General features: G+C 33.7%; 1 protein-coding gene across 1 annotated transcript; it reads left to right on the top strand.

Moving 5' to 3' along the window:
* Nucleotides 1-19,185: 19,185 nt before the first annotated feature.
* Nucleotides 19,186-28,153, top strand: MGAT4C (MGAT4 family member C). Its single transcript, XM_077168150.1, has 3 exons — nucleotides 19,186-19,334; nucleotides 24,240-24,387; nucleotides 26,823-28,153. Exons 1-3 carry the CDS (start codon nucleotides 19,188-19,190, stop codon nucleotides 27,962-27,964), a joined length of 1,437 nt encoding a protein of 478 aa, XP_077024265.1. The 5' UTR covers nucleotides 19,186-19,187; the 3' UTR covers nucleotides 27,965-28,153.
* The last annotated feature ends 32,795 nt before the right edge of the window (nucleotides 28,154-60,948 follow it).

Below are 60,948 nucleotides of genomic sequence, written 5' to 3'. Positions count from 1 at the left end.
GTCTCATTCAATTAGTTGCAGGTTTTTACAGCAAGAACTCAGGGTTCTAAAGATCAGAAGAATTTCTATCTCAAGACTCCAACATCATTTCTTACCACAATTTCCAGACTGTCAATTTTTCCTAAGGAATCTGAACTTCCCAACCTTTGCAAATGTGTGGGTCAATTCTGTATAATAAATCTCTTTTCACACATATGAATATGCATATATACACACACATATTCTGTCGGATCTTTTTTTCTGGAGAATCCTGACTGATACAGATTTTGGTACCAAGAAATGGGGTATTGTTGTAGAAAATATATAAAAATATAGAAGTGGCTTTGAAATTGGGTAATGGGTAGGAGTTGAAAGAATTTTGAAGTGCCTGAACTTAATAGAAAAGGCCTAAGGTACTTTGAAGAGACTGCTAGTAGAAATATGAATGTTTTCTGGCCTTAAGAATAATTGATCAATGTGTTATTGGGAATTGGAGGAAAGGCGATCAATACTTGTTATACAACGGCAGAAAACTGAGTAAAATGGTAATCCTATGTCAGATGATAAGCAAAGTTTATAAGCAATGAACTTGCATTTAACTGATGATTTCCAAGCAAAATATGGAAGATATAGCCTGTTTCTCCTTGTTGCTTATAGTAAAATGTGAGAGAAAAGGAATAGATTGAGGAATGAACTATTAAGCAAAAAGGAACCAGCATTTGGTGATATGGAAAATTCTCAACTTATCCAGATAGTGTGCTCTGGAATCATGTCTGAAGGTGTGGTCAGATAACAATTTGTTAAACAGTTTAGAATAAGACTCATGGATACAATCCACCACCTAAGAAGAAGCATCAATAAAGGTGTTCATACAAAAAGATGTGTAGAGAGCCCTCTGATCTGAAAGCTTAGAAACTGTGAATTACACAGAAAATTGGCAAGGTTTTTGGAGAATTTCCTATCATTAAAAAATATTGCCTGGACTTATAGGGACAGAGATGGGGCAGAATGAAGGAAGAATGACTCTAAGGGTAGAACCATGGATGCAGAGGTTTGGGCCAAAGGGACCTTTGGATTCCTGGTATTTGGAGAGAGGTGCTGAGTTTCAGGTTAGCTTGGGATCCATGACACATTTCTTTCTTCTATTTTTTTTACCCCTTCTGAAATGGAAATGTCTATCCTATATTTGTCCCGCCATTGCATTTGGGAAGAAGATAACTTGTTTTCAATGTTTTATAGATCCAAAGATAGAGATGAAATTTGCTTCAGGATGGGCCATACCTATAACTGTTGTAGATACAAGTTTGGACTTAAAATAGTTACTGAAATGGCATAAGGCTTCTGGGATATTTGGATGGGGTAAATTTATGTTGCATATGGGAACAACATGACTTTTTGAAGTGCTATGGATCAAATTCTGTCCCCCAAATGGACATGTAAAATTCTAACCCCAAATCCTGTGAATGTGAATTTATTTGAAAATAGGATCTTTGTAGATTTTATTAGTTGAGATGAGACCAAACCAGATGAGGGTGTAATCCATTATGACTAGAGTCCTTACAAGCAAAGGAAATGTGGACACAGCAGGTGATAGAAAAAGACACCCCTATAACTGCGGCAGAGATTGAGTTCTGCTGCAAGACTAGAAATGTCATGGATTGCTGACCCTCATCAGAACACTCCACCTTCAAAGGAAGCGTGGACCTGTTGACACCTTGATTGTAGATTTCTAGCCTCCAGAATCATGTTTTAGTCAGAAAGTCTAGCCTGTGGAAATTCTAAACAAAAGCCAATGGAATTATGAGCCAGGGCGCAAGGCCTTCAGAAGGACCAGGGACCCTTTCTTCATGGCAACATGGAAGAATTGAAGAGAATATGCACAGGCATTTGCTATATTTATTGGCAATCTACAGAAAACACATGGTGAGAATCCTTTTACAGAGCCTGAAATGTTCCCAAACACTCGTGCTACATTTCTTGTTTTTCCAGGGTTACTACACTTAATGCTGATAACATCAGGGAGTTCTTATCTGATTATTTCACTTTTCCCTGCAAAGTGTGAGACAAGAGTGGCACTGACTGTAAGGAGAGTTTGGGATTTGGAAGAAAAGTTTTGAAATAGTCACCTCAGAGAACAGGAAAGCCTGTAAATACACATGAGAATTTCCAAGAAGTTGTTTTATTTGGGATTTATAGTTATTTTTAATGTGAGACTATTCCCCATTGTTCTCCAGCAATGCTCAGCTGTATTAAGTAGACATGAATAGGCAGTTGGGTTTGACTGAGGTTAGGCATTCCATTTTCATAGTTTGTGTAATTCAAATATCTATGTTCTTCATTTGAGAATTATCAGAATATACATGACATTAAATTTGAATACAAAGAACAATTCTATCATTTACCTATTCAACTCAATCACTTAACCTCTCTACACTTCAAAATTTCCACAACCCCCCAAAGAGTTGTGAAAATTAAGAAATTATATATATGCAAAAGAACACTCATCTTAAGTGCCACCTAGTTATTATTATTCTTTTAATTTTAAATTGCAATCTGAGATTTTTGGACCACAATTCATATTAGTCAAAACACAGCTAATATTTCTAAGCAAGATCACTAGGAACCTACTCACCAATATTTAGTAAAGATCTATTGCCAATTGTAAACCATGATAAAAAAATAATTACACATATCAATAATAATTTTCTTTTTTCTTTTTTTTTAAATATTTTTATTGTAAACAATAAATATACATACATTCTTGACATATAAACATTCTTGCCATGGTTATAATCAGTGGCTCACAGTATCATCACATAGTTATGTATTCATCATCATGATTATTTTTTTTTGAACATTTGCATCTCTCCAGCAAAAGAATGAAAAAGAAAAAGCTCATACCTGCCATACCCCTTTTTCTCCCTCTCATTGATCTCTAGTATTTCAAGCTGCTCAATTTATTTTAGCCTTTCTTATTCCTATTATTTGTTTATTGCTTATCGATATTTTTAACTCATCTGTCCATACTGTAGATAAAAGGAGCATCAGACACAAAGTTTTCACAATCACACAGTCACGTTGCAAAGGCTATATCATTATACAATCATTTTCAAGAAACATGGTTACTGGAACACAGTTCTACAGTTTCAGGTGCTTTCTTCTAGCCACTTTAATACACCATAAACTAAAAAGGGAATATCTATATAATGCATAAGAATAACCTCCAGGATAACCTCTCAACTCTGTTTGAAATCTCAGTCACTGACACTTTATTTTTTTTTTCTCATTTCTCTCTTCTCCCTCTTGGTTAAGAAGGTTTTCTCAATCCCTTGATGCTGAGTCCTAGCTCATTCTAGGATTTCTGTCCCATGTTGCCCAGGAGATTTATACCCCTGGGAGCCACATCCCATGTAGAATGGGGGAGGACAGTGAGTTCATTTGCCGTGTCACCTGAGAGAGAGAGAGAGAGAGAGAGAGAGAGAGAGAGAAGCCACATCTGAGCAACAAAAGGGATTCTTTTGGGGCAACTCTTAGGCTAATTTTAAGTAGGTTTAGCCTATCCTTTGCAGGGACAAGTTTCATAGGGGCAAATCCAAAGATTGAGGGCTCAGCCTATTGATTTGGTTGTTCCCACAGCTTGCAAGAATGTCAGGAATTTTCCAAATGGGGAAGGTGAATTTTTCCCCTTTCTCCCTATTCCCCCAAGGGGACTTTACAAATACTTCTTTATTAACTGTTGAAATCACTCTGGGATTTATGGGGGCATCACACCAACCCGAAAAAAACAACAAAATTTCATGCCCTATTCAGGATTCCATATACTTATGGTGTTCAATTAAACTGTCCATATAAGTTAAATTAGGAAATGCACTAGTCAAAATATAAATTTTGTACAAAATAAACATTTCTTGCTTAAGTCTCACACAGTAGTCGAAGTTATAAAATATGAATGAATCTATTTTCAACACCCTACAATACTGACATTCTTTTGTTCTTCCTCATGCAAAGATATTTTTAATTTGTACATTTAAATTATCATTGTACACTCTATGCATTCTTAGATTATACCATCTCAGTCTTTATCATCTATCTTTACCTCTGGTTTCATATGTGCCCCCAGTCCTTTTCCCTCTATCATTCTCACATTCAGTTTCATTCAGTGTACTTGCATTATTGTGCTATTCATTTCTGAGTTTTTATAATCAGTCCTGTTGCATAATTTGTATCCCTTCAGCTCTAATTACCCAATCTCTACCCTATTTCTATCTCCTGATAACCTGTGTTCTTAATTGAAATTCTCCAAGTTCACTCATTAATGTTAGTTCATATTAATGAGACCATACAGTATTTATCCTTTTGTTTCTGGCTAATTTCACTCAGCATAATGTCCTTACATGCTTCACGACTTTATTGTGTCTTATAGCTAGCAATATTCCATTGTTTTATATGCCACAGCTTGTTTAGCCACCCATCTGTTGATAGACATTTGGGCTATTTCCATTCCTTGGCAATTGTAAATAATGCTTCTATAAACATTAGTGTGCAAATGTCTGTTTGTGTCCTTCCCCTCATGTCCTCTGAATGATACCTAGCAATAGTATTACTGGATCAAATGGAAATTCTATACTTAGTTTCCTGAGGAATCGCCTACTAGCATTTGTCAGTTTATATATATATTTTTATATATAATGGCTATTCTAGTGGGTGTCAGATGATATTTGACTGTGGTTTTGATTTGCATTTCTCTAATAACCAGTGAAGTTGAGCATCTTTTCATGTGCCTTTTAGCCATTTGTCTTTCCTCTTCTGAGAAGTGTCTGTTCATGTCTTTTTCCCATTTTTAAAATTGGGTTGTTTGTCTTTTGTCGTTGAGTTGAACAATCTTTTTATATATTCTGAATTCTAGACTCTTATCTGATATATGGTTTCCAGATATTGTCTCTTATTGTGTAAGCTGCCTTTTTACATTCTTGACAAACTTCTTTGATGTCCAAAAGTGTTTAATTTTGAAGAGTTCCCATTTATCTATTTCTTTCTTCAATGTTCATGCTTTGGGTGTAAGATCTAGGAAAACACCTCCTATTACAAGTTTCATAAGATATTATTTCCCTACATTTTCTTCTAAAAGTTTTATGGTCTTAGTTCTAATGTTTAGGTCTTTGATCCATATTGAGTTAATTTTTGTATAAGGTGTGAGATATGGATCCTTTTTCATTCTTTTGCATATGGATATCCAGTTCTCCAAGCACCATTTATTGAAGAGATTGCTCTGTCCCAGGTGAGTTGGCTTGACTGCCTCATCAGAGATCAATTGTCCATAGATGAGAGGGTCTATATCTGAACACTCTATTTGATTCTATTGGTCAGTATACCTATCTTTATGCCAGTATTATGCTGTTTTGACCACCTAGCTTCGTAATACACCTTAAAGTCAGGTAGTATGAGACTTCCGACTTCATTTTTTATTTCTCAAGAAATTTTTAGCTATTCAGGGCACTCTGCCCATCCAAATAAATTTGGTTATTGGTTTTTCTATTTCTGCAATATAAGTTCTTGGGATTTTAGTTGATACTGCATTGAATCTATAAATCAATTAATGTAGAATTGACATCTTAACCATATTTTCTTTTTTCTAATAATTAATAACATTAATGATGATCTGACAAATTATTATGGTTCCAAAAAGGAGTCAAATACTTAGTGAGTAACCCTTTCTTTTATGCAATAAGAACAATGTGTAATTTTTCCATGCTTTATATATACTTCTTGTTCAGTCATACATTGTCTTTCCTCTTATTCCCAGAGAGCTCTTATTTTAGATGATGGAACTGGACCTAAAAATGGCAAAGTATTTTTATTATTGTTTGAATCAAACATATCAATTGAAGCATGCTTTCCTATGTGAGACATTTCATTTTGGTATATGGCCATAAAAGCTTGTTTTGTATTTGGTATTTTGAATAGCTTTTGATATGGAAATGTAATCATTTACCTATTATATTAAATTTCAAATTGTATTTTTCTTGCTATACCTTTTTACATCACATTACTTCTGTTTAATAATCCAACATTTTTTGTTGCTTCAGAATAATGCACATTTGTAGTGCCTTGAAAGTTGTGACTAACAAATCACTGGAAAGGTCCTTATAGAAAGAGATAATGAATTCTTTGCAAATAATTATGTTAGAGGAACTATAGTAATTTTATATTATGATGGCATAAAGGAAAATTCAATTCCCTTATGACGACTTTTATGGCTTTAAAGAATTAGAAGCCTGAAAACTGAATATTTCATCAATAGTTAAAGAATATTAGTAATTAATGAAGGTGACCTGAGTAAATATATTAACAGGGAAAGGTGAATTAATACATTTTACCTTCAGAATTTTAAATGTTAATTGTTTTGATAATACCCAAAGGTTTGCTTCCTCAGTATAATACTATTATTTAATCAGAGAATTATATAGTAATATGAAATCATTCTGATAATCATAACACATTGAAAATATTGTTAGTGATTAAAGACAATTATCCAAAGTCTGGACATGAAATTTTCCTAAACTTTTATACATTTCTAGTGCCAGTGTTTGTATTTAATTATCAGGATAATTACGTATAATCCTGAGTGGACATAGTTTTGAGATTTCAAATACACAGAGTTTGCTTTCAAAATAAAAATGGAAATGCAAATCTAATCTATGAAGAATCCAACTCTGAAATGCAACTATTTATTTAAGTCATCATTCTGTATCCTTAACTACTTAAGATTGTAAATTAGATCACTCAATGAATATATGAATATGTATTAAATGATTTTATAAAGAAAGATGTTAGTCAGGGGTTGTTTAGAATATAGCTCATATGCTTTACTGGCAATAATTTACAGGAATATTTTTTGAGGAGACAAAATGCAGCTCTCTAATTTAAATCTGTCAACAATATCTCTTAATCAAAAGGGTAAATAGAAAGTCCTCATTTACCTATCATATACATTCTAAGTTCTATTTTAAACAGAGATGTTTGCAGTTATAATTCTGATGTTTATATTTATGCTAACCCTAGGTCTATAAAGTAAAATCCTAACCTATCTTTAAATCATTCACAGTATGATTTTTGTTACATTTTAATTAATTCACAATTGGTAATCCACATGTGTTATATATATAGTTACTCTATTACCGTCTAGAATATTTTTCTGCCATTTTAGTTATGTAGTTCATTGCTATTTTTGTATGTATCAGAAGTTAGTTTATACTACAATAGCAAAGAAATCTCAAATTTTAGCTGCTCAATATAAAAAGTTTTATTTTCAGTTAGTGATTTGTTCAGTGTTGTTTACCTGGAGTTGCTTTGCTCGATGTAGTTAGCTGTGACTACAGTAAGCTCAATGCATGCTTCCACAGCAGAGAAAGAGCCTGCAGCACACTTTTAAAGTTTCTGCACTTAATTGGTCAAAGTAAGTTCATGGCCAAGGCCATGCAAAACCCCTCCATGTTCCCAAAAGGAAAAGAAACTTGGAATACTTGAGAACAGTGATAAATGACTACAACAGGTAGCATTTTAAAATTTGTGGGAGCAGAATGCTATACATCAAAAGCAACAATTCTTGCTCTTCTAATGATATTCATAAGAAAATTAAAGGCATAGATTGGAACAAAATTAGTAAATAGCATGCTGAAGCCAGATTTGCATTGACCTATGAGAACTTACTAGGGCAATCACTTCAATATTCTGCATCCAGTGATGTTACATTGGTAAATTAAAATTGGCCAGGGTGGAAGTGTCTGCACCATGGAAATCAGTAAACACTAAAAATCATGTTTATTTGTTTATTTTTTCCTAGAGATCCATTTGTTAAACGTTTACCAACACACTAATGGACAAAATAGTTTCAAAACGTATATCTGATAAAGGACTTATATATAGGCTATATTTAGCTATTGCAATTCAATAATTAGACAATGCAATTAAAGTAGGCAAAATGTTTTCATTAAAGTAGCTATGTGGATGATAAGAAAATAGAGCAATTCTCAACACATGTTAGTCATTAGAAAACTATAACTTAAAACCACAAGGTGATACACTTCCACACAGAGAGCAAGATGACTCAAATAAAAATGACTGAAAATACCTGTTACAGATGTGGAGTGACTGGAACTCTCTTATATTACTCGTGGAATCCCAAATAGCACACCTACTTTGGAAAGCACTTGGGCATTTTCTTCTAAAATTAAGCATATAGTTACCATGTGACCCCAAAATCTCATCCCAGATAATTATCTGAAGAAATTAAAATACATTCCACGCACACTAGTTTGTGAATGTTCAAAGCAGCTTAACACATAATCACCAAAAACTGCAAGCCTAAGTACTCATCACCTTATCAGGTGATGATCAGATTAAATACACTGTGGATAGATGTATTATTAAATAAAAATGAGCAAAATTTGGTTGGATCTCAGAAAGTTTTATTGAATGAATTTAAGAATTAAGGAGATTCCAATAGCCACATGGTTGAGAGGAATTCTGCTGAACAAAGAGAGCAGTGGGATGTTATAGACAGAACAAGGGGCTACCTTGGGAAGAGGTTTTCATTGGCTAATGCAGACTACAGTTCCTATTATGGCGAGTGCTGGTGGTTGCTTAGCAATGGGGAAGTTAGCTGGAATAATAATAGAGAGCTAGCAATGGCTGATTGGCTGATTTGAACTCTTTTTTCTGGGTGAGATGGAAATTCACAGGGAATAGAACTCAAGATTTTGGTATTGCTGACATGAGGCTTAGCATGGGGTGCCTTTGGCTAGGCCTACTAGATTTTACTTATCAATCCCCCCCCACTTATAAAAATTTAAGGCACTAACTAGTGCCCATTCTCAGCATCTGCTAGTTTTAGATGGCTTTGGTAGGTGAGTAATTCTAGGTTACAAAGGTTGAAGGGTTGGTTGGTCTTGTTCTCTTTGCACTTCTATCTTTTCACCATTGGCAAGATGACTGGATGCAACCATCGAAAACTTCTGAGAGGAGAGCATGCACTTTTGATAGGAGACTATTGTGATTACTATGAACAGTAAAATGCCAATGTTTGGAGTTTCCTCTTGAGCCAAGGACCCCAGGACCAAACCAACAGGAATTAAAATATGATCCTGAGGCAGGATTTATATTTTGAGCCATATAATTGTATTTCTACTTCCCCAGAAATGATTATCCAAGTACAGCAGTTGGTAATTACAACAGCACAAACAGCTCTTTGCTCAGCCAACAAGTGATCAAGACAATTCTATTATCTAAAAGAACTCTAGTTAAAGAATTTAAAGAATGTTGTGCAGAAATAGCCTTTGCGTTGGACTCAGCAATTTCTCTTACTGTTATAAATTTTTAATTATATCTTTACTGGTGTTTACTCCTAACCATGACAATAAGAGTCTAACAATGGGGATCCATTAAGCATCAGTGACATCTTCAGGCAATTTGCGTTTGGCTCAGAAATGTAAATTAAGTGGAGAAGTCCAGTGTGAAACTTCGGATTTGATATGAAATTCTAAAGGAAGAAAGAGGTGTCAATAATTGCATTGTCCTGTCACTGCCCAGTGACCTGAGCAGGCAGTGGCCCAACTGGTAGAGATTTCATTTCTTCCCTTCCCTAGAGGGGTACAGTCTACCCCCAGAGATGTCAATATCATACCATGGATGCTTACGGACATATGAGTGAGTCACTTGGCATTTCTGTTATATTGGGAATTATTGCAGCTTGTCAGGTTGTGAAGAAGCGTTCACAGCTAATGGCTGTGCTGGTATCTTTGTCATAGGATGTAAATGAAGGCTTTCAGGATATTTGTACAAACGTCAAGTGAGAAATCAGCTCCTGTGGCAACGACCCTGATTTGATAGACAGGAGAAGAGATTGAGGACAAGTGATATTTTTAAAGGTGGCATTTGAGACCCAAGAATTATTGATCATGCATAAAACAATTGGGTCTCTGGCATCATGTGTAGGTTATGATTTGTTATGAAAGATTCAAAAATCAGTTAGATTTCCCCCTTTTGCAATGGTATGGGAAAAACAAATGATAGCCTTATCTTTCCAGGCCATGCCAAGAACGAAAAACAGACAAGCAAAAAGGGTTTAAACATTTTTAGTGTCAGAACTTTCTAAGAAAGATGGAAAAGGTGTGTGAAAGACATATCAAAGCAATAGAAATGCAACAGTAATTGTAGAGAACAGTATGATAAGGAATGTGACAGGAATGTACATAGGTGTTCGTGGGGAATTGTTCCATGATCTTGGGTGAAAGCTGTGTACCCTGTAAAGTCATCTACTTCTCGTCCTAGTAAATTTTAGTTTTAGGTCTCTTGTTTGGGCTCAGGTCCAATTGTTGGAAGGTGGAGCCCTTTTAGGTTGTGAGATGTGAACCCATGTTTCAATCCATTCAGGTTTGACTGCAGCGTTAGAAGTAAAGAGTGCCTGGTAAGATCCCTTCAACTGTGGTTCAGGGTCTGATTGCTGCCTCTTCCTGTACACCTAATTGCCAGAAGTTAGGGTATGAAGAGACTGAGGGAAATTCAGCTCTGAAAATGTATTCAGCACCAGTTGGAGTTAACCTTTTACCTAAGTCATAAGAGATTTACAATATTAGGTTATCTCCTGCTAAGGAGACAGGGGATCAATGCTGAGATGTAGGCCAACTGGCATGGGTCTTCCAGCGACAATTTCATAGGGAGAAAGTTTATGGTTACCAAAAAAACGTGTACTTCAAATATCCATAAGGGCCAGTGGAAGAACTTTTGGTCAAGTTTACCCAATGTCCTCAGCTAAATCAGACAGTTTAAGTTCTAACATGCCTTTTGTTCTCTCTACCTTTCCAGAAGATTCCGTGTGGTAGGGGTGATGATAATGTTTGTAGAATCTTAGAGATTTATTGACCTGCCCTGAAAAATGAATGACATAATAACTAGAAATAATTGAAGGCATTCCTAGGTCGGGGAATACATATTCTAAATGGCTTTTAGCAACTATGATAGCATCTGCCTTAGGACAAGGTAAAGCCGCTGTCTAACCTGAGAATAAACAAATGACCAGGACATAATTATGCTTGGTGCCAAGTGAATTCTAGTTGCAAATGCTCAAAGGGGCCAGAAGGTGGCGCTGTAGAACTTCTAGCATTTTTTTTCCTGATTGTACCGCTGACAGATTATGCATATACAGGCATATCTCGGAAATATTGTGGGTCTGGTTCCAGACCACAGAAATAAGGCAAATGCTGTGATAAAACAAATTTTGCAATAAAGAGAATCACAATTTCATTGGTGTCCTACTGCATATAAGTTATGTTTACATTATACTGTAGCCAATTAAGTATGCAAGAGCATTATGCCTTAAAAAACAATGTGCATACCTTAATTGAAATGTGACATAAACACAAAGTAAGCACATGCTGTTGGAAAGATGGCGCAGACTTATTCAACACAAGGTTGCCACAAACTCAATTTGTAAAATTGCAGTATCTGCAATGTGCAATCAAACAAGTATGCTTGTATTGTAAATATGGGTAGTATCCTTCTGAAAATTTCCCCTCCAATATTCATTTACTATTTGACCCATTTGTTGGCATTATGGTGAAAGAAGGGATGTAGAACTTGAAGGACTGGTTTCTTTATAGATTCAGGGAGTATCAAGTGACTGCCTTTATTCTCCCAAAAAGTCTGTTAGAATTAAAAATGCATCCTTCATCAAGGTAAAATTAATTTTTTGACAAAGGGACCTTGTCTTGCTTTACCTTCTGAATATATTGGATTAAAATTATGGATTGATGTTTCTAAGAAAGAAAATTTAGTGAGAACATCTAAAGGTGAATTTATTGTAGCTGTGTTTGTAAGAAAATATGCTACAGCAATTCCTTCATATTCCTGTTCTGTTTTTTTATTTTTTGGTGTGAACCTCAGTTTTCAAAAATGGTGACAGACCAAGGAAGTAAGGTGGCAGTAAGTCACTAACTAGTTGTCTGTTCTGTATGAAGAATCCAGTTAAAGAAACCCCTCTGTTTCCATAGCATTCCAAAATCATGGACAACCCTAAAAGCATGTTGGCTGTCAGTATAAATGCTCTCTGTATTTTGAGATGACAGTACATAAGCTCTAGTAAGAGCATACTACCTGCTTGTTGAGCCAAGGTAAGTTGGGGTAAGTTACATCGTTCAACTAATTTAAATTGTGTTGTGACTAAATAGCTAACTTGAAATTTTCAATTAATTCCTCAGATAAAGGACCTATCAACAAAGAGAATGAGGTCAGGGTTATGCAATAGCATTTCTTGTCAGTCAGCACAGGGATTTAATTGAGAGGTAATTAGTTCACAGTTATGAGAATCTCCCTCATCTGGCAGAGGCAATAGTGTGGCAGGATTGAGTACTGCATCTTTTTAGAATTAAATTGGAGGATGAGAGTGAAAAGATTTCATAGGAAGTCAATTGGCTGGAGGGTAGATGCTGAGTAAATTCAGAATTTAAGAGGCTTTGGACAGTATGAAGAATTCACAAATATACAACACTATCCAGTGTTATTTATGCAGATGCTTTAACTATTTTTGCATCCACAGCTACTGCTTTCAAACAGACCAGGTAAGCTTGAGCCACAGAATCTTTTTGTAAGCTATAACAGGGAGGCAACAGGTCTTGTTTTCCCTAATGTTTTTGTGTCGGTAAGCCAAGAGCCTATCCATTTCTTTCATGAATGAATAAATGGCTTAGAATAATTTGGTAGCCGCAAGACTGGAGGAGTTCATAAGGAGATCTTAAGTAGTTTCAAGCCCTGACTGTAAGATTCATCCCTACGTAAGGGTTCAGGTGTTTTGGCCTTTTTTTCATAAAGAGGTGACACCACAAAGAAAACTTTGGAACTCAGAGTTAGCAGTGACCTGCGGGTCTAAGGAATACCATAATGTCTTGTTGACAGGGGTTTAGGGAATTGCTGGATCATTTTTATTTGGGATGGGGTCTGACAGGTGAATTCCTCCAGCATTTAAATCATGTCCCAAGTAGTGAACTCTCTCCCAAGTAAGCTATAATTTTTCCTTAGAGACTTTATGTCTATTTTGAGCTAGATGTTGGAGTAAATAGATGGAATCTCTAGGAATTCTCTTTAATAGAGGAACATAGCAATAAATTGTCTACATATTACAATAGATTGGCGCCATTAGAGAATCTCAGAGTGCTCACATCCTGATGAAACACTTAAGAGAAATAAGAAGATGCCTGTCTAAAATATTGGGTCATAACTGTCCAAGAGTACTGCTGATTATTCCATGTGAAGGCAAATGCATAATGACTATCTGGGTCTACCAGAATGCTGAAGAAAGCAGAATATAAATCTACAATTGCAAACCTTTCAGAATCAAGGGTGCCTAAGATAATATAATATTTAAGTTTGGAAAATGAGGGGTGACTAATTTATCAATGCTTCTTAAATCTTTTACAAACCACCATCCAAAAACATTGGGTTTCTTTACAGTAAAATAGCAGTGTGACAAGGGCTAGTTCAGGGAATAATTAGTCCTTGAGAAACTAAATCTCTTAACTGTTGGGGTTAGGCTGGCAATGGCCTCCAGTTTAAACACATATTGAGGAAGCTTTGGTAAGGGTTTGATGTGTCTATATTTTTATAGGTTGGGCACTTTGGATTCTCCCTACATCAGTACTGGATATAGTCTGTAAAGATTCCAGTATAGCAGACAGGTCAAGGGTATCATAAGTAATTTACTCATTCTCAACATCTAATGAAATTTTCAAAGAGCATAAAGGTCTACCTCAGTATCTTTGGGAAATTCTAAAAAGACTTTTTCCTCTGGATAGAAGTGAATTATGCCTTCCATTTTTTTTTTATAGCAAATCTCTTCTGAGAAGATTTATGGGAGAAGACTCACGAAGCAAAAAAGGAAGTTTTTTTTATGCCCAGTAAAAGGGCATAAAGACATTTGGATTGGTTGGGATAAAAAACTTCCATTGGGCTTTACTGCTAGACCCCACTATCATAATTTGCTTTTGACTCTGAGATACCTGCTGTTTTAATAACTTGGACTTTAGAGTTGAAAGTATAGACAAGAAACTTACATGTCTCCCCATGCATTTTTAATTGAATTTCAGTGGTGCATTTAATGGGATTATGGAGAAGACCATTGAGATCCCCAAAACCCATCAACATTGATCAGGGTTTCCTTTACACCCTGCTAGAAAGTTTTTCCATTTTTCTGAAGACAATCTCTCTTCCAATGGCTGGGTTGATTACAAATTAAGCACCTGTTTCCAGGCCATTGCTTGGGCATTTGTTTTCTGGACTCGAAATTGTAATAGTCTGTCTAGGGCTGAGTCTTTGTAATTGTTTTAGTTTCAAAGACATAAATTTGGAAGTTTTCATTTTTTTCAAATTTATGTCTAAAATTCTTTCAGAATGTTCAGTGACAGTTGTAAGTTCAGCTAAATTTGTTGCCTCTCAAGCATTTTTTTTTGTTGTTGTTGTTGTTGTCTTTTTTATAAGTCCTTCTATTTCAAGGCATAGGCCATTTACAAATAGAGCCACTAATGCGGGCTGGATACCAGCAATTGTTTCTTTAAACTCTGAGTTTTAAAAAAAGTTTCTAATTGAATTTTAAAATCTGTTATAGAATCATCCTTTTTTTGCCTACGGTTTGAATGATTGGCCAATATGCTGGAAAAACTTTAAGAATATTTGGAAAACTTTAGGAATGGCTTTTAGTAAATGAGCTGTAATTTTTCCAATTATTTCATGCCCCTGGGCAGACAGTGCCATGGAGATTTGGGGGTTTTAAATATCTTCCTCAGGCTCTACCCAGTGTGCCTTGTATATCCATTTCTGAGCTTCCGATGGGACAACTAAAATGTGGGTAAATTGGTGAAGATCTGGCAGCCCCAGGTCTTGGGCTCCTATAGGATTTTAAACTTCTCAAAGAATTTTTGAAGATCTTCCACGGCTTGGGAAATTCCTTCACCATAGCTTGTAATTAAGCCATTGGCCATAGAGAGAAAGTTATTTATGGTGGTTCTCTGGTAACCTCAGGGGATCTAACTTTAAAAAGGCAACTGCTTCCCTTTCCAATATGAAAAAGCCAGAATGGGCACAGTCTAGAGACCTCCAAAGACGGGGAGGAAGGTCAAAGTAGGAGGAGGAGTTATAACAGAAGATAAGATTTAGCGAATGCGTATGACAGCTAAGCATTGGATCCTGAACAATGGGTTCAGGATGTGGAGAGCGTCTAGGGATATTTATTCTCCTTTCTTTATGCTTCCATGTAGGGGATCTTCAGCTGGAGAAACACTCCAGGCCTCTCCCCCTACTCATTACTTCTCATGCAGAGAGTTAATAATGAGTCTCGGAGTAGTAATCAAGTATTCTTGGCTCAGTCTTTTCTGGTTTCTCTGTAGTAGGAGCCCTCCTGTATGATTCTTGTGTTCTGGTCCATTCTCTGCCATGCTATAAGAAATCTTTAAGGCCTTTTCTCCAATTAACTTTATCAACAATAAAGATAATCATTTAATCTATTAAAAAGAAGGCAGCTGCTTACCTATCTTATCCAGAAAGTAAAGTAACTCTATTGGTGTGTCAATGGAGAGGGATATTCAGGCAAAGACAAAGAGGGACAGCTGGAATAAGAGAGGTAGGCGCTGAATGCTTGTTAGCATCAAGCAATAAGGGTTTGAGTCTTTAATTTCTTACTGGTGTTTTATAAAGAGTTTTCAAGGAAGCTATTTTGGAGTCTTGAAGATTTTTTTGATGGTTCAACATACCAGTTGAAATAGGCATCCCATTCCATTCTGCCTTATTCGAAAACCTGCTTTCTCAAGTGGACTTCGAAGGTGAGTCAACTTTTCAGCTGAAAAGTTCCCATAAGGACCATTGTAATTTAAGTTATCCTTAGTGATTTTCTGACATTTAGTTAAGTAGGTGCAACTATATCCCCCATAAAACATTCTGGGATGCAGGGTAGGGAGGAGGGTGGGGAGGAGGGAGCAAAGGACTTAAAATTTAAGGATCACATAACCAGCAACAAAATGCTGCAAAAGGGCAGGCAACGGTGACTCAGTGGCAGAGTTCTCGCCTGCCATTCCAGTCACCAAGAGGTAGAAAGGAATTCTGCTGAACAAAGAGAGAGATGAGATTTTATAGACAGGGCAAGGGATTACCTTGGGAGGAAATTTTCATTGGTTAATACAGACTACATTTCCTAAAATGGTTAGCACAGTCAGTTGCTTAGCAACAAAAAACTTATCTGACCTAATAGTAGGGAGTTGGCAATAGCCTATTGGCTGAATTAAATTCTGTTTCCTGGAAAAGCCAGGCATTTACAGGGATTGAACCCTACTTAGATTTTGGTTTTGCTGACATGGAACTTAGCACAGGGTACCTCCAGTTGAGCCTACTGGATCTTGTCTATCAATACATGCAATGGATTCTACTCAACAACATAAAGAAACAAACTATGAAATCCAAACAAAAGAGATGGCTCTCAAAGCCTTGTTCTAAGTGAAAGATGACAGACCCAAATACTACCTACTGCTTACTTATACTACATACTGTTTGATTATATTTGTATAAAACTTTCGAAAAGGCAAAGCGATAGTTATATCAAGCAGATCAATGGTTGTCAGTGACTAGGGTTAGAGAGGAAAGCTACTGCAACGAGCATGAAGTAGCTTCTGGTAGTGATGGAGAGGTTCTATATCTTGATTGTGGGAGTAATTACATGAATGACTTACCTCTGAACTTTGTGTTTATATTGAACTTAATCCATGTTTGAATGCATCCAGAGACATAGAATAATATGATACATATTGTTGATCTTGTTTACTTGAAAAAATTGCTGTGTTTATAAATAAAATGCAAATTTATTTTTCAGCAGATGGCAGGGGATTTTTATATATCACTGAAATAATATGTATGTGTATATATATGTATATATTTGCATATATATGTGTGTAATGTATATAAATGAATATTTAAAATTTGGGAAATTTGAAAAAGCAAAAGTAAGACAAAAATTACTGACAATTTTCTACTTCACAGAGATAACAGCTGTTAATATCTTATATATTATTTCCAAATTGTGTATTTTGCTAGCATTGCTATCTTGAAACAACATAGCTAAGTCTGCTCAAACATAGAATTCTTGTTTTTAAATAGAATTTTAGAAGCATAATTACTAAGTCAATTTTATTGATAAGATCTGTCAAATAGGATTTATATATATTGTGTCAGTTTATGATTGTGTAGGATAAGATTCTAATACTTTGCAATTTTCAAAATCCAAATAAAAATCTTTTACAACTAGAATGTAGTTTTACTATAGAATGATTCCTAACTAATATACTATCACTTACAATGTGTTGGTTCAAATTTAATAAGCTTTTTCTCATTGAAAAAGAAATGTTATAAATGGTGGGTCTATAAATACATTTTTTATTTGGAAACATAACTTAGAAAGCTGCCCTGTTCTAGAAGTGGCAACACAAATCAATAGAAAATGAATAAGCATGATTTTAATATAAAATATCAATTTTTACTAAGACCCAGTTCTCATTTCTGGGTTCAGAGGAGTTATACTCCCCATAGTCTTAATGTTAGGAATGGACATGTGACAAGCAGTAATGGCCTCTGTACCTGGAACAGAAGACAATCAGCTTCCATTTGGAAAAATACATATTCCACTACCTGTATACAAGATACAAATATAATTCCAGGTATATTAAAAACCTATCCGTGAAAAAAAAAGTCAGGAAAAAAGAAAGGAGGATGACCGTATGACATCAAGATAGGAAAGGATTTTTTATACCCAACACACACACATACAAAAAAAAACAATCCATGAAAATAAATTTCGTATCAGGAACACTGCCAAAATCACATTAAAAAGAAATAGAATTAACACTTGGGGAGGACATTTGGATATTTGAAACATTAGCAAAATATTAGTATAACTGTATGCATTTTTGTATACAAATATTAAGAACTCCTACAAAACAATAAGAAAAATGAAAATAACCCTAAGAAGAACATAGCAAAACAAAATAGATAGTAATACTTATAAAACTTCTTTTTCAGAATTGTTTCATTTTCTACTTTTATGAAGCCTTTCTCTCAATTCTTATCATTCTTTGCTTTAATGTATAAGGATCCATAAATCCCTTCTTGGCTAATTCATTAAAGAAATATTGTATTCTAGCCATATCCTAGGCATTTAGGGTGTCTGGAAGCTTTTCATGCTACTGTAAATATTCCCTCTTAAAATTGAACCCAGGGATACCCATTACATAAATCCAGAGGGCACCATTTCTACCTATCATTGTAATTGATTTCAGAAAAAGTCTGATTTAATTAGTCTATTGACAATTCCAGATATATATTTATGCTTTAAAAAGAATGATTGATAATATAAAGTGAATCCTGTGACTTGAGAATATGATAGAATTTAGAAGAGTGAAATAGAAAAATTGCATAGGCCTCCACTAATCTTGCTGGCTCATTTTGCTTTTTTGTTGTCCATGAATCATTCCAAGGAACTAGCCTGTTAGTAGATCAGGCAAGACAATATGCATATGCCATTTTAGGACTTAACACTGATCTGACCAGAATCATTGCGTGAAGAAACAAAGCAGCTGTGACCAAGATGCTTTCAAATACGTTTGAATTCACCCCCCAAACCTAAACTTTTTTTGCAACTGTTCCTTAATCCTCCCAGATTCCCTCCCTGTAACTCTTTTCAGTGCTGCTTAATCTGAACCTAACATATGCCCTTATTTCTGGTTTCTTTCATTTTCATTACATTATAATAAGAGGAGGAAAATGTTGCTTTAATGCTACATCTCACTGATGGCAGTTAACACAAGTCTGTTTTTCTATTGTATTTTTTCTTTCTTTTTTTTAAAATCAAATGCCTGTTTTCCTTAATTTATCGTTAGTAATCTTCACTTGCTCAGAAATAACTGAGACCAGCTTGTCATTTGTCTTACTCCGCATCAGTGTAAACCACTGCATTGACCTAATGGTAATAGAGTAATAATCTGTGCCAACCTTATATGTGAAACGGATAACAGCTTAAACATTTGAAGGATGAAATTTTATAAGGGCACAGCTTTTAATATACATGATTAAGAAATGTTGGCATGCAAAATAACTAATTCTATGTCTCTTTTCCACAGGAGAGGATGTTTAAATTTCATCAAATGAAACATATTTTTGAAATACTAGATAAAATGAGATGCCTTCGAAAACGTTCTACAGTGTCATTCTTAGGTATTCTGGTCATTTTCCTTCTATTTATGAACTTGTACATTGAAGATAGCTATGTTCTGGTAAGTTTTGAAGGCTCGTTATTTTTGTTCAAAATAAGACCTAAGTCAAAATACACCGGGTCCAGTTGTAAACTAACCTTAATCCTAGGCTATTGGGCTAGCCTTAGTTTGAACAAAATTATAACACATACTTTATATCTACTTTTGGTATTAGTCATATATTACCAGCATTACAACTGTTTTGATTGATCTTCCAAAATTTTCTTTAAATCCATACATTTTGCGTTTCAAATATTCATACCGAATTACAAATGTTAGTCATCAATTAATATTAGGCAAAGCCATTAAGATTTTCTGTCTTTAATTTGAAATACATAGATTTATTTTGATAGATAGATTTATTAACTTAATTTGATAGATGTATTTATTTAATTGATAATTTTGAGATTAATTCGAATTAATTAAATTAATTTGAAATAGATTTTCTTTAAAAGTATTTTCTTTAAAACTGTATACTTTTACTTATCCTCACCAAAATTTTCAACATTCTGTTATCTCATTAATGATACTAATTAATAGCATTTCTTTACAGAAGGGAATTATGTTATATCACAAAGTGTGGCACTTTGTTTGAGTTTTGAATAGTCCTAAATGGTCACCATGTTAGATATTCATATTCAGTGGAAAGATCTCAAGAGCCTAGCAGTTAAGAATAGGTAATAAGAACGATTCAATAATGAAATATGAATGAAGTTTTAAGTGAAATATAGCATGATGTATACAAACTTAGCTGGCTAATTGTGAGAAATTCCTTAGTTTCTCTTCTTTTTTTGGAATTACAGCATTTCATGCCTGCTGAGAATAATATAGGCATATTATTTATTCCTTGTTACTATTACAATTCAGTCTTACCTGGATAAATCTTAAACTTCATGTTATCATTTCTGTTCACATATTTTAAAAAACTAAAACCTTTAGACTTACAAGGGACTTTAAAGTACTTCCCAAAATGCATGCCGAAAATTTCAGTTACTATCTTAGCAATAGTGAATGTAACAATAAACAGAAAGAGCATTCTCCAATGTCATGTTCTATTTTATTACTTGAACATGACTTGACTATCACCTATTTATCAGATGCTATTCCATATCCAAGTGACAACCATATGATTTAAATTGGACCCTCCTAGGAGTCTTCTGTAATGAATCCTCCTTCCATTAGCTCTGTTCTATGATGCTGTGGTTGTGCCAGATTCCTAGATCTTAGCTCTGCCTGGGTATTTTACCTTAAAATGTAGGTATGTATCTTGTAGACCCTTCATGCTACAATCAGCAGTCAATTCACAATGGTTGAAATCAGCATAGATTGACAACACTGAACAAGGCATAATTTGGGCATGTATAGCAAACTGGAGCAACAGGCTAATGGTGGACATTTCAGAGTTTTTTTTTTTTTAACTTGATTATTAGTTGTATGAGCCTTAAGGACAATAGAGCAAGGTCCAGGTGATCTAGTTTTTTTTTTTTTTTTTTTTAATAGAATTTGGTAGACTTAAAGATGATAATTGGAGGAGCTCTTGATTAATGATTTATTATTTTTATGCAAATTTATTTATTGCCACTGTGTCTACTCATAAATGTTATATCAAATCTTGTAAAAAGAAAACACATGGTATAAGTAGATGTTTGTTGTATTCAATTATTTTCTGCATTTAGGAGGCACTTTCAAGGGCAATTTCAGACTTTCACTTTCAACAGACCCAAGGCCACTTTATGCCACAAATACCTATATATCTTTCTTGAATTGAACACTTTCAAATTCACTGTGATATATGTGTAAGAAGTAGAGACTATACCCATAAGAAAATCAAATATTATTGCACTGTATTGTCAGTTTTTACACAAGTCTATCTAATTATGTTTAGTCACCTAGCGTAAAAAATATGCAGAAAAAGGAATACCTGTTAGGTTTAAAAAACGAAGTAGTTTTAAGTACTATTATAAAGTTAAAAAGTTAGTAAAAATAAATGTTACATAAAAACATGACAGTATTTTATTACTATTTAAATGTTCACTACTTATTAGAAGATGTTTTCTAATTAAAATTGCATTTTTGGCTGAATTTTATCACACGGCTTAACATGTATAAAGGTTTGACACATTCCATAAATCATTATTATTAAATTTCATTAAAATGGTTCTCCTAAAAATATAAAATATTCATGCAAAACTGACCCCTTTTGACCATAGAATGGAGTTTCTCTTTAACACATCTCCCTTTTCAACCTTTTTTTCTCTGTGTTTCATTTCTCATAAACTTATCTGACATGATTTTCCTTCTCACTTCCAGAATCCCAGTGAAATTATACTTAAAATTCAAATGAAGAGTTAGGAGTAACAAAACCTCTGCAGTTACTTAGCTCATTCTACTCTGCTTTCTTTGCTTTAAAATCCATTTGTGGCCTGAAATCTTGGGCATTTTAACAGGTTTAATGTACTTGTCTATGTACTAGAGATATATGTGCCTTTCAGTGGAAAAGGAAGCCAAGCTCAGTGTATGAGACAAATACCATTACAAGACAGACTAAATAGAAACGACGCTGCATGCCCAATCAACTTAGCCTCTTGGCTGCGAGCATCTTCAAAGCAGCCACCAGGGTATTTATTTAGAGTGTAGCTCGGCCATTGAATCACATTCCCATCCAGAAAATGATTGTCATAAAGCTTTGTCTTATTACTGAGAAATACACCATGGCAGAGTACCTACAGAATGAAGGTGTCCAGGGAAAGCCTGGCTGTTCAGGCACCAGCATCTGGAAAGCAGCCAACAAGACTGACTCAGGTGAAAGCAGCATTATTTATTTATGCTGAAAAGTGTAAAGAAGTTTGTTCTTAAGAATTTAATAAAGTGCTACCATATAAGTTCCATTTCATTTTATATTCTGTTACATCTTTCAATCAGGATGAATGGACTCCATCTTATCACAGTAAAGGTCTGGTTTTCACATGTTCAGGATAGGATTCTTAAAGAAATATTCGATATCCTGCACTTCTCTAAAATGTACTATCACCTAAGAAGAGGACGGTAAAATGAATTCAGTATCATCATACTATGTTTTTTATATTTCCATACCCTATCATTATGAACACCATCACATTACTGTTAAAGTAGTTCATGCTAAACTTTGAGTCCCCAAATGATTTTTTACTATCCTAAATTTGCTTATTGTAAATTTTTAGTGTTGTTTTATAGGTTTGCAGACAGACACAGATGCAAATATTTACATGTAAAAATCATCAAAATACAGTGGACATTCAAGTAATATATTTATAAGAAATTTAGCATCTCAGTTTAATTTCAGGTATTTTGCAAGACTACAGCTCACAGATGCTGTAAATACACTATGAACCTTCTAAAATACTATACACTATAAAACCTTCTCAAATACGAAAGTATTTATTTCATTTTCCAAATTAGCAAGACAATATAATATGTAGAAATGCAGTACTAAAGACTCAAAAGTAAGCACATAAACATAATTGAATGGTCAGAGAAGATGTTCAGAAATGAATCATGATTCAGCAGGGACCAGTGAAAATTCTTGTAAATCCCCAGTCATGTTCTCACTAATCTGAATTAATTTTTATTCTAAGAAACTTCCAATCTGGTCACAGACTTAAAATTTTTAGCTGTTCATTTTTTCCCTAGTCATTGGAGTTCGATGTAAAGTATTGAATGCACCAATATTCATATCTGAATCCTTTCTAAACTTTCAGAATATGGGTCTAATTAATGTTTTATTGGCCACAGCCAAATAATATCAGAACTGGAGTTTTTAAACCTTTCACTTTCTCCATAGTCTTGATGGCTTCCATATGCTTAACAATCTATACCCAATAGTATAAATAGATGTGTCACCACACAATTGAATACACACTTTACAAAAAAATAAACACTTCTTTCTAATTAGATTGCACAAAACATTATTTTACCACTGTTTGTAAACTATATACACTAACCTAATAATGCACCATTTTGCTAATAACACATAAATAATAATGGCTTGGTCAAATTATTATTATTAGGTCATCAGAATCTACCACCAAACTTGTATCAAAGAAAGAACCATATTAATGATTAACAAAGAGTATATTTTAACCTAAATGTGAATGTTTATTATAAATCTTCCTCTTCTGGAAGAGGTATTTAATGACATAATTCCATTATATATAAGGGATCTTAATATAAGAGGAGCAGATTTCATTTTTCAACAGAGTAACACACATATCTTTTCACAGGAAAGATGAGTGAAAGGACTAAGCATATTTCTTTGACTTGGGGACACTTGAAAAAAGTACATTTCACAAGAGCCAGGACTAGCCATGTTCTGTGGGCTTTGATTCAGTGACCATATAAGTGGCTGATTAAAACTTCATGATTAATAAATTATTCAAAATCCAAGTGTCATGTCCACTATTACATTTCCTAATCATCCCTAAAATTTCACATTCAACCAAAGTAATGTATGATATTTTATCTGTCAGTTCTTGGGGAAGAATTAGTAGCTTAATATGACACAAGTATAGGAGATTTGGTGTGAACTAGCCTTAGCTGAAACTATAAAGCAGATTACTGTCAAATTAGAAGGTCCTTCAGTTATGGTTAAAAATTAGAAATTTAACAGGGAGGCATTTTAATCAATAGGTTGCCATTATTAGAGTATGCTGTAGAAAAGCAAATGTGATTACTGTATAAAGAGTGGGATCGAGGAGAGAGATCTTGAAGCAGAGACTCTAAGTCAGATACTAAATGAGACATGATGATCTGTAGCTTAGGTCTCCAGTAATTGAAGTTAATGTAACACTCTGTAAAATATCCACCCATATTCATTGCTTAATGAGAAACTCTGTTTAACGCATGATCATCTATATTTATTTATTTTCTCTGCCTCTTTTTGTCATTCAGGAAGGAGACAAACAACTTATAAGGGAAACATCTACACATCAACTGAATTCGGAACGCTATGTGCATACTTTCAAAGATTTATCTAATTTCTCAGGAGCCATAAATGTCACCTACCGCTACCTAGCTGCCACCCCTTTGCAAAGAAAGCGTAAGTATCCTTACTGTTTTAAATAAAGAATACATACAATATTTTGTTTTAAAATAATGATAACTTGTTTCATTTGCATAGCAATGAAACTTTAAGGGCTTTATTAATATAAAGCATTATTTGGTAAAGATTTCAATAGTTCTTCCAATTTCTCATTGACTCAATTCCTTTAATAAAATAATTAAAGTTCATATTTATAATGTGAACTCTTAAGCCATTTGCCATAGAACCAGGTAGAAAAACTAGGAAAAATCTATATATTTAAACTTTTAAATGTTAGTTTTCAAAAATAAACATTTCCATATTGATAAGTATTCAAATTCTAATTTTCAAACTCCGGTTTGAGTTTATGACTTGCCACCAGTTTTGAGTTAGTGAAAGTTACTTTGGATAAATATAGCTTGTTTCAGAACCAAGAAATAATGTACTACACATTTCATGGGTTACAGGACGCCATAGACTCTAAAAAACATGATCATGTAACTCACTGCTAAGAAAGTATAAACATGACCAATTTTGATTGTAAGCTGCCACCTATTGTAATATGCAACCTTATTTTTAAATGTTTTAGTATGGAAAATATGAATCTGAGAATCAGTGGAATAAAATGTTATCATAAACAAATGTATAGACTCTTTGATAGATTGTGTGCAGACCACAAAAATTTAGTTCCCTATTTAGAAGAGTTTTATACGAAGTCAGTTTGTGGTCACAAGGTTGAAGAAATTGTAATTGAAGTAAATTTAGGTTTCTTCAGATCCATCTTCCTTTCATCACATTATTTCAAATTTCTTGAGCTATTAAGTTTCCTTCTAATTGCCTAATACTGCACTATTATTTCATCTCCATCTATTACACCACTTGTGCTTAAATGTCACTAAATTTTTTCACGATAACTTTACTAATGTCTATTGGCATACATACTGACTGCTTTATACTAAAGAGGCAATATAACAGACCAAGATTCCTGTTTTGTCACCATATCATTACTAGATGTGGCACTTTGCTTTCCTCACTATGACTTTGTTTCCTCATCTATGAAACAGGAATGATGATAATAGTAAACTTATCTCAAAAGCCTGTTAGGAATATTCCAATGTATATTGCATGTAAAGTACATAGATTTCTGCCTCTTATATAAAGGCATTGTGTAAGTGTTGGTTATAGAGTACTAACGATTCTGCTGGCTTAATGTTTGATGATTCCTGATAATATATTAATGTTTCAATATAAGTCAAGGTCTTAAGTTCAGATATTTAAACACAATTTACAAATCTCAACCTATCTGACAGAGTAGTAAGAGAAACATTCTTTTTCAGTTTCCAGCAAAGTATATCGTACAGGTGTCTATATTGAAACTCTGATCTTGGTGAATGATAAAATTTCTATGTTTTCCAAATAGTTCAGGAATTTTGTTTAGATTTGAGACATGGTGAAAATGAGAGCTTTAAAAATGAACATATTTCAATTAAAATATCCAACTAATATTTCTCAAAGAAAAACGGTCATTTCTCAGGTTATATATTATTATTCCCCAAAAATATTTAATTTCTAATTTTAAGTTGTACATGTCTGAAAAAAAATTTCTCTAGATAAAGATACTACAAAGTGTTTGTCAAGGGTGGGCCACGGTGGCTCAGCAGGCAGAGTTCTCACCTTCCATGCTGGAAACCTTGCTTCGATTCCAGATGCCTGCCCATGCGGAAAAAAAAGTTTTGTCAAACCAAAGATAATAGTAACAGTCGTATCTTGGAAAAATGTACCCAAAATTTGAGCAATAATACAGTTTTTCAAAAATAGCTTCTAGTATTTTTTACTTCATATTTAAAATACTAGATAAATTTAATATTAAAATTGTGAAGTCCAATTAGGACTTCTATTGGCTCAAGAAAATGACACCTATCAAAGAAAAATGAAAACAGGACATTTTCTATGAAAAATTGAAAGATGATTAAAATAGCATTACCCATAATTTTCTTTTTTATCATTTGAGCCCCGTTTGTCAGCGTCGGCCTTAACTCTCCTTCCCTTCTCCTTTTGCAGGTTAAAAAATATATAATATCTAAACTTCTATCTTCTCTAATGGATAAGAACATTAGAACATCATGCTTAATTAGGACAGTAAGCTGCGGAATGTTTTAAACCATTTTTTAAATTTCAGAAACAAATGTTTACAGTGATAGGGGCCATGCATCATTATACTAATAGGCAATTTATCTTCTACAGAAAATATCAGTTAGATATACAGTACTATAATGTTCATATATTCAGCTCAGTAAGTTAATCACAAAATGTTCTATACATAATCATTCACTAGTTGTGCTTCATGTAGGAACAGACCTGATTAAGTGTTCTTTTCTTTCATTTCTTTTCCAGTGTTATTCAAAATGTACTTCAGTTTTTAATATGTCTTCCTTCTGAATTGCTTTTCTCAGGGTATCTTACAATTGGACTCTCATCAGTGAAAAGAAAGAAAGGAAACTACTTACTGGAGACAATCAAGTCCATTTTTGAGCAATCCAGCTATGAGGAGCTGAAGGAAATGTCAGTGGTGGTTCACCTGGCAGATTTTAATTCCTCCTGGCGTGAGGTGATGGTCCAGGACATTACACAGAAATTTGCCCACCACATTATCGCTGGAAGGTTAATAGTTATACATGCTCCTGAGGAATATTACCCGATCCTGGATGGCCTTAAAAGAAATTATAATGATCCAGAAGATAGAGTCAAATTTCGTTCCAAGCAAAACGTAGATTATGCTTTTCTGCTTAATTTTTGTGCCAATACTTCAGACTATTATGTAATGCTTGAAGATGACGTCCGATGTTCAAAAAATTTCTTAACTGCTATCAAGAAAGTCATTACATCCCTAAAAGGAACTTACTGGGTAACTCTGGAGTTCTCTAAGCTTGGCTACATTGGAAAGCTCTATCACTCTCATGATCTCCCACGATTGGCACATTTTTTATTAATGTTTTATCAAGAAATGCCTTGTGATTGGCTATTGACTCATTTCCGAGGTTTGCTGGCTCAGAAAAATGTGATACGTTTTAAACCCTCTCTCTTTCAGCACATGGGTTATTATTCATCATATAAAGGGACAGAGAACAAGTTGAAGGATGACGATTTTGAAGAGGAGTCATTTGACATTCCTGATAATCCCCCAGCCAGTCTTTATACCAACATGAATGTATTTGAAAATTATGTAGCAAGCAAAGCTTATAGTAGCATTGATGAGTACTTTTGGGGAAAACCTCCTTCTCAAGGAGATGTTTTTGTGATTGAGTTTGAAAATCCAATTATAATCAGCAAAATTAAAGTGACTACTGGAACGGAAGATCGGCAAAATGACATTTTGCATCATGGAGCACTAGATGTTGGGGAAAAAGTTATGCCCAGAAAAAAAGGGATGCACTGTACTACTTACTTAAGACTAGGGGAATTCAAAAATGGAAACTTTGAAATGTCAGACGTAAATCAGAAAGTTCCATTTGATATTCACTGTATGAGGATATATGTTACCAAAACACAAAAAGAGTGGTTGATAATTAGGAGTATTAGCATTTGGACTCCTTAACTCATTCAATCAATATATCCAGTTACCGAAGCAGGTCTTCCTGTTTCCTTTTTTGCTACCTTCCTTTTTTGTTATCTTTTGCCTTTTGGAGGGAAAGCAATGGACAGAACACATCAAAGGAAAAGATGAGCATCTTGGCCGTTTCGATTTACATATTGTCAGTATGATTTTACTCAAATACACATTTTAATAAACATTTGTATTTATTTTAACCCTGAAGTTGGATATCATCCCATAGTTAATGCTGCTTTATAATTTTTTAATATTATCGTGTTAGTTTGAAATTTTCAACTGCATTCCAAAAGAGTGACATGACAGATTTAAATAGAACATTTATTTGATTGGATAGTGATTCTTGAACAATAGTCATCATATAGCTTTTATTAAGTATCTGCGTGAAGACGTAGTTGATTAGAATGATAATTTGTTTTATTTTTCCTTGTAAAATTAGTTGCATTGACTTCTGCACAACTACAATAATACCTCCTCGTAGAAGTGATGTTTTTGCAATATGATTTTGGGTGTGGTTGGGCTATAGAAGGAGAGAAAAGACTTAAAACTATCCCCTCCCCTCATTATTTATATGAAAGGGGACACTGTTCATTGTTCAAAAATATTTAATTGAGCACCTATTGTTAATAATTTTTCTGCAGGAAACAAGTCTTTTTCTAATTCCCCTTTTGCAAAAAAAATAATAAAGTTAAGCTCAATATTTTCAGGTTATATTGGGTATATACATTTAAAAGAAGAAATTAGAGAAAGCCTATAATCAGTTAATCTTGCATTTACAATATATTCAGAATTTTTTGCAATTGATTTCATATATTTTGTATTAAAATTCATGTGGCCGAACGCATTGTGAATAATCATATACCTTTTTGGAGTTAAAATGGACAGCTTATCTTAAAAAAGAAAAAGTAAGAACTACAGAAATTAGTTGACTTTTCTAGACTCAAAGAGTTATTTTACAGAAGAGCCAGGAGATATCCTATGACCTGATATTCCTGACAGTGATCTTTCCCTCAAATCCTGCTGGCTCCCCACATGTGCTTTCTGTTTTCTGCTTCCTGCATGAGTCTTTCAGATGATAAGTTATGTTATCTAGAAATAGTTGGTATAATTCTTCCATAAATCATGTTATCATTTGATTATGGGGAATAATCCTTAAGTGTCCTAAATTTTGCTCTCTCAGTATGGGCACCCAAATGATAAGCAAACCTTACTTAATACAAGGTCGAACAGTTGTGCCAGTTGCATGTGCCCCTAAAATGTTTATAATTTAATTCAGGACACTGCATTGCAAGTTGAAGACACTTTTATAGAATGTCCTGTGTTTGCTGAAGAACAAAGAGGAAAGGTATATTATGGAAAGAAATGGAGGGTGCTTCATATGTATCTATGGAGAAACTCATTGATGAAGACTTGGCTGATGATTTTGAGGAAGAATGAGGAATTCTTTCTACTCTCCCTGCTATCCCCAAACACTAATTCACTGGAGATTGAGTTCAAAAGAGATTGAAGAGTGCTTTATTAACTTGATTCAAATCCGTTACCTTATAAACTCAGATAAAAATTAGGAAATCGTCTTGTTGTTTTATTGCTGCATTGCTATTGTGTATTTTCTTTATACCCAGTAGCAATAGCATTAGAGAAAACATTAGTCTGTTCATAAGAAGCTAAACATCAATATTTTGTGTCACATTAAGTCTTAAACTTGTAAGAAAGGATGAACACTGCCACTAAACTTATTTACCTTTATTCGGAGACAACTTGCCAGACACTTAAAAAAAATTCTGTTTACTTGATCTGTCTCATTCTTTTTTTTATTAACTGACTGCATGTGTAGCATTCTCGATATGTATCAGAAATTTAAAATAACATTTTTCTGCACTTTCAATGATAAAAGGTACAAAAGTGTCATCCAAAGGCATAAAATATCAAGACCTCCTCACATTCCTTGAAGTGAACTGTAAACTTTTACATATTCTTCTGGGTTTACATTTCTAAAGATCAGCCATGGAATCTATCAACTCCTGGAAAATGCTTCCAGAATGATTTCTGAGGGTAACAGTGAAGTTGGACATTTGTTTAAGTTCTATAAATGCAAATGTGCTCCAAAGAGGTCACATGTCTTCTTAAATTTTTTCCTTTCATTGTTGAAACTAGGTTTGAACAAGCTGGTTAATGACCTGTGCTTGTAGCTATGTGTACTTTACAGGATGACACTTGGTCCACTTTCTAAAGAAAAGATCTTGACAATGAAAACTTTTTCATTAGTTGTCAAGAGAGACAAATAACCATTCTCTTTCATAAGGAAAATCTGACCAAACATTGTTTACATAGCTCAATTTTGTATTTCTTCTATTTGAAAATTATTTTTTGGGCCCCAGTAACCTGATATTAGAGGCATAGAACAAAGGATAGTTATTAGATTTAACTGTACTCAATATGTTATTAAACATTACGGAATTTCCTTTCCGGTAAGTTACTTTCATGTGCACTATTTCCTTAAAAATATTCACTGAAATAAGATATAAATAGTTGAGTTATCATTTAATTGCTAAGAAAAAATTATGCTGACAAGTTTTATACACAAAATATGGCATGTACCTTTAAAATGACTCAGATTTGAATCATTTAAACTGACTATAAAATTTACACCTAAAATTCTCAAGAAAGTGACCCTTTTCAGCATTTATGACATCAAAGAAAAGTGGCTTATAAAACCACAATAAACTATCAAAAAGGTACATTTTTGGAAAACATACATTTTATCAGCAATAACAGGTGGCATATAAAAAAGTGTTGAAGGAAATCTATTTTGCTTCTTGAAAGCTGTAACCTTGTGTAACTTATAAAGTAGATATTTTCCAAGTATTGAAATATAATTTGAAAACTAATGTGCCTTTTAGAACCATTACTCTCATGGAGCTACACTGATGAGACTGGAACATTCCATCTCTTACTGACCCAGTCTTTGGGAATTTCTTATATTGTTATTATAGAAAAACTGCAGTATATAGTAATGGTCAATAAATTAAACATAATATTTACAAATTATATGGTGAGGAAGGGAAAACATCAGATTTAATAGTTGTCCATATGGGAAACTCCACTCAATATTTGCAAATTTGTCAAAAATCTCTTTAGAATATGGCACCTAGTATTAGGATTGAAAATGCTACTGTAAATGTCTGTTACAATTGAGAACAGTGTAATGCTCTCCATTCTTTGCCAATATAGCCATTAATTCAGTCTAAGATTGCATCCATTTTTATCACCATACTGTTGACAGAGTTTACACACAACTTAAACTTTATGATATCTAAAAAACAATTAACCATTCTGTACATGTGCAATTGATTTTTTGTAGTTTACCTGCAAGACTTACTATTGATCTCATGGAAATTTCATCCTGTTTCTTTTGATCATGATTACAAACTTTCTAAGTCTTGACTTTAATATTGCTTCCCACCTTTGCGTTTTCACAGATTTGATATGTGTGCCTTTTGTCTTCATAGGAGGTGCTATGGAAGAGTCATTTAGACCTTTGAAACCCAGTTCTGCAATTACTAGACTCCTGATACGAAAAAAACTTAATTACTTGGAAACTCAGTTCCCTCATTTGTGAAATGATTTTACCTTGCAGGTTTTTAGGAGCTGTAAATGAGATGACATACACCAATCACCCAAAAATATATGGTTCCTTACCCTTTACCCATGTCATATATATGCAAAAGCATACAGCCCTGCCAGAGGCCTTCAGCCTCAACAATAAAAATCATATAATTCATTGCCTGTTAGAAGTTCATCCATCCCACTTTTTAATACTTTTCTCCAAAAAAATGTCATGTAGAATTATGCAAACAGCATCTTAAAATCAATATATATGATAATCCTGGAATTCTAATCTACCACTACAGAAACTTAATCAAAAATGTAAATTTTGTTCTTACAATAATTTAAAATCTTAAATAATGATCCCGTCATAAATATTAAGGAAGGTTTATATTTTTATTTTATTTTAAACATGGGCAGGCACCAGGAATCGAACCTGGGTCTTCAGCATGGCAGGCAACACCTCTGCCTGCTGAGCCATCATGGGCCACTCTCAAGGTTTAGTTTTAAAGGAATCTAAATCCATTTACTTTTTTTTTTGTATGCTATATGGTGGGGGTCACATTTAATTCTTTTTCTATGTGAGTATCCCATTATTGCAGCAACATTTGTTGAATTTTTAATCTTTTTTGTTTTTGTTGGCTTCTTTTTTTGTTTGGGAAGTGCATGGACTGGGAATTGAACCCGGGTCTCCCACATAGCAGGTGAGAATTCTATCACTGAACTATCTCACATCCCCCAAACCCATTTACTTTTGAAAATAAAGACAAAGAAATGCTTTTTCTCATTTCTAAATTTTCGCTCAGAATCTAAACAAAGCTCACAGAACTGCAGTTTTCAAAATCTTTTTTCTCTTTTTTTTTTTTTTTTGAGTGTAAAAATATCAACTTCCTGCTCTCTGTTATCTTTTTCATTACTGGCAAATATTCTACATTCCAAGCTATCAAAACACTGTAAATTACCTGGGCCATGATGTATAAACTTGAAAAAAGCTTATCTCTTTGTCTGACTTGGCTTTCAAATGCTTCAATTTCCACTGCTTTGAATTTCTTTCCATTCAGTTTGACTTTTATTCTTGTTAAGAGGAAGAAGGCAACAGCATAAAGGATTAGATTAGTTATTGCTCTCTGTTTGGTTTAACATTGTTCTCACAATACTCAAGCCGAAAGAGCTTATCATATTTTATTCTCATTTTTAATGTGCCTCCAAATTATTGCATAGATTGATAGATAGAGAGAAAGAGAGAAAGGATGAAAGAGTGGAAGGAAGGATGGAAGGGAGGAAGGAGGAAGAGAAGGAGGGAGGGAGGGAGGAAAGGAAAGAACAAATAGAGAGAAGAAAAAAAGAGAGGGAGAGGAAGCGAAAGAATGGGTGGGTGTTAGCATTTGAAGCCTTAGCATCAAATTTTAAAAAAGCTTTTTTTTATTGTAGTAACAGATATACAATTCAAACTCTCCCACTGACCACTTTCCAGTATACAATTCAGTAGTAGTAACTACATTTGCAGTATTATGCTATCATCACCAGTATCCACTACCCAGATTTTTCATCACCTCAGACAGAATCTCTGTACTCATTTATCAAAAACATCCCCTTACTCTAATCCCCCAGCCCCTGATAACCTGCAATCTACTATCTGTTTCCATAAATTTGCATGATCTAGGTATTTCACACAAGCAACATCAAACAATAGCTACCTTTTTTTCCTGGCTTATTTCACTCAACATGATGTTTTCAAAATTTACTCATGCTGTAGTATGTACCAAAAATGCCATTCCTTTTTAAGGCTGAATACTATTCCATTGTATGCATATATCCCATTTGTTTAATCCATTCATCTCTTGATGGACACTTGGGTTCTTTCCACCTTTTGATTTAGCATTAATTTTAACTTCCATTTCTTCTAGGTATTAGCTTTCCTGACACTGTCCTCTGGGTTATGTTTTCTCTTCTGAACTTGCTTTTGGTTGTGCTCTCACTTTCATATTTTATACATGACATCCTCTGAAAATCATAGTTCATTAGAGATTTTTGTGCAACCTTGTGATTTTTTTAAAACACTTTAAAAGTTCATTGTTTATTGGAGGAACCAATCTCTCTCCGAAAAAGACAGCTTTTAGAATTTCAAGTAGATATTTGTTTTATTATAACTCTTTGACATTTTAAGGTTCAAATATGGTTTTCAAAACATTTTCTTTCTATCTATAAAGATGCTAAGAAGATTCAACTTTCCCCAAATTCTAGTCCCTTCCATCACATTAGTTTGTTGATGATGTTTACTTTCTTTAAGGCAGAGTAGAACACACTTCATTAATCCAAAATCTTCTGAGATGATTTAATGTTCTATGTTGAACTTTGAAATTGAAATATAAATTTAAGCCCATTGTCTAGATAACTGGAGTTGAGCATCTATTTTGAAAAAACGCGCATAATTTAGGCCAAGGTACCATTTGATTTGAACTATTTTTTTAGCTTCCCATTGTACTCTGTCTAGATACTCTCTTATAAAGCTTACCAGAAAGCTAAATTCATTATATGAGGAGATGATATGTAAATTTTGTATACTCAGGCACGTTGAGAGTATAGCATGTTCAAATTTTCATACCTTGTTGGAGGAAAAACAACATCCTAAACAGCCATCTCTTTAATATAGTTGAATCAAAGATAAAGTGATAAGATTCTCATGACTTTTTTTTATTAAATTAAAATGTCCATAAGGCATATTCTCATTAAATTGAATATGTAATAAGTTATCACGTTATTTAATGGTTGGTTAAGGGTGAACAATGCCAGTGAATAAATAATAATACAGTAACAGTCTATAATTGGAATATACTATCTGTCACTACAGCTTCAACCACAATAGCTAAGATAACCTACCAATATTTTGCAGAACTGCAGGTAAATTTACAGTGTTGATATATAAAAATATTTTAGAATAATACATAAATAACTGGAGAAATGTGAGGCCAATAGCATTCATAATTGAATGCTAATTATTGAAAAAATATTTAAATCATTTACTCTATGGTGTACTCAGAGGTCTGGAAAGGATTTAGGGAAGTTTCCTCCTATAACGTTTCCTCCTCTAAAGAAGTGCCCTCCCCACTTCTCCAACTGTTATCAGGGAAATAAAGTTCTAAAACACTGCACACAGGTATGGGGTAATTCCATTTTCAATCACCCAGGTTTTATGGTCAGTATATCAAACCAAACATCTGAAATGTAATTTTGTTGTAACTTCATCTGAGTTAATCTTTGTTAATCTTTGTTGAAATATTAAATCATAATTATCATTTTCTCTACAGTGTGCCCCCAAATATTTGGAAATCCTTTAAAAATATCACATACATCCTTTACTCCCCATCAAATATCCCACAGTTGTTTAAGTATGTTAGATATGACCTAAATTTTTATGTTTAAATGATCCTGAAAGTTTTACCCCTTTTAAATATATTCATTTTCTGCCATACTTAAACACTGAATTGTCCCACATTGTTATTGTTGTTCTTTTATTTTACATTGTCAGTGAGAATAAGGTTCCACAAAGTTAAAATTATCCTGGTTCCTTTATTGTTGTCCATCTTTTACAATAATCTGGTTTTTACTATAGTTTACACCTGTGATCCTACAACTGTATGTTACTAGACATTATGTGGCCATATGAGAGGGTGACACTAGTTGTCAAGAGTTATTCATCACTATTAAAAAATAAATTAAATCAATAGCTGTATCTTATACTTCCACAATTAGTACTGTTGAAAAATATTGAAGGTTAACACTTCTCTTTTTATATCACACTGGGTCTATTCCTGAATTATAATTCCTTACCTAAAAATAATTAGACCTTATGTAAAGGTATGAGATAAAAGAAGGATTAACCCCCCACAAGTCATTTGCTTGAATTAAGCAGTAATTTTCAAAAGGGAAACTAGATCTCTGAGAATCTGAGGAACATATGGTTTCTACAAGTTATACTTTCCCCTAAATGGAAATATCTATGACCTTAGCTTTGTATAGTTATAGTAAGTAAGCTTTCCAATTTGAAATAAGTCTTCAGATTAAAAGGTTTTTAAATCCCATTAATGTAATTTTAACTTCTATCATAAACAATTCATAATTTCTAAAATACATGTAACTGGGCACAGAAATTTTGTTTATTGCTTATGGTATTTATTACCCATTACGCACCATAATTTGGTAGTCAGTCATTACTACATTAATGGCCATAAAAATAATTTAGAAGAAAGAATTATTTTCAGAATACTATTTGGAAAATGTGTCCTTAATATTCAAGAATATTCCCAAGACTGTATTCCCAAGTATGTTTATGGAGCTATGTTCAGTATTAAATCCATAAACCAAAATATAATAAAAAAAATTCTACTCTATTACTTTCTACTAATATACTGTAGACAGACTTAAATGCAGTCAAAGTAGTCCAGAAACATTCACTCAAAATATTTCCAAGAATCTTTCAGTAATTGAACTCCAACCATTGGTGAGATGCTCTTTTCAAATAACGTGGTAAGGAGACCTTGTCGAGTATCCAGGGAGTGTAAATATGCCAGCAAGTGAAATATTGCACACTTGAACTGGAAAAGCCCAGAAGGCAACGCTTTATTTCATGATTTTTCCTAAAGCAAATTCTTATTTCTCAGTGCTACAGATTACCACATCACGACTTTTTTAACCTCTATGAACAATCAAATTGTGTTAAAGCAAATGAAAATTTGACTCTATAACAATGTCAAAAGACAATTTTGGTACAAACCTAGTGTTTTTATCTACTTCATCACATAGATTAATTTTAGTCTTAGTGGAGAAGCAATATCTTTCAGAATTCCAGATAAAACCTGAAGCTCTATTTTAGTTGCTGTTTTGCTAAATGAATAAACTTTTCTGCCATAGAATGATCATCACCTAAAATGTCTTAATTTTTTGAGCTCTCATGCATCTAAGTCTTGTATTCTTTATAAAACTGATGCAAAATGCAAGTGCCCTTCCTGTTAACACAACCTAAGTTAATCATCTTTTAAAAGCAATACGTTTGATCATTTTTTCCAAACGAAACTCTCAACTGATCAAAGTAACTTAAATGTAGATAAAGCTACAGATTATCAATCATCTTATTGCCCAAATAAACAGATGTTTAATAAATATTACTCTGATAAACCTCTAAAAATAGCCATCTTATACCATTCATAAAACACCACCCTAAATACTTTAGTATTTTATTTTACTAGAAGAAAGTGACATTTGGTGGATTCTTTTGAAAATACTTATTTTATTCTTATATTATATTATTATAATGTGAATGTTATTGTTATGAATATATTTATGATAAAATTTTCATAATTTTCCTGACTAAACTTAATAGCAATTTTTGCAATGGAATTTGCACATTACTCGCAAAATTATAATTTTACTTCACACAAACAACAAACCTGTGTCATATCTTCATCTTATTTTAATCTAATTAATTTATTAATTTTACTTTTTTAGCCATTTGTGTTTTTGGAATTATGGAGATAGACATTTCTAGATACAAAAACAAAGTTCATGATAAGTTATGAAACCGGCTTTGCCTAATTTGTCAACACTCTAGTCACTTTTTTTGGACTTCCCAAATAGAATAGTGTAAAACATGAATCATTTTTTATTTAAGTTGATTAAAATTTCTCCATTTGATTTCAATGGATTATAAAAGCACTGGGAATTTTAAATAGTTTGAGCATAGTAGATTCAATTAGCACCTCAGTAATTTTCTTCATTGAATATTCAGTGCAAAGAATTTATTAAAATGAATACTCACAAAGAAGGCAGTTACCTCCACACAGACTTAAAACTAGCAATATGTGGTAGTAGTATAGCTAGATTATGCTGTCTAAGTCTTCACAAGCTTTAAGGGAGAATTTTTAAGTAATGTATCTACATTCATAATCATTTCAACAGCTTTCAATGACTGGAACTGACAATTTAAGTTACACTTCCAGATCACAAGCAAAAACCGAATTGCATTGGTTTTGTAAAACAGTCAAGCTGTTTTTTGATAAAATTGATTAATTATGATAGAGAATTTACCAGATGATTCAAAAATTGCAGATGATGCCTTCCTTAATGAAACTGCCAATCAATCCATCAGTTGGAAAAAATATACATAAAGAGTCAGTTGTTGGTCATAATGTAAAAAAAGCCACCAGCACATGAATAATAGATTCTAAGCACTTGACTATGAGACATTTGTGAAGACTTCTTCATGTTCATTATCTTATCAAATAGGTGAAACAATCATTTGAGGGAATAATTACTATTAAGCCTAAAGAGCATATGAGGAAATTGAGTTTTAGTAACTTGGTCAAAGTCACATAGCTAATAAATGGCAGAACAGGAAATCAACCTCAGGTCTTTGCATAATTCAAAACCTTGCGTTCTAATCACTATTCTACATCACTTCCTAATTAAAGTAAAATTTATTGAAAATGCATACGACCATGAAATAATCGTATGGAAGTTAGGACTATATAAATTAATATAAAAAATATTGAAATGAATTTAGATAACTAACTGTCCTTTCATGTGAAATATCTTTCCTTAATTTTTTTAACGTGATCATTTGAGACACTTCCCTCTATAATTTACTTTACTGAATTCAACTAAAGTCTAGAAGCCCATCTTATTTTCTAATTTTAGCTACAAGAGCAAACAAAAAGTCCTTATGGACTCTGTATACATTAAAGATTCCAAGAATTTCAAATTTGAATTACTCCATGATATGATGGCTCTCAGAACACTAGCAGCATATCTGTCAAATTGGTAGTTTAGCAATGACCTTAACGTTTTTGGTTGTTTCGTGAATTTTTAACATTTTCTGCTCATCTTTTGGAGCATCTACAAACGTTAACATTTGTTGAGTGCTTAACATGTATTATGTATTCTCCAAGTGGACACTTCCATTATCCATCAAAATAATGGCTATCACAAGGCAACTTCTTTGTTCTGTTTTCGACATTATTGGAAATGGCTTGAAATTTATGATTGTATACACTTAAAAATATATTGTCTTTATATTTATTTGATAGTTTCAATATAATAAATGTAGCTATTCCTTCCATTGATCAATATGAAAGGAATAGATTTTTTTGTAATACTAAGTGACGCTTGTTCTTTGCACACTTTTCTTTGCAATTATGTGTCCTTATAGTTGAATGCTCTTGCTTGATGGATTATGGATCTGAAATCAAAGTTTAATAAATTGGTTCAAGGTTGTACTTCTAGTTAATTAGCAAAGACAAAAACACCAATCAAGTTCATCTCCTTAGGATTTAGTACTCTTTTCTTCATTCAGCAAGTTGGTGACTTCAAAAAAATTAGGCATTCAAAGACTCAAGTTTAAAAATAAGCATATATATCTTCAGTACATGTAGTTAGTGTACATAGTCGATGGAAACAGATAGGATTTAAGAGTTTCATTAATAGATAAGAAAAAACTACTTTGATTAAGTGTCCACATATTTTTATGAAACCCAGCAGATTCTTACTAGGTTGATAATAATGATGAGAGAGAGACAGAGAAAGGGAGAGAGAGAGAGAGAAACAGAGAGGCAGAGAGGAAATGTCAGCTTTAGGAAAAAGAAACCCTGCATCTCTTTCCACAAGCCTGGCAAAATTGAGACAAAGAAAGAACAGGGCCAAATCAAACTGGGTAACTATGACTGAGTAGTAAGAAACTAACCCTGAAGTCAGTAAATAAGAGGGTATCTTTTTTCTATATCTTGATGTGATTATTGTTCAGATATTTAGTAAGGAAAAATTAATGCCTTATAAGTTGTTTTTGATAGCATTACTGGTAATATAACCATAGTACAAAGTGTATGGGTAATAGAAAAATAATCCTGATACTTTGAATTATTTAATATATCTTTTTTATAAATTTGGCTGCTGTTATTTGTTTGCTATTTAGTGAGTCCCCTCTGAGTTCCAGGTATGTCTCTCTTTCTTACCACAATTTTTCATTTTAGGCTTGTGCACTATTTGTTGAACAGAGATGTATTATAAAGTCCTGCCTATTTTAGAATGCAAGAATAATTTAGACAAGTGAAAAAATTATCAATTTGATGATTTGAAAACTACAGGTTTGGCATGACCCCTAGGTCAATCAAACCTACAGAGTTTTTTTATTTTAAATAAATGTTTGGCATTATTTAAGCCACACTTCAAAATTCTAATGGTTAGACAATAAAATAATTGCTTTTTCATATTCAACTTCTCATTTCATGAAAGACACATTTGTTCACAACTATCCTTGTTACAGTTCTCAGTTTTACCCTTTTGTTAGAGGTTTCAGGTGTCTTTTGTTCCAAGTTCATGATTTTCACAAAAGTTACAAAACAACTAAAATGTTTAAGGTTAATTCATCTTATAAATATTGCTCTCTCAATATTGCTTTTTTTAACTGAAAATAAAATGTCTGCAGATATTAAAGCACATCCCATGAGCTTTCCTCCTGTACACTAGGAAGGATGCATAATCACATTCAACAGAGAACAAAAGGCTCCAAAGTCTTTGCAATAATCCAAGAAAAATCAGTGATAGCTTAACTGCATTTTCTCAGGGCTTTCTAGAGATGTACTATCTTACTTGAAAAAAAAAGTGATTTAAATATTAGGAATTTCAGATATCAGCCCACAGGTGGGCTATCTATTGTGGGATGGAGGACTTATAACAACACCTAGGTGGGCACTCATTCTACCTGTCCATATGGCCAACTCTGTAGGAAAAAGTCATGCTCCTGATAATAAAGTTTCTCCTTTACCATAGAACTGTCAGAAGAAAGAGTAAGTTAAAGCCTAAAAGCCAAGCTACAATTTGGGGGAAAAAGTAACTAATTTTCAGAGAAGCAGCAATTTTTCTGACCCATGTATCAGGTAACAATTTATTACCTTTCATTAACTTTACATTTCTTTTATCTATAAATATGATAGATTTTCCCTAGTCTAGTGGAATTATTTCATCTGGAGACCCTTTTGGTTAAAATAGTTTATTCATAATAATAGTCTCGTCTTAGAGATACTGCTTAATGCCCTAAAATGGAATTACACTATTGGTTCATCCTGACAAAAAAATCATTTTCAACAATTTCCTCAAAACCAGTGTTCTACGACTCTATGGCTAACATTACCGTTAAATCTTTATATAACAACAGACACAATATATTATATATTTATCTTACAATTTCGCAAAGTAAATAAAATATTTTGGACAAATTAATTTTGAAATCTGCAAAATTCTATGAGAAATTTTGTCAGAGGTACAACAGCTCAGTAGACTTCTACTATTTAATATCTAGTTGTAGTCTTTTTATAATCACAGAATCTTACCTTTGGAATTTTTTGATCTTTTCATAAATTCTGAGACTTTTTGACAAATATTAATATTGCTTTTCTGTTTTTGGAGCACTAGTAATTATTTTATGTTACTCTAACTTTTTCCATAGTTCTATTTTCTAAGTGTTCTATTTTGCTAAACGGTGTGATCTAAGTTAACATCTGAAAGCTAAACACTGGCACTTTAGAAGTGTTGTTTTGGAGCTATTGTTATGGATATCTAGGAACCTAAGGTAATTTTTTTCTCAATTTTTGTCCTAGTATATCTGGTGGCTTTAAATCTTTTCTGTACTCCTTATATATTTTAAACAATTTCACTCTCCAACTTTCCATATTCTCCTATTTTACTTATTTTGTTGATGTCACTTTTTCTGATTTTGCACACATTTTCATTTTTGATTATCTTTCCTGGCATCACTCACACTTTAAGCAAAGCTTAATCTGCCATCTCAGTGCATATGATTTGAATTACATCATCCATGTCTCAAATAAGCTTGGGTCCTGGTGAGAGCCACTCAAATATTTAGATGGACATTGTTTCATGGTTAACTATGTACTGGGAAGGAGTCAGAAACTGACAACGAATAATGTCATGGTCTCTTAGACAACAAGCATTTGCTGAGAACAAATCCAAAGGTATTTAACTTGCTATTCTCAAGGTAGATCCAAGCACAAGCTTTAGTAGATGTATAAACTTCTTGAACCTATAAACATTTAATGTTTAGGTATGTGTGAGTGTATGTAAGGTTTTCTGGATTGAATGCCTGTGCTTTTCAAAAAAAGTTTATCAAAAAAATTTTTTATCAAAAAGTTTCAGGACATCAAAATGTTTATGAACTATGTGCCAGTCATGCTACAAGCTTTATTTCAAAGACAAAAACCATTGAAAAACCTGTACTTGTAAAATAATTATAAGCTATCAAATACTTAAAAGTGTAAAGAGAAGAGATCATGACAATTACAGGCAACTTAAAGTGTAAGGATATAAGTCTGCAACAGCTTGCAAAAAAGATTTGGAAGCACACAAAAATAATGATATTAATAAACATTTTTCTTATAGCCCAGTAAGCAAGCATATTTTCCCAATGTGCAATAAAAACTATTTTACTGTGTGGATAGATGTTTTAAATAATTTATTGAGCATATTGATTACTTTCTTATAAGAAACTTTGCCATTGAAAATGAGGCATTCTTTTAATTCTAGTAAATACTTTATTTTTATGTAGGAAATACTACATAAGTAGTACAAAGTAGCCAAGGAAATTGAGTATAGTTAATAAATAAATAACTTACAATATTAAATATAGCATTTACTATTTCATAGCCAGTTAAATATTTATTTTCATTTTATTACTCAATTACAAAATAGTTTGACTATGTTTTTCAGTAAAGGAATAAAAATTAAAATATTTGTAACGGATTATTTCATTTCTAGATTAATCAAATTAATGGTATTTTATTTGCATCCTATGCAAAAATGCAAAATGTAGCTTATGGCACCGATGCATGAATACTATTACAAGTACAACTTACTGTATATTATAAATTGAATATATTTACATAGCCTATCATTCTTTCTCTCTTCCATCAATCATTTAATTCTGTCATTACTCATTTGACAAACATGAATACAGTAACCTTTCTAGGCAATGAAAAGATACATAATACCTAATTCCTAACCTTGAGATGCATACGGCATAATAGAAGGAAAAAATGTTTACAATAAATGTGACAATAACTATAGTAGCAGTTATGTACAAAGTGCCATACGAACCCAAATGCAGGACATTACCTCTTAGAAAACTGAAGGATGTATGCATGATTATTTTGTAAGTTCACAAATTTAAAAATTTAAAATATGGTAGAGTAAAGGAAAAAACAAGGAGTTTGTTTTTGTTTGTTACCGTGACAGGTATGTAGGAAGTCTATAGAAGTAATAGACACAGATGGTAGAAATACAGGCTAAGGTCAGATTCTGAAGGATTTTACATACTTCACTGAGAACTTACTCATTCTAAAGGTGATGTAAAAACAGTGGAGGTTTTCGAAGATGTGATGGTGGCTCAGTGGCAGAATTCTCGCCTGCCATGCTGGAGACCCGGATTCGATTCCCGGTGCCTGGCCATGCAAAAAGAAAAAAAAAGAGGGGAAAATAATGACCACCTTTGCATTTTTGAAAGATCACACTAGAAGCAATGTTGAAGTCAGGTTGAAAAAGTTAAAAAATGAAGAAAAATGGAAGTATTAAGAAACTTTTACTAGGCTTCTGATTAGAGATCATCAAGACCAATGTGAAAGTAAAAGTAGCAGAGACAGAGGGGCAGAGATAGATTCAAGAAATATTTTTCCAAGTATGTTAGCAAGTCTTAGTGAGTTTGTGGGATGAAGGAGATGAATAGAATGGTGAGAGGAACAGAGCAGTATGGAAGGGCCTTTATTTTGCACTGCTCTTATATTGCAAAGGGTATTTAATGCCTTAACCCAAATATTCCTACTTCTACATTTTTTGGCTTATCTATTATAGTCTAAAAGCAAGTTTTCTGCATGAAATAGTTCTTTGTGAAGAAAAGTCTACCTATGCTGCTTAGATCATTTCTTCTATAAAATGAGCAATGCAACAGATTGGGTTAGGATTATTGCAGTAATGTTGGTAGACTAGCTGAATTCCAGTACTTTGATGGTGCTGATGGAAACTGCAAGTTGAATATTGTACATATCAAACCTACAAAATACTTTCTTTAACAAGAGTGACATTTCAATTCTTTTACAGACTTTATCACATTACAAAATGTCACCCTACACTCATGCCATCAGTTAATCTCAAAAAGTCTGTGTTTTTTTACTATTGCTTTTGTGTATGGGGATGTGTGTACATATGTGCTTTTTTGCTTTGTTTTGTGAAGGGGTCTTAAAAAGACTGTACCTACAGGAGGACCCAGTAATCAAATCCCAAGTTCTACCATCATCAAGCTGTATAAGAAAGGTATTTAATGTGTGAGACTTAATTTCCTGATTTGTAAAAATATATACCTCAAGCTGAATTTTTGTGAAAAGCAAAAAGCAAAAGTCAAGGTGCAATTATTGTCAGTATTTTATTAAATAATTATATAATGCAACTTTACTTCACTGAGATTTGCAAGCTATTCTGATAATTTTAGCAATTGAAGTAGCATTATAAATTTGAATGAAAGCATGGTCAAAGCACCCTCTAAGTTCAGACAACAACTTTGTTCTTCAATTCTCAAAGACAAACCAGGAAATGTATGATAATATTTCACGTAGGTACATATTTAACCCTGGTCTCAGACAGCAGTGCACAGTACTATGCTCACTCTAGATGGCTGTCTACATCCTCTTTGATAAATACCAAGTGAAGTATATCAAGCCAATTGACATGAAAAGTTATTCTCTATGAAATAACTCTTTTTATGATTTTAGAGGCTTTTATAAATCAGTTTTATAACTTAAAAGAGTTTCTAAAAGTACTGCAAAGATATTTTACTGCACCGTTTGCTACATATCTCCTTCAAATATCCAAAAAGACTAAATTAACTGGACATAGCTCACAGTCTTATTACTCTGCTTTGATGATGAGGAATGATTTTTGACAACAGGAAATCAATTCTTATCTCATGAGTTCCACCATCATGAAATAAACTAAGGATCCTAATGAACTCTTGTGGCTTTAAATTGTATTTAGTAGCTGTCAACAACTAAGCCTCTTAATTCAGTTAAACCATTATTTTAGAAGCAATGACAAGTGTGTATCGAGTTATCTATATATAGTATGAAATGAAAACTCTTGCATGTATGAGCAAGATTACTGGTTCAAAATAGAAATTCAAGAAAAATAGGAGACAAAGTTCTGATATTTTTCTTTAGTTGCTCTTTTTCCTTAAGGTAAAGAAAAGTGAAATGTTTCTCAAGTATTAGGATATAGTCAGAAAAAAAGAAGATGTAAAGAATTATATAGTAGAGAGATACTGCAGATTAGAAATTCAAAGTAAACCAAATCAATATATTCTTTCTCTTGATTATAATCTAAGTCATGCAAGGCCATTGTCCATTAATACCGTCCCTGGACATGTCCCCTTTGTCTGTTAACTTTTCTTACTCTGAAATGGGAATTTTAAAAAAGTAGATGTCTAAATGTTCCTTTTCATCATCTGTTCTGAGCCCATAAAGAGCTCAAATTAAATTATCATTTAACTTATTCCTCTCTAAAATAAGACAGCCAAAAGTTCCGTGTTTCAAGGCTGATAACCAATGCACATTCAGCTTACAGACCTAGGGGTGACTATAAAAGGGTGGAGTGCGATGCTGTGAGCCACACATGGAGCACCTGATTAAAGCAGGACTAGGATACTAATGAAAGCCAACAACCACTTCCTTACTTTCTCCCAATTTGTAATTCTTGCCCTGTGCCGCAAATATTAAAAGAAGTTTTTTTTAAAATTTATAGTCACAAAGTTATCAGTGACTATAACTTTGTTCTTTAACAAAGTAAGCTTACTGTCTTATTAAAAAATACATTTTTCCCTAGAAAGCTGGGTGAATAAAATTATTTATTTTAAATTAAGTATAATTTTTCAAAAAAATGAGGTGCCAAAACTTATAGGAATAAACATAGAGGTTCAATATCAATCAAATCAGTGATAGAAGCAAATACCTTCAATGCAGGACCTTCACATCAATTCATTATAATTTTGGGGGCAATTCAGCTTAATAGGAATTTAAGGCATGGTCCCCAACATGTCACCTTTGAAGAAAAATCAACTTTCCAAAGTTTTCCTTTAAAAATTTTCAGGACATACTTCAGGATAGCTCACTATGAAAAGTACTTTCAACTAGAAGATAATGTGGCCTATTCCACATGTGAAGACTAGGAGAAAAGTTTGTCCTGTCCAACAGGACAACAATAATCATCCAAATTAGTTTCTAGATCAAAGAAGAAGAGAGCAAACTAGAAAATGAAGGATGATTTACTGAGCACTTGTCAAGTGCTAATCATTGTTTCCAGAATACTCACCTGTTTTCTCTCACTTGATTCAAACCACAAAGCTGTGTGGTGGGTATTGTTATCATCATTCTCCCAAGAAAGACACAGGACTTAGTAGTGTAGAATTAAGGCTCTTACCTCTCCCTCTGTTAGTTTTCCCCCATATTGAAATATCTTCCATGCTAGTTCTGATTCTATTAGTGAACGAGAAAAATCACTTCTTTTTTGATCCTCACTCTCCTTTGTCTATACAATAAGGGAGTGGGACAAAGATGTTTGATGAAAGGTTATTGCAATTACACCATCTTGTTTTTCTGAATATGCAGCCTTTTCAGGTCTGCCTGCATCTTGACTAGTGATATGGCCATCAGAGATAGCAAAATAAAATAACCTAAAAAAATGTACCTCACTAACATCAGACCCTAATCAATGTGACTAATGCAACAGCAATTTCCCTTGATACTGAATACTGTATATAAAGCAGTTTTATTCAGATCTTCACAATACAATGTAAGAATGAGATATCATTTTACAATTTTAGAGAGGACTGAAATGTTGATCATTTAATGAAAACAAAACCTATAATAAAATTAATAAATGACAGTTATCAAAACTTCTCATTAAAAGTGAGCTCATAAAATAATAGTTAAATCATTAACTTTCAGGAGACTTAACCTAGAGGAAACTAATAAAATTCTATCTCAAAATCAGCAAACAAAAATCTTTAAAATGCAGAAAATATGAGAAATGGCTAATGCTACTCAGAGGGGTAGCTCTGAGAAAATACAATGCAACTTAAGTCATTTATCCAAGCACCAGTGTCGTGTTTAAAGGTATAATTTCAATAAAATTTTGGAAAAAATGCTGCCTCCATGCATTTAAAAAAGTAAAGTAAATTGAAAATTGAATATCAATTTTGTCCTCAAATCCAATCCATTATTCAAGATTTGAGATTATAATTGAAGTGCCTTGTAAATGAAGGGAGGGAGGAAGGCAGGATGAAGAGAGAAAGAATGAAAACTCATATCTTCAAGCTTGATAAGCAAAGATTTTACTGTATAGGCCCAAATTTTAGATACCATACAGCCTTTTTGGCATACTTAATGAAATTAAAAGGGTTTCTTAGATGTGCAAATCTAGCCCTCATGAGATTTTCCAGCTGTTCTATCTTCGATGTTGGTATTTCAAATTACTCAAGGATTTTCATTGCTTCGGTAGGAATCATACGGATATCACTACAAAAAAAAGTTTCTATCCTCTTTATTCTATCCATTATCAGACAAAACTTGAAGGATAAGAATATGATTTGGATACTTACTTTTCAAATGAAGCAAAAGTAACTGAATCTTCCCCAAATGCCCCATCCATCTGTGCTTGTCTTATTTAAAAAACACAAGAGGGTTAGATGTAGAGGAAAACATAGATATAAGACAATGTACAATTTATCAATCTGACATTTAGTTTTGGTATTGGCTAGTTAAACTAAATTTAATCAGATTAAACTGGATTTTATGCCACTTGTTTAGTTAAACTAGACTATATACCATTGCCACTTCTGTTTAATGTTGAAAAATGTACACACCAGTTTCAAAAAAGTATTGTTAATACTATGTATTTAAAATTTCTAAGTCCAAATGAGCCTTTCAACGATTAATTTGTACTCGCTAATGTTCACTGGACCAGTGGACAGAATTTTCTTTGTTTCTTTAACAGCCAAACAGAAAGGTGTTTTTCAGTCAGTTTAGAGATATCAATGAAGAATTCCTCATATGTATTTGTCTTCTTCACAGCTTACACTCATCTCTAGACAAGTGAATATAAAGTATTGTGAAAATTATGATCTCTGAGGAAATAAGTCTGATCATGGAAAAGTTAAATGAAGTTGAAATATGAGTAAGTCTGACACATTAAACTTACATAATATGAAACATTCCAAAAAATTAAAAACATAATTCAGTCTCGTAATTGGAAACACTCTGAATCATGGATTTGCTTTAGGAGTGTCTCACTTGGACAAATATAATTCAGGTAATATTATTTGGACCAAATGAAGCTGTTCTAAATTTATATTTAAAAAATGGCAATAGAAGCCGAAAGTGCTATTTTCCATTACTCACTGCATTCTTTAATATCTTAAACTGCCACTGAAGTCTTTGCATCCCATGCAACATCTTGAACCTTATAATCTGACCAGATTCACTCTTTTCATGACAGTTTTTTGTTTTTCTTTTATGGGGGAGGGTAGGGGGTGGATTGGGGGTGGCTTTCTCTTTCAACTCTGCAATAAGAGGTGAATTTCTGGTTTTCCTTGACATAACAGAGCTATCTTCTTCCTTAGCAGCTAACTCATATTTGGCAGACTAAGTAAAAATTTATCTTATGGGCAGCTGCTTAGTATCTACAACTGTTCATTTTCCTCTAGCTGCTTGCAGTTCATACTGTGGTGAGAGGAGGGTTGGAGGGAAAATTTCTGTACACATACCACTGGCCCAAGCTCATCAAAAAAGTCCTACATCTGGATTATTCTGGGATGTGGCCTCATCACAGAATGAGGTGCAGGATCCCCTGACCTTGATCTTTCACAAATAATTTTCCCTCATTTGCATATAAAAACAAAAAATGAACATAAAAATTAAACATACATATACGTCAGCTCCCTGCCTAGATAGGACATTATCAACCTAGATAGGACATTATCGCTATTTCCTTGATGAATGAATGCATTCCGAGGAACAGCCTTTCAGAGGAGATGCTGTAAGGATATATTGCTGCTGACAAAATAACAATATTTTTTTAAGTTTCAGCGTGTCAAAAATGCTTTCATCTATATTCTGTCAACATTTGGTCTGTCCAACCAATGATTCCAAACCTTCCTGAAAGGCCTGTAACCATGAAATCAACGTTTACATTGGAAAGCAACCAACTGAGTTGCTTAGGTTAGAACTGAGTTTGGTATTTTCTTATCGGTAGATTTCTGTGCTGATTTGTGTCAACTGAACAGAAAGCTTCCCAAGCAGGGTGATTCCAAACATAATGTGTTGATAAAAGAAAAATAAAATTCTGTGATTTCAGAATCACCTTCGGAGTCTCATTTTGTGAATTATATGCTTCCCTAGTCTTTGATTCTGTTTCATATTTGCATGATTAGCATTGGCTGAGAATAGAATCAGGCTTCATGACTCATTACCTAATTATGTAGTTGGACCCCCTGTGGTGTGGGTTCAATCTTGCACAAAAAGCTGAAAACTAAAAATTTTCATGACACTTGTTTTCTCTACATTATACAAAGTGTTGCTGTTCGATTGAATTAAATCTTCCCTAAAGACTAGATGTAATCCAAAAAAGCATTATATGTACTTTCTAAGATCTTGAAACCAGTATTCTAAAACCATATTTTAGTAAGTTATTACATTTTCAACAACTTTCAAAAATTTCCCTTGATGTACTGAAATGCAATTATAATATTTATGTTATTTCCATTGTCTTTGTGCAAACAAGACACCAAAGTTATTGAGAATGGATTCCCATGTTAGTGGAAACAATTCATCTAGTTTCTTCTACAAAACTGAGTAACAGGAGAAATCTGTATTTTCAGTCTTCTCCAATATAACAGACGGCAGCCAATTGGTTTGATTGAAATATGATGTTTGCATATTTACACAGCCAAAGGATAGGATTTTCAGAGAAAATTATTGCAATTCCCACTGTTCTTCCTCACTCAAAGTCCAAGATTATGTCTAAGTGTGGGGGGCGAAAACCCTAATTCATCAGAACTAACCATCATTTAGATATGTTCTTCGTCATTTGAAAGAGGGATTTTAATTGTGCTTTTTCATGAGTCTGATTTTGTAAAGAGCAGAATTCTGATAAACTATTTGAAATACTCTACCTTCTAGTGTATGTGCTGGGGATTTAATTTTATCAAAAATAGTAATGTCAATTGTGTCCTAAAAATGTTATTCCATTAACGTCACAGTTGATGTTTATTAATTAAAATGTGTATGTATATAAAGTATGTAAAAACTGAGGATTCAGCTGCTTCTTCAGTAGATAGCACAACTATTTATCATAAATATTGGCCCTGTGTTTTTTAAAAATTTGTAACATGTTGAAATATAATGCTTGTTGTTTTTTATCTGTGCTTGCAATTTATTATTCACTTGGTACAACAAATTGATTATTGTTCAATATTGTGAAGGTTAAGCAGCATAAAGAGTGTGTATAAATGTTTTATAAGTATTTGTTTTCATCTTTTAATTTTTGTACATGTCCTCTCCACCCCCCAAAAAATTGTCATTTGTTATAAGCTTAATTCTAAAGGTAATAAGTGAGAGAACCTATGGATTGAAATGCAATGAAAGTATTTATTCAGTTCCTTCTATTCTTTCAATTAAAATTATGTGGGCATATAAATCAAAATATGCTCTACAGAATAAAATTGATGGAAAAATATAACTAGAAGTGGCTAATTCACTCAATTAAATGTTATAGTAAATAAAAACTAACAGTTGACTCAAAATATTAAAACAACTGAACCGAAAGATGGAAAAATCAAGTGAAACCTACTCAATTACTCATAGTTGGATTAGATGCACCATCTAGTGGTAAAATTTCACACCTCCCAATATCAGTGCCTCGAAGATGCCTTTTCCCAATATTTTGCTTTGAATACATTTTCAATTTTGTTTATCATTCCAGAAGGATTGTTTAGCAAAGTATCTGAAAAGCATTAAAATATTTAGCTATAAAAGTATAAATACATAATAGATAAATCAACCCTTGGATGATGTAAAACAAAGATTTTGTTTTGTTTCATTTTCATTTTTACTATTTGTTTTAGGAAAATATTATTTAAGAAAAAAGGAAAAGTAAAAAAAATATAAAAATATAATCATACAAAAATATAAATGCATATGACACAAAAGGACAAATATTGTATGTTCTCATTGTTAAGAAATAATTAGAATCAGCACACTCATAGAGACAGAATCTGAACTTCAGATTACCAGGGGACTGGGTGGGGATAGGAACAGTGAGTTCAGGCTTCTAATCTATGAGGCTTCTATTTAGGATGGTGGAAGTTTGGGTAATGAATGATGGTGATGGTAGCACAACATTGAATTTAATTATATATTTGAAAGTGGTTGAAAGGGGAAAATTTAAGGTTGTACATGTGTTACTAGAATAAAAATTTTAAAAAACAATCCATGGAACTGCATAACGCAAGCAGTGGACCCTAGGTTAAACCATGGACTATAGTTAATAGTACAATTATAAATTAAATTAAAAACGTGGTTACATCGATTGTAACAAATGTGCTATGCAATGTAAGGTGCGTATAATAAGGAGGTGCATGAGAACTCTGTATTTGATGCATAATTTTTCTATAAATCCACAACTTCTTCAATTTAAAAAATCTATTAAAATGTAAATGCATACGGTGCATTTTTAAATGCTATTACAATTTTAAAATATTAAAAATAACTAAAGGAGTTTGATATCAGTAGTACTATTTATCAAACTTAATAAACATAATTGTGGCTAATGAAGAGTAAGTTAACCCCAAAGCATCCTTCTCTAGACAGTATAAAAAGAACTCTGACATGGTGGCTTTTTTGGCAAGTCATGAATTAACCCATTTGTGAAGTGGTAGACAATTTCGCTGGAATTAAGACAGCCCTGAGTACATAGAAAGGAAGGGAAAAGGAAACGTGGGTTTCTAGTACTATTTTAAATTGTAAATTGTAGGATAAATTGCATCACTAATATCCCAGAAGATTTAACAAAGAAATTTCCATCTTGAAATCCCAATTCACTATTCTTCCATGAAATAACAGAATAATCAATTTAATTCCCTCTTAATGAGTAAAATTTTCTTCCAGTTCCTCATCATATTCCTAAGGAAAACGATCCGATGACTCAGACGCCACCTGCCTTGACTATTCGGCACACCTAGTACTATCCTTCCCACATTGCCTTCAGGGGTCGATCTCATTAAATTGGGCCCAGAGGGACCTCCTGTCCCACCAAATGCTTCTGACATGAAAAATTAGAGAAGGACTTATGAAGTCACCAAGAGGCTTCAATTGCTTTGCAGAATGAGCTAATAGGGCCCAAGGTCACCTTATTCTAATTCAGAGGCGCTTTAAACACACACGCAAGCACATACCCTTAGAGCCTCATGCCAGGTGGATGACACCTCTCCTCACTTAGCCTCAGATTCCATGTTGTCTTCTTGTGCTATTCCAGACCACAAGTGATGTTTATCTTATCTCCAGTCTCCTGAACAAAAACAAAAATGAAAGAACACATACAAATGGTAAACATCCATTTTTCTAACAACCTGACGAATGCCTGATAGGCATCCAATTAGTGATTTTCTAAATGCACTGGTCGTTGGTGAAATGCCAGCATTAACATTCCAGGGCAAAATTTTTCTATTCTCTTCTATTTTACAAAGCTAAGAATGGCTAATCAAGTCAATAAACAATCTACCTACAAACAAAACCAAAATGCATTTGGACTGATAGCAATTGTACTACTGGGCAGAAAAAAATTCAGTTTAATACAAATGTGATGGTACTAGTTTTTGAAGAACTAACTTGTATATAAGTTCAAAAAGACATCTGGGAAGTGTCAAGGTGAGCTATTACCAGGGTAATTGCAGATCCTGGTTTGCCTGAAATAGTCCTAAGTTTCTCAATTTATGATATGTCCTGACCTTTCTCCTGCCCTCTATGGGTCCTTCATTATCAAATAAGGAGATTGGATGGAGTAATATGTTCACTAGTAATGAAATAAGATACATAATAAAATGTAATCTTCAGATTTTACTCCAAATTTTAGGGAAAAAAATACAAATGTTTTTTCTAATAGTGAGAATTGTGCTTATAAATTCAAATTTTATTGTATGTTTTTAGGTCAGTACACAGCCATCCAAAATTTGACTGTATACAATCCGGTTCTAAAAAAAATGCTGGTTTATAATATAGCACAGTGAACTGATACCTATCTTTCTGAGCTGAAAAATGTGTCAGCAGTGAGGAAGAGTGGAAAAATGACGCTTTCCTTTTATTGATCTGGTAATGGCAAACTCAGCCGATATCTTTGCAATAATGTTAAGTTATCATTTCATAATGTCAAGGACTTATCAAGAGGAAGATTCATGATTTTCATGTCATAAAGAGGCATTTAAAAAATTAATGACAGTGGAAAGGTGTTTTGTCTTTTGGTAATTGCATAGAAATCTAACCACAATCATTAGTGGTGGAAAGAAGCTGCACCATCATCCCTTCTATCCCTTCCATGGCCAGAGTTCATCTCACCAGCCTTTTGAGCCAATTAAATGCCTGGTCAGAAACAAAAAAACACATTAATATTTCTGAACTCTTTGGCAGAGGAGTTTGCAATGCACAGGAAAGAACATGGGGTTGAGTTTCCATTATCTTGTGGGGAAGTTTAAAGACTATTCAGAGGGGGAAAAGGATGAACACTGAATGAAGTGCAACTTAAGAAGCCGTTGGGAAGGACTTTGGAAGGGAAAGAAAGCTGGATCACAAAGGAGCAGCCACTTGGATCTGTTCAAGGCATGTCTCACTTCCCTGCTGCCCCTGAGGTCATTCCCCTGCTCGGCCCCACCTTCCAGAGGGCTCACCCGTGGAAAATTCACCTCCCAGGCTACCTTGCTAAATGGTTTCTGGTTCTCTTCAATCAAGAAAATGTACTGGAAGAAGTTTAGGGTGCCTAAACTGGGGACACTTGAAGTGAAATCTCAGGAAGCATCTGTAGATATTTTATGCTTCCAGCTTTTTGGAGGCAGCAGCTCTCTCTTTGATCCCCGATCTTGGGCAGAACATTTTCTGTGGTCCCAACCACAGGTGACCTCAACTCTTAGCCTTTGTTAACACCACTGCATCAATTTAGTTTTCAGATTTAGATGTATTCACTGCTCCCTGTTTTTACTATCCTAGATTGCTTCCCCAATCCCCCTTCACTTTTCAAATGCCCTATAACTTGTCCCTCATATTAAATTCCTTCTATCAAACTATCCAGTGATGTAACTTTAATTGTGATTGATAAAATGTGCAATCCTGAACAGCAATCGTCCATTTCCGCAGCTTATTTTTGTGTGTGCCTAAGGAGTTCTTCTCCTTTCAATCTTAAAATATATAGCTGTTCCTTGAATCATCTTAGGATCCTGGGCCTAAAATAATATCATATGTAGTTCCACTTCTTGCTATGGAGTTGGTATTATTTTTTACAACTGTCCTGTAAGTTTGAAATTATTTCGGAGTAAAAAGTTAAAAAAAATAATATACATTATACGCTTATCTCTTAGACTGTATAAGGGCCCTCTGACACCAAGGTGCTATAAAACTTTTGCTTTTAATGCTTGCATTAAACCACCAGATGGCAATAGAATACAAACAATAAGCCAAGCAAAAGGAAGTGGTTTACTTGGTGAATTACTGATAGGTTTCTATAGCTTTCTTTATATTATAACTTTAAAATTAAAAAAAAAGCATTCTATATGCTTTGACTCATGAATGAGAGCCTGTTATTTTTATTCACCATCTTTCCATCAAGTCTTTTAGGCTATTATATTAGGTATGCCTAAAAATGCCTTATACACATAATGGTAATTATTTCTAGTTAATTGATAATAAGAGGATTCTACCATTAGTCAATCTAACTTCAGTGTTGTAAGTTGTAATCCAAACAATAGTAAAAAGCATATGTGATTGTGTTAGAATTATAGAAAAATGTATATACTACCCTCTATTTCTAGATTAAGAAAATGTATTACTTATTAAAAATAGTAAGTGTCTTAGTTTGCTTGCCAAGCTGCTATCACAAATATCGTAAACTGGTTTTGGTTTAACAACAGAAATATATTGGCTCATGGTTTTAAGGCCAGTAGTCCAAAAATCAGTATTTTCTCCATGAAGTCTGTAGTATGTCTAGTGCTGGCCACTGGCATTCCTTAGGGTTCCTTGCCTGTCTGTTGCATGGTGACGTCCTCTCCTTTCTCAATTCTGTGACTTCCCACTTATCTTTATAAAGCCTCCAATAGTCTAGATTAAGACCCATCCTCATTCAGTTGGGTCATATCTTAACTAAAAATAGCAACTTCAAGAGGTCCTAATTACAGTGGGTTCATACCCATAGAAATGCAGATTAAGAACATGTGTATGTTCAAGTACATAGTTCAAACTACCACACCATGTGTAGTCTGTTTTTCAAAATAACTTAAAAGCAATAAATATAGTCTTTCCTTAAAATCTATCACATATGATCTCATCATTGCCAATTACAAAGGCACTTGATATGATATGATTACCATGAAGTATGGGGTGTTGGACCTTATGATAGAGAAGAAGAAAGGTCTTCAGAGTTGGTGGAACTATTTGTTCCATGAATTCTCCCCTCTCCCACTGCATACAACAAAGTTTGGACAATCTTTCTGGCTTCCACACATATTCTGAAAACTGCATTTACATTACTGTTGGACATTGACTTATGCTCACACAAAAAGCATGTTCAGACCCCAACCCCTGGTCCTGTGGGTGTGAACCCACTGGTAAATAGGACTTTTGAAGGTGATACTGGTTAAGTTGTGCCCGAACTGAATGGGGCAGGGAGGAATTTAATCAACATGGCTGAAGTGATTATCAACAATGGAAATCTGACACAAGAGAGAGAATCCATAAGGAGCAGCCAGAAGCTGGAAGTTATTAAGTTGAAAACAGACTCTGAAAACCAAGGTACAGAGTAAGTTCATTAAGTGATATGCATGAGAGCAGAACTAAAAGGATGTTATTGCTCAAAGACAAATGGTGGGAAAATAGTTTATATGCCTGCTTAGAACAAAGAAAGGTTATGGGGAAAGGGGAAGCAAGGAGGATGTGAGATATGTGAGGTGTCTGGGATAGGGTGTCTTTGGGTGCCATAAATCTGCAAAAGCTGCCCAGGCAGAAAATTCATGTAGGAATGGGCTTATTTGGTGAAATATACAGACTTGCTGAGCATTGTTTATTGTAATTCCTACCTTCCCATGGAGGTAGGGGTCTTAATCAGGACTGGAAAGGATTGTTGCTATGGCAGCCTGTCTCAGTTGCTTTTCTGTTTCCTCTCTGTAGTTTCTTCGGAAAAGGGGGAGTTCAAACAGATCAAGTTGTTTGGTCAAACTATTTACCATTCCATTTTCACAAAGTCAGTGGAACCCTGAAGAGAAAACAGAGGACATTGCCTTGTGTGTGAAAAAACCAAAGAACCAATATCTCTGGCAGCAAGCCCTAGGACACCACAAGGAGAAAGCATCGACTTGCTGATGCTTCAATTTTGGATCTCCTAGCTTCAAAACTTAAGCCAATAAATTCCCATTGTTCAAGCCAACGCCTTGCATGGTATTTGTTTTATAGCTAGGAAACTAGTACAACACTACAGGCAGATGAGATTTGGACAGCTGCAGTCCAATGGGGAAAAGATAGCCATGTGATTGATGGAGGGAGAAACTGAGTTGTGCCACAAGTCAATGGTTGTGTCACTCCCAGAAGCACACAGACTTTGGAACAAGCATGGCCTGCTTGCATATTGCTTTCAGATTTTTAACCTCTAGAGCTGTGAGACAATATATTCTGTCATTTAAGACAATTAGTCTTGTTATAACAGCCCTGGCAAACTAAGACACTATCTAAAGTCATAGCTGAAAACAGTGGCGATCTTTGGAGAGCAATTAAGAAGAGACTGATAGTTCCATAATACTAGTAGCAAACAGTCAAGCAGCATAACAGCTAAAAATTTAACAGAAAGGACTATGGAAAAAAATACAACTTCTCTTCATTCACATATAGCATGACCATTTATAAAACACAAAAAATCAACTAAAAACTATAAGAATTAATTAATTGAGAGTTTAGTAATGTTACAGAATATAGCTCTGTACCAGAAAGGACTGGGAATTGAAATTTTAAAAATGACCATTCAAAATAGCTTTCAAAACCATAATATACTTAAGGCTAAATTTAACAAGATATATTTAAGACATATACACTGAAACTATGAAATATTGTAAAAGAAATTCAACAAGATCTATGTAAAATAAGCATCAAGGGATTGAGAAAACCTTCTTGTCCAAAAGGGGGAGGAGCGAAATGAGACAAAATGAAGTGTCAATGGCTGAGAGATTCCAGAGTCGAGAGGTTATCTGGCAGTTATTCTTAATGCATTAAAAGATATCATCTTGTTAGCCAAGATGCAATGGAGAGGCTGGAGGGAACTGCCTGAAAATGTAGTGCTGTGTTCCAGTAGCCGTGTTTTTTGAAGATGATTGTATAATGATATAGCTTTCACAATGTGTCTGTGTGATTGTGAATACCTTGTGTCTGAAGCTTCTTTTATCTACCTTATCGACAGACGAGTAAAGCATATGGAATAAAAATAAATAATAAGGGGAACAAATGTTAAAAAAATTTAGTAGATTGAAATGCTAGTAATCAATGAAAGGAAGAGGTAAGGGGTATGGGATGTATGAATTTTTTTTCTGTTGTCTTTTTATTCCTTTTTCTGAATTGATGCAAATGTTCTAAGAAATGATCACGATGATGAATACGCAACTATGTGATGATATTGTGAATTACTGATTATATATGTAGAACGGAATGATCCTATGTTAAGAATGTTTGTGTTTGTTGTTATATTTTTTAAAAAATTAATTTTAAAAAAAGTGAAAAAAATCCTACAGAGAAATGCCAGGGGAGTATGTGAAAGAAGTCACATAAATACAAAGAAATGACCTTCTCAACAAGGAAAAGGGAACTTAGGAGCATGGGAAAATAATCCACCACAGATGGCCAAGACGCCATTTACATTATTAATAAACATTGTCATATTGAACAAAAATGGCAAAACCCAGCTCCAAGCTCATTTCATAAAGAAATGCGAGGTGCAGAGATAATTGCTTAATCATTTCAAGGCTTCTGGCAGAATGGAGGAGTCAGATGTGACTGGTTTACAAAAGAAGCTCATGAGGTGGCAGTTTTAAACAAGGACCTTGGCACACAGCAATGCTGATTCCAGTGGGGAGACAACTGGGTCCAGTCCCTCTGCTGTGTCGGTGGGCGCATGCAAGGCTTTCCACTGCATGACCGAGAATGGTTTGCACTAGGGAAAAGAAAATGCCTTATGTTATTACATTGTCATTAATGCATTGACATCATTCCATAATTATTTCAGAAATCTGACATTATTCTGGTCTTTGTCAGAAAATCTGACAAAGAGATTTTCTTTCCAGAGAGAAGGACATTGGAAGAAATGTAAATAGCATTTATTTTTTGAACGTGTAATAGGAATAACTGCTTTTTGTGTGGTTGTTTTAACAATGGAAATGATAGCATTCCTTATTGTTGCCCTAATTTAACAGAGTGCTTATCTGAGATAGGAACTTCCACAGTCTTTGACAGGACTGGGAGTAAACACCTGCAACTGCTATTAAAATTGAAGATATGAATTCAATAAATAAATAAATAAATAAATAAATAAACTTTAAAAAGCTGAAATAAGAGCTGTAAAACATTAATATGAGAAATGTAAGCAAAAGCTAAAAATAAAAAGACTAGGAGAGAAGGTCTAAAAATAAGACTTTAAAAAGTTCTAAATTCATTGCCTTTTTCATAATTGATATTATATTTGTATTGCAATGATAAATAAAACAAGTTACAAATTATTACCATTAACATTTTTCTTTAGTTTTTGTAATTTCTGGAATGAACGTTCATCAATATCTCACCTAACCTACGTGGCTAGTACCTCGTATCTGCCTGGATATATCCATGGTCTAGAAATGGAATCACATCTCATCTTCTGCTTCTGAGTATTCATTGCCTCTGCATGGAAACACTACTCATGTGGGGATATTGCACTTGTACCCTGACACTCTGCTGAATTAATTTATTAGCTCTAGGAGGTTTGCTGTGGATTTTTCAGGATTTTCTGTATATAGGATTGTAGGACCTACAGATAGGGAAACTTTTAATTCTAACTTTCCAATCTGGATGCATTTTATTTCTTTCTGTTGCGTATTTGCAGTTGTTGAATAGAACTGGTGACAGTGGACAACCTTATGTTGTTCCAGGTCTTACAGGGAAATTGTTCAGCCTTTTACCATTGTGTATGGTGTTAGCTGTGGGTTTTCATGTATGCTCTTTATCTTGTTGAGGAAATTTACTTCGATTTCTAGTTTTCTAAGTGTTTTTATCAAATGGGGTGCTGAATAATGCCAAACACCTTTAGGCATCAATTGAGATGATCATATATTTTTTTCCTTCATTCTGTTAATGTGTGTGCCAGTTTGAAAGTATTCTATACTCCAGAAAAGCAAGGTGATAATCCTGATTCAATCTTGTGGGGGTAACTCTTCGTTTTAATCCTGATTCGATATTTTAGGGCTGAACCTTTGATTAGATTATCCCCACCACAGAGATGTGAGTTGATATCGTTGGACTGAACCTTTTAATTGGATTATCCCACCACAGAGATGTGACATACTCAATTTGGAGTGTGATCTTTTGATTAGAAGAGATGTGCCTCCACCCATTCAAGGTGGGTCTTGATTAGTTTACTGGAATCCTTTAAAAGAGGAAACATTTCTGAGAACATTAAGAGCCAACAGGCAGAGCTGTTGTAGATGTTTGGAGATCAAGGCAGAAATAACCCAAAAGCTAAGCAAGGACTCACAGAAATAGACAGAACCTGAACAAAAGAAATCTCCGGTCCCTGCAGATGCTCAGCTAAGAGATGAACCCCAGACTTTTGTCCCAGAGCAGCAAAGTGAAGACCCACAGACGCATAGAGAGGAAACCACTGGCATCAAAAACTGGAAGCAACAGAAGGGGGAACAAGGACCAGCAGATGCCAACCATGTGCCTTCCCAGCTCACCCTTCCTTGAGCCAAGTATCTGTTTCTGGATGTCTTAGTTAGGACGTATTTATGGCCTTGGAAATGTAAACTTGTAACTTATTAAATTACCTTTTTAAAGATGTTCCATTTCTGGTATATTGCTTTCTGGCAGCATTAGCAAACTCATACAATGTGGTACATTACATAAATTTGTATATTTTGTTGAGCCACTATTGCATATCAGAGATAAATCTTACTTGATTATTGTATATAATTCTTTTCTGAGCTGTTGACTTCCATATTCTAGCAATTTGTTGAGGCTTTTTGCATCCTTAATCATGAGAGATATTGGTCTGTAATTTACTTTCCTTTTGGCATCTTTGATATGAACATGATGTTGGCCTTGTAGAAGGAGTTAAGGCATGCTCACTCCTTCACTTTCATGGACAAATTTGAGCACAACTGGTATTACTTAGTAATTCATTTATTGACAATCATTTTTAGTTCTGTAAAACTGATAGGAATAGAAAACTTCAACCTGGATTATTAATGTTGGCATTTCACCAACAACCAGTACATTTAGAAATTTACTAACTGAATGCCTAGCATGTATTCACCAGGCCCTTGGGAAAAAAATGGTTCTTTAATATTTCTATGATTTTGCTTTTGTTTTTGGTTAAGAGAGCGTAGTTAAGATAAACATCACTTATAGATTGGCATAGCAAGAAGACAACATGACTTCTGAGGGTGTGAGGAGAGTTATTATCTACCTGTCATGAGACTTTAAGTGTGTGTGTGTGTGTGTGTGTGTGCGCGTGCGCGCAACGCATGTGTTTAAAAGTGTCTCTATCTTAGGATAAGGTGACCTTGGGCCCCATTTGCAAATTCTGTGAAACAATGGTAGCCTCTTGGTGACTTCAGGGCTCCCTAAGTCCTTTCCTGATTGTTCATATTAAACTCATTTGGTTCAATGCCAAGTTAACTTTAATAATATGCACATTTACTTGTCCTATGGTCCTGTGTCTTTCATCTCTTTTTTTTGCATGGGCAGACACTGGGAATCAAACCCGGGTCTCTGGCATGG

This window comes from Tamandua tetradactyla, chromosome 7 (genome assembly GCF_023851605.1).
Source record: "Tamandua tetradactyla isolate mTamTet1 chromosome 7, mTamTet1.pri, whole genome shotgun sequence".
NCBI lineage: Eukaryota > Metazoa > Chordata > Mammalia > Pilosa > Myrmecophagidae > Tamandua > Tamandua tetradactyla.
The sequence above is the reverse complement of the archived record's forward strand: the minus strand, read 5'-3'. Positions and strand labels throughout refer to the sequence as shown.

Bases quoted from the DNA above. Each gene is read 5' to 3' on its own strand.
- MGAT4C (XM_077168150.1), top strand. From the start codon at position 19,188: ATGTTTAAATTTCATCAAATGAAACATATTTTTGAAATACTAGATAAA. The intron at 19,335-24,239 runs GTAAGTTTTGAA...TTTGTCATTCAG, and splicing joins TTGAAGATAGCTATGTTCTG to GAAGGAGACAAACAACTTAT. The intron at 24,388-26,822 runs GTAAGTATCCTT...TGCTTTTCTCAG, and splicing joins CACCCCTTTGCAAAGAAAGC to GGTATCTTACAATTGGACTC.